Source organism: Cheilinus undulatus, linkage group 2 (assembly GCF_018320785.1).
Source record: "Cheilinus undulatus linkage group 2, ASM1832078v1, whole genome shotgun sequence".
Taxonomy (NCBI): domain Eukaryota; kingdom Metazoa; phylum Chordata; class Actinopteri; order Labriformes; family Labridae; genus Cheilinus; species Cheilinus undulatus.
This window is the reverse complement of record NC_054866.1, coordinates 22,598,387-22,670,475: the sequence shown is the minus strand read 5'-3', so window position 1 is coordinate 22,670,475 and position 72,089 is coordinate 22,598,387. Positions and strand designations below refer to the sequence as shown.

The 72,089-nt window shown below is 39.0% G+C and overlaps 1 protein-coding gene across 1 annotated transcript; it reads right to left on the bottom strand.

The window, feature by feature from the left end:
- Positions 1 to 29,946: 29,946 nt before the first annotated feature.
- On the bottom strand, positions 29,947 to 57,727 carry gal3st2 (galactose-3-O-sulfotransferase 2). The gene is made up of 4 exons (XM_041797232.1): positions 57,603 to 57,727; positions 34,411 to 34,512; positions 33,554 to 34,178; positions 29,947 to 32,568 (listed from the first exon to the last, which is right to left on the bottom strand). The coding sequence occupies exons 1-4, from the start codon at positions 57,653 to 57,655 to the stop codon at positions 31,768 to 31,770; spliced, it is 1,581 nt and encodes a 526-aa protein (XP_041653166.1). The 5' UTR covers positions 57,656 to 57,727; the 3' UTR covers positions 29,947 to 31,767.
- Positions 57,728 to 72,089: the final 14,362 nt, after the last annotated feature.

Below are 72,089 nucleotides of genomic sequence, written 5' to 3'. Positions count from 1 at the left end.
TCAGAGGAAGTGTTTGTGTTAACTGTGCTGTTTTGTACTGTTACTGTACTATCATTTGTTGACTTTGTTAACAGAATTTGATGCATGACAGACATGCTCCTCTGCTGAATTCTTGCAGAGCTCATACACACTAAGTCCTGTCTTGTCACATCACTTCTTGTGTTGACATCACTTATGTATTCTTATGCCTTTGACTGCATGAAATAGTGCCATTACTTTATATTTCAATAATGTGGGAATAGCCTATATAGGGTGAGACCTTTTCACTATCTAACCAGACACATGTCATAAGGAAATCACAAGCTCAGAAAGGTTGCCTCTTCATGTTAGTGTGGATTAGTCAATCATAGGTCAGGATTGCAGACATGGGCTATATCTCCTGAAGAGTCATAAAACTGATCTTGCCTAAGAATTAAAGAAAAAAAACACATTTTAATAGGAAACAAAATCTGTTTATCAGTTCAACAAGTTATTTCATAAATCTCTGCCCTCTTAATACATTATTAAATAAATCTAGCTATTTGGCTTTCATTTTCACAAACAATGAGTTTTTCTGGGCTTAAAATTGCTCAAATAGAGACAGACTTCTGTGGCACTTATCAGCTTCACAGCTCTCTGTCAGCTTTAATGTTGTTTTAATCAGCAAAGCAGAACAAATTATTCCCTGTCAGAATCAGGTCAACATTTCTGCAGACCTGTGAGCAAAATGTTATTTCTGATTTTACCACCTTTAAACCAAAACCTGTCTTTTTTCACCATTTAACCCAGACCTTCTTCTTTAATTACTATCATATGAAGTTTATGAGATGAGAAAAGTGATCCAATAGTTTACAATAGTGCTATTTTTATTTCTTTAGCTTAAGTGCTTGTTGTATCTCAGGGACTCATTGTGAGACTGTTAGAGGACCTACACTGGTAATGACAACAATCTGACACAGGGGCAATTCTAGGATCAGAGGTTTAGGGGTGCTGAGCTGCCCGGCTACACAAGATAAATTTCCACTGTTTTGTACATTTTAACGCAATTTCATTCCCACATTTGTGAAAGAAAAGCTTAACACTTTTTGGGAAAGTCTGTGACTAAGCCATCAAATCTGATAAAGGTTATTTAAATGTTGAACCGCGGCAAAAGAGGAATGGATTGGAATCATAAAATAAACACATCATAACCCTAATTTCTGGGGTAAGAAAACTCATTTTGATACAGCAGCTCCTCAAAATACACATCAACAGTACGCATGTTTCTGGAGTAAACCAGCCCCCTATAGTGAGTACCAGAAATACCAAAAATGGACCTTAGCCTACTCTTTCCCTGGTCTGCTCTCTCTCATCTCCCAGAGTCTCTCCCTGTTCTTCTCCTCCTTGTATAGTGAAATTAAACAAATAGTAAAGCATATAGTTAATTAGGAAAATGTAATGAAGATGTCCTGTTTAGAATGAAGTCCACTGATATATGTTTAGCGTCCGTGTGCTTCTGGAAAGCATTTAATGTGAGGAGAACACGTAACTTCCATGACGTATACGTAAATTTATATTGTGAATGTAATGTTTTTCTTTGTCACCTTAAAAGTTGCTGTTTTGTGTGCCACTATTGTCTGTTTTCTTACCTGGTTCTTCCTAATCTTGCACTCTCTCCTCTCCTTCATCTCTCCCTCTATGGACTGACACTCATACACAAATAGATTGTATTCAACTACATGAAAATTTACATAAATATGAAAAAACACTAATAAGAATACTTATTTATATAAAGTCCTCTCTCTGCTCCTTTCTCTCTCTTTGAACTGTCAACCTAAAGGCAAATAACCAAACAATGCGTTTATATCTAATAAGAGGTATAAACTGATACACTGATCCAACTTACAACATCATTCTAGATAGATAGATAATAGGAGATGTAATGTTAATGGGCATCCAGTCAGTTAGCTAGTCAGTTAGCACCTTGGCTTTAATATTAACACATGTACATGACACAACAGCTAGCTTCTCTCATTCCAGTTCAAACAGAGGGCAGTGGTACTGTCTGACCACCTGTAACGTTTCCTAGCTAGAAAAACGTCAGCTAACCAAACAGTGACCTACGATTAAATGCAGCAAAAATGAGGACTGGTGATGAGAATAATGTGTTGGTATTGAGTGGTAGAAGTTAAGAAATGTGCCACATGTCCTGGTAGCCAGGTAATTACACCACTACTGCATATCAATGGAAGGCAGCACATTTCTCTGTGCAGCGCTCTGAGCGCGAGTCAGCGAGAGGTGGGAGGGATGGGGTGGATCAAACCATTTTTTGAGGAGGGGGGGGAGCTGCTGTATTTTTGTTGTTAAACTATTACGTTTCGACCAAGTACTGTATGGTTTTTACACTTTTCTAGCTTGTTAAAAAAAAAAAGAACATATAGAAAAAAAATCTGTCAAATTTTAAGGGTGCTGGGATTCAAAATGGGCTAGAAACGCCTATGATCTGACATTAGGTCTGAGGGCGCGGCACACATTCATAGCTACTAGCCGTGGGTTGTTTCAGTGAACATGAGAACAGGTTTATTGTAAAATTGGACATGCTACAATTCAGTCATTGTGAGTTTGCTGAACAATGACAAGTCCGCCATGGTCCCATTGTGGATGAGTTTGTCATTTGGTGTGATGATTTTTTCTTGGAGCGTAATATTTCCAAACAGAGAAATTAACAAAGATTTTAGAACCTATGCTCCAAATCACTGCTGCTGCTGTCTTGGCCAGGGCACTGTTGAAAAAATATTTTTAATCTCAATGAGGTTTTCTCCTGGTTAAATAAAGCTTGAAAAAATAAAATAAAATAAAATGAGCCCCCATTATCATAAACAAGGCTGTTGAATGTGTAACAGGCAGCTATATATGCTAAGATGCCAAGATGGCGGTACGCAAGGACGCAGCGGCTCAGTGCTTTATAGAGTAGCACAGCAAATTTCATTGTATATTGTGCAATGACAATAAAGGGTATTCTGATTCTGATTCTGATATATACACTGGCTAATTATTGTATATTTTACCCAGGTATTGATTTTATAAATCAGTCATGGTTGATATAAATTGGCTTTCTTTACAAAAAAAACCCCACAAAAAACACCTCTTTAAAGTCAAAATGAAAACAGAATTCTGTAAAGAAATGTCGATTAAATAAAATCATGTAATCTAAAATGATTTACTGTATCAATATTCAGCCCCTCCCAGTTACTATTTAGTAGATACCTACTTTGGCTGTTCATTGTGGACAGGTCTCAATCAGGTAACACCTTGTTGTCTTTAAACCATTTCTATGTAGCTTGTACTGTATGGTTCAGGTCATTGTCTAGCTGGAAAATAAATCTTCTCCCAAGTTGTAGTTCACTTGCAGACTGAATAAGATTGGGATCCAGGATTTTCCTATATTTTGCTACATACATTTTACCCTCTACCTCACATACTTCCAGGGATGGCTGTCGAGAAGCATCCCCACAGTGTGATGCTGCCACTTCCGTGCTTCACAGCGAGGTGCTGTATGTGGTGATGAGCAGTGTTTGGTCTGCCAACATAGTGACTTGTCTGACGGCCAAAAATCTCCATTTAGGTCTCATCAGACAAAAGAACTTTCTTCCACTTGACCATGGAGTCTCCCACATGTCATGGTGAACTCTAGTCCAGATTTAATCTTAGTTTTCTTCAACAGTGGTTTTCTCTTTGCCACTCTCCCATAAGACTTTGACTGGTGGAGAACCCGGGCAACAGTTTGTGTGAGCAGAGTCCCTCCCATCTCAGCTGCTGAAGCTTATAACTCCTTCATAAGTGTCTCAGTGGCTTCTCTCACTAGTCTCCTTGCACAGTCACACAGTTCGTGATGATGGCCTGATGTAAGATTTACACGTGTGCCATATTCCTTCCATTTCTTGATGATGAATTCAACTGAACTCTGGGGGATGATTAGTGTCTTGGAGATTCTTATGTAACCATAACCATAACCAAAACCACCATACTTTTCAATAACTTCTTCTTTGTGTTGCTTGGAGTGTTCCTTTGTGTTCATGGTGAAATGGTAGCCAGGAATACAGATTAACCAGTGACTGGACGTTCCAGGCACAGGTGTCTTGAAAGTATAGTCACTTGAGACACATTCACAGCACTCAGGTGATCCCCATTTCACTAATTATGAAGGTGGGCCTCTGTTGAATAAGATCAGTCACTCTAAAGGGGATGAATATTTATGTAATCAATTATTTTACCTTCATTTTCTGTTCTGCATTACTTTGTAGAAATCTGTTTTCACTTTTACATAAAAGAGTTTTTTTTTTGTCAATATAAACAAAGTTATATTGATATCTATTTGACCATCCGACCATCTTGGAACAATTCCTGACTCCAAACTGACCTTCAAGGGGAATTGTGTGGCAGTCTGTAAAAAGGCACACCACAATCTATTTTGTTTTTGTAAACATGCTCATTTTGATATTGATGAAACTCTGATGATTTCATTGAATCTGCGCTGTCTTTTTCCCTTGTTTCTTGGTTGAATAAGTCATGAAATGGGCGAGCAAGCTTATAGTTGAGCCATAACTCACCTTATCAGATCTTCGTTCTTCACAGCCGCAGCGTAAGGCCAGCTCTGTTCTCCATGCCATGTCTGTTCTCATCCATTCTCATCCTAAATTCTGAGTCATCTTCTTTGCTCTGGCTGTTGCTTTGTTGCTCCTAAAAGGAGAACAAAACACTACAGGAACACTTTTGTTCCTAATTATGACTCCTTCTTCACTGACGTTGGTTAAACTTGGTGTTTGGTCAAGAGTTCCCACACACTGGACGAGAGTGCTACAACCTCTGTGATACAATACTAATTCAAATTATGCACCTTTGGGACAAATGAGGCAAAACTGCTGTGTTTATTTTTTTTAAATAAAACTTTCAGAGTCATTAATTGTGTTTCATTTAAATCAGCATCTTTCCTTCTTGTTAGCCTGGAGGATACTTTACCTGACCCACTCCAGTCAGTCCACATTAACATCTTGCTCTCCACATACACACAACAAACCCCTCTTCATACAGAGGAAACACACAACCTGCTGGCAAAACGCAAAGTGCTGCGATGATCAAAGTGCAGGCTGTGAACACAGAAGAGGATGATAATTAATTCTGACAAAGTGGAGAGAGCCAGAGAGAAAACATGCTGCTCTTTATCGACTGTGTTTGAGATGTGAGTTAAACAACCAGCCAACGAGGTGAGAGCAGATTCTTCATCATTCCCATCATGGCCTTCACTTTCTTCAAACGAGTCATTCAGTTTGAACTATAAAGAGTCGATGTTTGAACTCTGGAGTCTCAGTTTGAACTCGCCTTGGCATGCAGCGCAGGTGTCTTTTCTTTTCCACCTAACAAAGCTCTCCTTTTAAAGCCCCAAGCTTGTGTTGTTTAAGAAGCAAATGAACTTGAGCTTTTCTTAGTGTCCTGGGATGTGTTTGCCTTAAAATTAGGTGTAAAGGTGGCCTATTCTTGAGGATGCAGAAACAACTTCACCTTAGACTGCCAAGTCTAAAGTCATGGTGCAGTCTTCATGATATTTAGATCATGCTTTAAACATCACATTGCATATGTGTTCTGTGTTCAGTCACAGTAAAGAAAAAAAAGTTAAATTAGCCAGCTGGAGTTGGGTCTATATGAGAACTAGAAGAGCACTCAGAGAGCGCAGACTTCCACTTTTAGCTATATCTCCCAATAGTAAAGAATCCTTTTAAAAATTCCTGGATCCAGACGGTGATCTGGATCACTCCCAAAACCTAATCAGTTTTTCCTTATGCTATTTCTGACATTTCCTGAAAATTTCATCAAAATCCCTCTATAACTTTTTGAGTTATGTTGCTAACAAACAAACAAACTAACAAACCCTGCCGATCACAAAACCTCCTTGGTGAAGGTAATAAAGAATTAAATCTGCCATGTAAATAACAATGCACCAACCCACAGGCACACCTGGCCCTTAAAGGGAATGACAGCTCACATCTTGATTGGTTTAAATCACATCATACCTACAATACAACTGTGTTTGATCAAGCAAATTTACCCAACCTTTTTGTACGCTGTTTCTCTTTGTTTCTAGATTGTGTGCTGCGGAATGGCAACATGCAGAAGGACCCACCCAAAATCCCTCTGTGCCACTCACTTCTGATGATGAACACCATGTCCTCTAAATAGGGTCTCTCTAAAGAGTCTTGGTTTGAAGGCTGAAGTTATTAAGCTTAATGATATAACCCCCAAATTCCACATACTATCCATGCTGCAATACGTAAGCAAAGTCCACCCATGTTGATCCAAGTGGGGCAGATCAACATTAACAGGAACAAGAAAGCACAAAGCATCCAGTCAATTTTTAAAATATAACTCAATACACAGACACCTGACTGTGAATTTCACCTCTACATCAACATTACATCCTGTGGCAGATGCCTCAGATTATCTGTCAGCCAGAGGGTTACAGGGGTTGCATGCCATGGATAAGACAATGCAGTTTCTGTGGTGGAAAACTACAGACTGTTTTTAAAAAGCAGAAACCTTTTCATTTCACATCCATGGATTTGGTTGTTAGTGTACAATCTCGCAAGCAGGCTCACCAACCCACAAAAATGTCTTGGCCTCTGAAATGCAAAATAAACGGGTCCTTCCCAGATGCCATATAATAATATCAGTGCCAGTTGGATGCTGCATGGCACAGAGCCCAAAAAGCTTTACCCTCTATCTCCCCTTACGGGCAGCCTGGCTTAGAAATACCCATGAAATTCCACCTATGCCTAGGATCTCGTGATCTCTCATCTCCAGCTGCTCAGGGCTGATCTGGGCTTCAGAATCAGATTTAGTGGACAAGTGTTCATGCCGTTGGTCGGAGCAAAACTTCTGTACATTTGGAACAAAGCAGAAACAGGGTATATGAAATTTGTAGTAGTTCTAAATGGTATCAGCCTGGTGTCCTTCAGCACTGTTAGAACTCTGGGAGTTCTGTTTGATCCAGATTTGAAATAACACCTGCCAACATAATTACAGCCCACAAATACTGTTAGCCACAAATGTAATACAGATCAACAGCTTTTGATGTAATACCACAAACACAAGAGGTTTCCCACAAATGGCTGCTGAAAGGTAGATGTAACTGAACTGAAAATTTCTAGTCAGAAGAAAAAGGAATTTATTAAATTTACTTTCATCAAAGTCTGTAAGTGTCATTCAACCTCTCATCGTAGGCAAGGCTGCCCATAAGGGGGAATAAAGGGGAGAGCTCTCTGGGGCCCAGCCAAACGCAGGGTCCATGAGGACAAAATCACTGTCCATAACATGAATAATGAGCATTTCTGTCAGGGCAACAAATTATTTTTTAGTTGGGAGCCTTCTTCAAAATGTAAACCCCTTTTTCTTAAAACAGAATGCAATGGGTTAAGAATGTGCATAAAGTGGCCCAAATGGGTAAAAAGTAGCTTATACATCAAAAATAGAGGGAAAGTGGCAAAAATTGGGGAAAAGGGTCAGTGAAAATGAGCTACTAGTGCAAAAATGGGTTTAATGTGGCAAATATGGGCCTGACAAATATTGAAATGCATTTAAGATTGGCAAAAATTGGTTAACATACAAAAAATGGGCAGAAAGTTAAAGAAAAATGGTTAAAAAGTGTCAAAAACAGGCAGCAAAATGGTGGAGAGATTTTAATAAGGGCCTAAATATCTTAAGAGGCAAAATGGGAAGAAAATATAGTAAAATATGAATAAATAATGGCAAAAATATGTTTAATGAGGCACAAAAAAATGGGTTACCAGATGCAAAACAAATAAGCAGAAATTGGCAAAAATTGGTTAAAAATGGGGAAAAAACTGGCAGGAAAAGTGGTAGAAAGGTTTTTTAAAGTGGCTAAATGTCTAAAAAAAATGGCAGAAACGTGTTAAATAAGCAGAAAAACGGCTTCAAATGGCAAAAAATTGGTTAACAGATGCAAAAAAAAATAGCGAACACTGGCAAAGGTGTGTTTAAAGAGGCAAAAATAGGCAGAATAAAGGGGTTAAAATGAGGCAAAAATGGGTAAAAAATATGCAAAATTTATAAAATAAAAGTGGCATAATTCAGTGGCAAAAGAGGGGCTGGAAAAAGTGGTTAAAAGAGGTTATAAAGTGGCAAAAATAAATAATTTCAACATCAGAACCCAGTAATAGCTTGACACACTTTTCGGCTCCAAAATGAAGTAACAGTAGGATGCTAGCACCAGCGGTACTGGTCCAACACACATACACTGGCATCATCAATAAATCCCAGCTAGGGAGGGCCCATTCTCAGGCTTTTTCAGGGGCATAGCCAATTCTACGTGCAGCTCTTATCCAAGAGAGTGGGGAGATGAACACACTGTGGTTGTTATTTTCTAGAAAGCACATGCACTTTCTATTTTGTCTTTTAGCAACCTTTGTATAAATGAAACGGACAAACAAATTACTTAATTGAACACACATGACCATAAGAATCATTTTCCATTTTCACATAGATTTTCACTTTCCCACAAACATAAACAAAAATCTCTTCAAATGATATTACAGCTATTACATTTGCAGGAAAATATCTATTCCATTTTAATCAGGCAACTGCTTTTATGTCCATGAGAAATGTTTGTGGGAAACAAATTTCATCTTTTGACGCATCCCCTCTCAGAAAAACAAGTCCAATTTGTTATTATAGCACTTCTCTTTTATCAGGCTGTCTTAAGTGTCAAGAGACTCTTCAGCTGGTCCAAATTGCTGCAGCTTGCATATTGACTAAAACTAGGAAAAGAGATCACATTAATCCTGTTCTAACTTTTCTGTACCGGCTCCCTATAACATCTAGGAGATCATTTAAATGTTTACTGCTCACTTACAACGCTTTAAATGGTCCAGTATCATCATATCTCAGAGTTTGTGCTCATGGTGGATTCATGTTTGGCTGTTGTAAATAATATAACAAACAGTGCAGACTAGCTACTCTTAGTGTCATCAGTCCCAGTATTTATTAATTGACGGCATACAAATAAAGACTGATTAATTTATCCCGTAATGTCAGACCATGTCCCGGGTCTTTATCCTTTAACGGTAGCCGGAGCAATAATGAGGATGATGCTGAGCAGTCTCTAGTGTTTCTCTCAGAGCAGTAACGCTATGAAAAGGATCCTGATGACATTCCTGTTATTGTTTCCTCTCCCTGTAACCTTTCTGTGCAGATAGATGACGGCATTAGCATAAACAGCTCCTCTGAGAGGCAGGCATTTAACAGAACACAGACACATGGAAGGACGGGAAGCTGGATTTCATTTTCTTACTTAATAAACTGTAAAGTATTCACAGGGAAAAAAAATCCAGCTCTTAAATATTTATGAATAAAACCCACAGTCTTTCATTAAATCCTTCCTGTTGCTAATGGTCTCTGTATTCACGTTTAAACCCTTCTCTAAAATAAGCAGTTTTTTGTTACAGCTGTTCCAGTGTAACAGTTTTAGATGTCACAATGTGACTCATTACAGTACTCAGACTTTCTGCAACAAATAATGTCACTTCTGCAATTTAAGTAATCTGTTATTTCCTTTCTTTTTTATTAAAGCAATTTGTTATTAGACAAAAATGGCTTATTTCTATTAAATAGAAAATCCTGATGCATATGCACAGTTTCTGTTTCTCTCCAAATTCTGGACAGGAAGCCAAATACCTCCCAAAGTGTACATAGCTGTGTCAGTATGCATACAAAGCTATAACTAATTCAACTAAAGAATGACTGAGGGCAGCTTTACTTGGTGGAAAATGTGTTCGTTATGTTGAATTTTGGAAGAAAGGGACAAGAACAACATCATGATGAAATTAGACTTTAGTAGCCAATTTTGTATTGTTCTTGTTAAACAACTGTTAATAAGTTTATTTGTCTGCAGTTCATTTACAAATTGTTCATACTTTTAAGAGCTGTAAAAGTTGTCTCGCATGTTATTCCTGTGATAAGGCTGTAGCCGGGTTGGAGCCGAAAGTATTGAATATTCAGGACTTAGCCCAAACAGAAGGGTCTCTCTGGAGACATGTAACCCCAGGTTTTTTTTGTTTTTTTTTTTACTTATCAGGTATACACACTATTTTTATGCCAACTTAAATACAAATATGGATTTATCAGGCCAGTAGATCTATACATTGTTTCACAGAATAAGATTTGCCCTTGACTGCATCAGGATTCAGTTTGATCTAAAAAAAAACACCAACAACAACATCCTCTTCATTATCTTATTGCTCTCACAGCATCATCATTAATAAACCAGCTTAAGGATCAACAATTGTACTGTCTCTGAGGTAGGTAGTGTAGGAATTCAGAATGCAAGTAAAAATTTGTGCTGTTTGTTTTTTAAGGTTACAAAAAGCAAGCTATGTGATCCAAAGTGTAGATTTATTGATTATGTGCAGAAATAATCAATTTTAGTACAATGTTTAATGCACTTTGTTTTATGTTTATCTGTTTTGTTTCTATAAGATGATAGAAGCTGTAAAGATGGTTTGAATTTTGTCCGTGTGGCTACAACAAAGATGTTTTTGTGTTGTGATTAGCAGTGTTGGGCTAGTTGCACAAAAAGTAATCCATTACAAATAACAAGTTACTTTCTAAAAAGTACTGGGCCTTACATTACTTAGTTACTCACACCTAATAGCAACTAGTTACACTATTAGTTACATTATATCGTTTTACTCCTTCTCACCTGACATTTTCTCTCAATTGTCAAAAATACAAATGAAATAAAATGAAAGATACAATGCTTAACCTTACATATTCCCACTTTAGTGTAATAAAATGTAATGGCTCTATTTAAAGGTGTAAACACTACAAATAGCACAAACCTGGTATATGCATGGGCATATACAACATCTCTTCTTTCTGCACTTTAATACAAAAAAGGTAACTGAAAGTTGTGTACGAAAACAGCACCTTTCCTCCTGCATACATGCTGCCTATTTATGCTGCCTCATCTGAGCTCTGGGGGTCTTTAGCTTCAAGGTAGGCATGCTGCCTTTGCAGGTGTTAGGTAAGTAAAAAGTAGGGATGCACGATATTATCGGTAGTATATCGGTATTGGCCAATAATAGCTTAAAAATTTAATTATCGTATCGGCCGAAAGTAAAATTTACGCCGATGTGTACGGCCGATAATGTGACGTCATAATTAAGCGCACGCTATGACACGGACGTGCTCCAACAACAATAAACAACATGTCAGCTGTGTGGGAGAAGTCTGAGTAGTGGGAACAAGACAGCAAAGTAGCTGTTTGCATTGCTTGTAAAGTACATCAGATACGTGGAGGAGCTTGGCAACATGCCTTTAACACCACCAGTTTTATTTTGCATCTAACAAAAACACTAACCTAATGACTACAAGGACTAAAAAGAATGACAAAACTTCATGGCAGGGAAAACTCAGCAGCAGCCTCTATTTCAGTCATTCAACAAAGCCAAAAAATACAGCAGTAACCACCCAAAGGTAAGGAGCTGAACAGGAAAATCATTGAGTTTATAGCTCTTGATAATCAGCTCTTCAGCGTGGTTGAATATACCGGCTTATGATGCATTTAAAGCCCCGCTACATTATACCTAGCAGGTGCTTATAGCCTTACCTAAACTGCAAAACTAAGTTTCCAGTCATGTAGAGAAGCTCCTCGTTAAAGCTCAACATATTAGCTTCACCACAGATATATGGACTTCAAGTATCTGTCCTGTTAGCACGTTTAGCCTCATTGCCTCCATGGATAAATGAGGATTTCACTCTTAAAAAGCCTGTCACTTAAACACTCACAGGAGTGCTCACTCAGCAGCCGCAGTTGCAGCCGCTTTTGATAACATGTTTGGGACATTGAAAATAGAGATATAAAGAACGTGCATGTCGTCCTGCGTGACATGCGCAAAACATGGCAAAAGCAATGATGTTGTTGTTAGTTGTGAACACTCGAAGGTGTGTCCAGCATTGGAGATGTTTGTGTCACTGGGTTGTTACAGCGCTGTTTACAGTGAAATGCCCATTAAATTTGGTTGCTTAGTTAGTTTGTGCTGTTTAAAGCAGAATCAGGAGAACTACTTTAGCTGAAGTTTTATTTCTGTTCATCTTGAGTCTCAGAAATTTAGAATTATAATCAAGCTCTGAACTATAGCTAGATTTTTTTTTTTTTTTTTGCATTTAAGAATCTGTGTTGTTGTTGTTATTTAAAGCCCTTCGTCAGGAGTATCTCAGGGAGCCATCCTGCAAACTGGCTGAGTAATAAGGAGAATCAGTCTAAATGTATAAGCTATTTCTTTTTCCACTGTGGAGCTCAGTGTCAGCAGGTTATTTGCTGCTTATTATTGCCCTCAAAAATGCGGATGACTTAGGCTGTACTGTTAAAAATACATGTAAGCATGTAATACACATGTAACCCAAAGACATTACTGTAAGTTTGTCATTAGTGTATGGCTGTATTTGAAAAAAACAATATATATTTCAGTTCTGATAAAAATCAAATGTTTTGTCAGTTTGTACAAAAATAGACTACAATGGACTACAATGTTTTAAAAAAACATTGTAGTCCATGATAGAATTGGTGTTTTTAACAGTGTAAAAAATGTAATAAAATATCGGTATCGGTATCAGTCAAAATTTGTCTCAAAATATTGGTATATCTATTATCTATCTCATTTCTATTTTACAGTAAAAGTCATGTGAATACTTTGCTAGTAGTAAAAGCGCCTTACATTATTGCATTACAGACAAATGTAATGTGATTACAACATGTTACACCCAGCAGGGGTGATTTGAGAGGGTCCATTTGTTCATTATCATCCATTTCTTTTGCATCTGTCCATCAGAACACTCAGCAGTAACATACTTTTCACCAGCCTCAGAGATTCAGGGCTGTTGAGCCAACGTTCAGGCCTGAGCCCTGTAAGCCAACCCCTTACCCCACCTTTGGACCTATGTAGAGTTTCAGATTATGAGGCAGTAGGTAGCGGTAGAGCCAACACATCCAAAGACTGTCAGCAATGTGCCATCTGGACAACTTCAGTCACACAAATGTTTTAACTCAATGCAAAAATACTCTGTGTATTTGGTAGGATGTGGAATTTGCATGATGCAAGGATGATCTTTACATGATTTTTTGTTTCATTAAATTTACATGATCATTACATGATCTTTACTGGCATGACAAACTATATAAACACATAAACATGAAACTCATCAAATATAAAACATGTATTTTAAAGCTGATGAAGCTTCATCTCCTCATAAAAAGAGAGAAAAATCTGGGGTTATAGAAGCAAACAAAGTCAAAGTGTGTGTGTGTGGGGGGGTTCATTATGCAGCAGTGTTTTTGTGGAAGATTCAGAGAGCTCAGTGTGACAGCAGGCAGTGTGGGAGCACATCCAAAGATTTGTGTCAGTTATGTAAGTGTGCATTAACACACTCTCTCCGTTTAACCCTTTAATCGTCTCATCATGGGGAAACACGCCTGAAGATTTGGGTCACAGTGTCTTCTGATATTAATGTGAAGTATGTTTTTTTACATTTATCTCATTGGATACCAGAAGTCTGTTTCTGTTTGAAGTGGTTTTTATTCTGTCAGAGATAATTTATTGTTTGCTGCCAAGTGACTGCTACCTGCTGACAAGCGTCTGCTATCTGAATCTGAACCTCTTTTAAACCAGTGAAGTGATGCTGCTGCATCTCCTGGCTGTGTTTGGGTTCCACTCTCTGAGGGCTCATTCAAAGAGGTTTAATCAGATTTGTGTGAAAATATACAGATCTTCAATAAATTACTAAACAGTGAAGACAAGAGAAATAAACTTTAGAAGTTGCCTCTCAAATCTAAACTTGAAACAAGTCTAGGTTTAAATCTAGTACAAGGCTGACCGCAATCATCTGGGATGCCTTGTTGTAATGCCTGACTGAATTGTGTTGTTTAGCAGAGTGATTGGTTTTTGAGGTGTGTAATTGTCCTGTCCCTAATGTCTGTGGGTTAAGAACTGAAGGATCCCAAAAGTGTAAAACATAAAGCCTTGTTGTTACAATGTCATTTAGCAGACACTTTTATCCAAAGTGAAGTACATTTGAGAGCAAGAGCAACACAAGCAAAGATCTAGACTAGAGGAAACAACATCAGTAAGCGCCAAAAAGTGCTTACAACTCCAATTGGACGCAGGTGCTGCCATGCAGTGTTAAAGGCAAAGCACATAATGTATACAAGTTTTTTTTTTTCAAACATCAATAATGAGACAACCAAAATGTGAGATCTCTCATCATCACCATCCATTAAACTGTCATCACAAATATAACTTTATATTCTTCCGACCTGTCTCATCATGAGTTTGGGAGAGTGGCAGGACGAAAGGGTTAGTTGTTGTGTGAGTGGATTATATAATTGCTGCCAGTGGAGTGATTAGCTCGGACTTAGCCACAGCTGTAGTTTTGCCAGAACTGAACAAAAGTCCTGCCCTTCCAAAAAGCTTTCTATGGGAGCTTTCCCAGATGAATGAGAAATATATATTAATGCGATGGATATTTGAAACACTCGATCTGATGTGTCAGGTAAACTGAAGTTGCTCCAAGTTTCCAAGTCAGAATTCCAAGTTCAGTGGGTCTCCAGGATGATGTATCCAACTTGCATCTCAGATATTTTAAGTTCTGAGAGTAACTGGAACACACCAGAGACCCCACTGTGCCAGCGTTGGACTGTTAGCATCCATTATGTTACATTTTAACTTTTGCCCTGTGTTGTCTAAGCCTCCATCCTGTTACCCCTTGTCTATTAGCATCCAGTTGTGTTAGCTTTTGGGTGTTAGCCTACATCTCATTAGCCTCTGACAGTCACATCTGCCTTTTGGCCTCCAGCCTGCTGACCTCTGACTAATGACCAATAGGCAGAGGTCAGCAGGCCGACCTCTGCCTGATAGCTCTGATAGCTTACATCCTGCTAGCCACTGGGATTAGTTTTATCTGTGGACCACTGATGATTTGGAAATTAATTACCCCCGATGTCAGTGTTTGTTACATTACACTGGATGAGTGTAGCCTGCAATATTACCAAATTTCCATACAGGCCTAAATGAAAACATGATCATTTAACTACTAAACAGTCTCTCCTCTCTTTACCCTGAGCTTACATGTTGAGGTATAGTATGTATTTGTAACCTAGGTAACCAACAGATGTTAAACAGACAGGAGGGGGAAGATAATTGGATGTACACTGTTACATCCTTCTTGCTACAGTATGAAAGGGTGTGACAACTTGTGTTAAATTTCAGCTCTCTCAGCCATTGTTTAGACAGTTTTCTGCAGCTGATGCAGTAGAATTTCTTTTTTTAATAATTGCCATTTAAAGATGCTTACTGTGTTGTTTAAGAAATGTTCAGCTAAAGAATGTTAAAAGAAAATCCAGCATAGGTAAAGAGAAGCAGTAGAAGGCAGAGTGGATAGTACTTTAAGGGAGGAGGTTATATGAATTAAAGTCATTTGTGGACATACACTGATATTGAAATAAAAGCTATTTATATGGCCCACAAGGCTCAAAATTTTGCCATATACAAAGCAGCATTTGCTAAGTTTTTAAGACAAAGAAAAGTTCAGAAAAAGCTGCTTAGACTGTCAATAAACAAAATTACCACCCAAAATACTGAGATGCCAATTCAGACTAGATTACTATTATCAGAGGACCTATGTGTGTGCTGAAATGTGGTAGGCATTCTGCCCTGAATATTTACTCATCAAATTGCAGACATGATCAACTTGCACAAGAAAAAATAGACGCCCTCCGCAAGTATTACCAACTATGAGAGTACCACAGTTAATAATGCCAACAGGACTTGGAAATGTGTGTAAAAACTAAATACGCACTACATTAAGTTTCCATATGGTGTGTTATTTTCTCCTGGGGGTCTCCTCTTGAAGAGTAAAAAGATGCAGAGAGTAGCACATGGACAAAGGCAGGGGAGAGGTCTGGCAGAGAATATAATGCAGCAGCTTCCTGTTGTTAGAGTGAGAAAAGCAGATGAAACAGTTCATAAACAGCCCAAAGTCACAGAATAAGATTCACCCTTGACTGCAGATTTTCTGTGAAGAGTGAGGAAGAGGAGAAAGGAACTGTCAGCAGAAGTCAGAGGGAGAGGTACATCACCTCCTATAATTAGAAGGAAATAAGCCAGGAGCATTTCTATAGGAGCTGCAGAATAACCTCTTTACAACATGAGAGCGGCAGACAGAAGAAAAGGTGCTGACACTTGAAAAAAAGATATAAAAACATGATTAATTATATTTCAGGTAAAAAACAGGATGCGGTAGTCAGTCTGAAGGTTTGTTTCCTGATTAAAAACCTCTGGTGTCTGCATGACAGGATGATGGCTCTTTCCAATACATGTTTGCCCCATTTCCAGCCTGACACAGAGAATAGAGTGGGATGTTTGCTGTTTATTTAGGCTCTATTCACATGGCATCAATCTCAGCTGGAAACGGCAACCTTTGCTATACAATTTGGTTGTCTGAGAGTGACAAGTTTTGAAAGATAGGTTCAAGAATTCAAACCTCTGAATATGGCATCATCTCCATCATCATGTAGACCTGCAATATGCATGCCCTCTGAAAACCCAGACACCTTGCTATAATGTTTTCAGTCAGTATCCTTGTGTAGGCAGGTAGACTGCAACAACAATGATGGACTTCAAGCTCTCTGTCATGTGACTTTTTTGAAATGTACTGATTTGAAGTATATGATCACATGAAGTGTAATCCCACTTCATCCATCCATGCAAGTATTTGTGCATTTTCCATTTTTATGCTTACACTACACCACTCAGTAGAAGGAAGAGTGTGAATGCATTTGAGGGGGTGTTTCACAACAAGGGCACACCATCAACATCTAGCCTGGCATGCATTCTTGCATTTTGGGTAATTTTTGTGGATCTGTATTTACAGTGGTTGTTATAAATAAGTTATCGGTTGGGGAGCCAGTTTGGCTCATCTGATAGAGCAGACGTTCACATACAGAGACTGGAGTCCTCCATGCACTAATCATGAGAATGATTCCCAGTCCTGACGCTGTTTGGTGCATGTCTGTCTCTCCCCATATTTCCTGTCTCTCTTTGGATCGAAGGGTCAATGTGTGGAAAAGATGCGGTGAACACTCTGCTGATTGCTGCATCGATAGAGTAACATCTTTTGGTGGAGGCAGTGTGATGGTGTGGGGCGGCATCTCCCTCACTGGAAAATACCCTCTCACTAAACCCCACCAAGCTAATTGCTACACCAGCAGCGGCCATTGCTTACCTCTCAGTATAACTAAATCCCGCCCATTACTACTATCTCATTCAGTCCATCCTGTCAGTTTTCATGTTAGAAGTGAGGTGGTTGTGATGGCATCCTTAAAGCTAGCGGTGATATCATGAGTTACAGATATTCGTATTATTTATATTGTCCGTGTGTCGTAGATGGAAGATATTTTATCCATGCATCAAACTGGACTGTTAAAAAGGCATTAATGAGTAAATAAACACTTTCTTCTACTAGACTTTCAGCACAGGAGAGTCTCAGGGTCTCTCATGTGTTTAAAGCCAGTGAGCTGTTATCATTCAGTGACCGTCGCTGTTCGACCTGAGAACCATTTAAGCGGCCGAGCCTTCTTTAGAGCTCACTGCTCTTCATCATTATTAAACTGCACTGTGCTCCTGTTATTATTGTTGTTGTCCTCTACTGCCCACGGTGTTTCATATCACAAACTCTCATTATTCTGGTGCTGCATGTTCAGCAATTACTATTATAATGACACACACGCGCACACACGCACCAGCCCCCTCAAACAATTACCTTTTATTATACCACTGGTGTTGAGGCGATTTTTTAAATGAGAAAAAGGCTCAGTGGACTGACATGGCCTCTAGCGTGAATGTGTGCGTGAGTGGACTAAATCTGAGAAAATCTGAAGAGTTTTTCTTTTTGATTTGCAGTTTGAGGAAGCTAAATAATTGCAAGTTATGGAATTAATAATTCAGACCTTTACCGCTTATAGAAAATTGAAGCACCATCTCTATTCATGGAGGAAGTTAAACTAATGAATGATTAAAAATAATCAATCTGATGAATTCTCCATCAGGGATCAATATTCCTCTCAACACTGATTAAGGCACTTTTCTTTTATGTGAATATTAACCACAACATGAATGAAGTGAATTAATAAAAGAGCAATAATGAAGGTTTTAGTAAATGGAATGATGAAATGAGGGTAAGTGATGACAATTAAGAGATAACTAGGATGCTGTGAAGATATGAGACATCAAGATATCAGAGTTATAATAAAAAGGAACTGTTGTCTGATTTAATAAAGTGGTTAGGAGTTATTAAAGTTACTGGAGCCACTAATCAATCATTAATTTTTTTTAAATCAGCCGTCACTCAGTTGGCACTTTCTTTTTCCTAGTTGTTATCATATCAGCTGGATACGGTAATCATAGAGCCCAGATCCTGCTCTGGTTTCTGTGATGAGGGCTTCCTGTAGTTCAGGTACAGCAGAGAAATTTGGCTCAGTGTGGGGTATGAAGGTGATCACAGCTGAGCAGAGTAGAGTCAGAGGAGTAGCTGCTGAGGGTCTGATGAAGGCTCTAGCAGGTCCTGTTGCCTTGAAAGGTAATAATAAAAATGTGTTGATGCCCAGTCTAAATAAACCTTAAACTCTCTTTAAGCAAGGATACTAGAAAATAAAATAGTATAAGCCATTGGTTCCCCAACTGGGGTCCAGGACCTGGAGAGGGTGCAAAGCTTTTTCTACTCTGAGGTTGTCAAAATTAGGCTTTCACACTAAATTAATGATAAAACACTTATCAGGTACTTTATATCTGTTGAACATCTGTTTATCTTTCCTTAAGAAAAAATATACACTGGCCCCTTTTCTTATCTTTTAAATATTTATTTTGGGGCTTTTTTTTCCCCTATATTTCAGTGGATAGAGTTGGAAACAGTGGCAAGAGAATGGGGAAGAGCCATGCCACAGCCCCAGGCTGGACGTGCACATGTGGCACAACCTAACCACTGGGCCAGTGGTTCTCAACTAGGTCAGGACCCAAAAGTGGGTTGTGAAGGAGTCTATGAAGCATATTTTTTCTGCAGTTTGTTTTTTTAAGGAATTTTTACTTTGAATCTACCTGAAATCTTTGGTGTAGACTTTGAGAATATTAGCTCTGCGATTGGCTGGCGACCAGTCCAGGATGTACCCCGCCTCTCGCCTGATGACAGCTGGGATAGGCTCCAGCCCTCCCATGACTCCCAACAGGATAAGCGGTATAGAAAATGGATGGATGGACTTTGAGAGTATTCTCTCTAGTTTGGGGAGTTTTCTCTCAGCATTTTCCAGGAACTTTTGGCAATATCAGCTGAGAATTTTCCTGCAAATGTAAAGAAATTTCACAAGAATTGTCAGCAGTCTTCTACGTTTCCGGAAATGTACCATTCTTTTATTTGTGTTGGTCTTAAAGGCACCTGGGAAAAAGGTAGTGAATTACTGATATGGGTGATTGTCATCAATACTGATGAAAAACTCAGAGAAAAATAAAAAACACACCAAGGATTCATCACAGGGCCCTACATGTCATGGGCTGGAGAGAGGGAGAAGGGCAGCCAGAGTAATGCTTGACACATGTAGACACACGTCTGCTCATCAAGGTCAAGTTTAACAGCTTTTCTATTTACCCCAGGTGACAGGCCTGGAGAGCAGCAGCACACCCCTGGAACATCCATGGCATGACCAGCGCCTCGCAGCAACCCTATCTAAAGTTTGAGAGCAACAAAACTTAGACTGAATCAGAATTTTTAATCAAGATACAAAAACAACAGACATCGAGACAAACATACTGAAATGAAGACTGAGTTCAGACTGAGATGACTTTCTGGTGCTCTGCCAACAGCCCTGTGGGGGCCACAGTCATAAACACAGGGACAAGACTTGAAGACTTAATTTATGCTGTTTTAAATTCCTGGTATGTGGAGAGATGAAGTCAAAGCTTTGTGTGTAAGATCCCGTCAGAAAGGCCCATGACTTTACAACCCAATCCCACCATCCATCCATCCATCCACTATGTTTAAAAACACTATTAGAGCCAGTATGTTCAAGAAACATGTAGAAGTTACATTTTTTCCTGTTTTTTGTCATGTGACAGGTGAATAAATAAATGATCTATAACAGGAGCTGTAAACTTAGGAGCTGACAGTGGAAGTGAGTGGCATTATTGGCCTGCAGCTATTTTATTTTCTATCTTTTTGTGTGCTTTTTAATTAATGTCTTATGAAAGAGGGGGACATTATAAATTACATATTCTCTCTGTGTCTTCAAAGATTAAAGATTTTGTGTTTGGATTTAATTATTTTATTCTGACATTTAAAGAAAAATAATCCCTCCATCCATATATTGCCTTTTGCTTATCTAAGGTCAAGTTGCAGTGTGGAAGCAGGCTTAGCATATAGTCTAGACTTTCCTCTACTAAGGGATGTTTTTCAGTTCCTCCAGGCCAGAAGGGATATATAATCCCCCCAGGAAGCTCATGATCTACCCTAGGGTCCTCCTGGTTGGACATGCCCAGAGGACCTCCAAAGGGAGTCCATCAGGAGGCATCCGAATCACATGCCTGAGCTGGCTCTTTGAGCTGTGAAGTAGCAGTGATTCTACTCCAACCTCCCTCCTCACCCTATCTCTAAGTCTTAGCCTGAGGAAAGTCATTTCAGCTGCCTGTATCTGTGATCTCATTCTTTCAGTCATTACCCAAAGCTCATGACCATAGGTGAAGGTTAGAACACAGATCTCTGGTAAATCCAAAGCTTTGTCTTCGGTTCAGCTCCCTCTTCACCTGATGGTCTGGCAAAATGCCTGAAATACTGCTGATGCTGCACCAATCCATCTGTTGATCTCACGATCCAATTTAACCCTCACTGTGAACACGACCCAGAGGTTTTCAACTCAGTCTAAAAAGCTGTTCTGCTTCACACTGATGATAAATTGCATTGGTTTTAAAACATTTCAAAACAGGTGACAAAGAGTCCTTCCAGACTCCAGACATTGCTTCATACATTCAATCTTAGACTAAAGACTCAAAGAATAATCTGAGTTATAAACAAACCAACCTGCCTTCAGTCAGTCTGATGAAGGTAAAAGGGAAGTTTGTGCCGTTGGCTGATGTGGGCGAGGTGTGAATCCAGCCGTGAAAACAGGCCAGCATGTTTTGGCTCATTCAGCTGCTGAATGTCTGGCATTGAAAATCAAATAAGTAAGAGTCCAGCACTGAAAAACAAGCAGAATTCCCACAGGGGGCTGAAAGTGAAGTGGAGAAAAACAGAGAAAATGACAAATACAACAACAAGAAGAAAACCTAAAAAGCAAAAAGTAGAAAAATAGGAGGAATTACATACTAAATATGACAAAAATATAGAAAACATAAGCAGGTGAGGGTCAGGTGGCTGCATACCATGTCTAAATGGTTTTAAAAAATACCTGACTGAATGTAAACCTGAACACTCTCGTTTAAGGGACAGCACAGCAACAGAAACATGTCTGGTCCTTAAAACTTCAGAAGCTAAATTTCATATCCTGCTCTCTTTTAGCTCTGAAACAGAGCAGCGTCTGTGGTGTGACTGAAGCCCATCTGTATGTAGGCAGATGGCTGTGTGGGCGCTCAGGGGACAAATACCTGGATTACAGGCTTCGGATGGCTGGCAGTGCAAACTGGACGCTCAGCCAATCTGTCAATCACTTCCTGCTTCATCAAAGTCATCGTTGACTGACTTTATCCACAGGACCCTAACACGCTCGCCGGCAGAGAAAATGACAGTGAAAATGGCGCTTTATCTTCCCTTGTTCAACTTTAAAACACATGCAGCCAACCTCGGTTTTCTTTGTTCAGTCTGCAAATTTAATTTTAATAGCTTTTATGGTTTTATATTCATTGAAATGGAGGAATCAGATCAGAAGGAATAAAAATCAGATGGGATTTTATAAGGTAGGACTACATTTCTTGGCCCCTCATGACTAAAGGTGTTTTAGGGGTTTACAGGGTTAAGTGATGGATCTAACGATTAAACATTTATGTGTCCTCTTTCCAGTCTTCAACAAATTCGACCAGGGGGGCACAGAGATGTGTATTTCAGAATATATCCATGGTTGGCAAGATTATGACAAGCAGTCGGAAGCAAACAAGAGCAGAGCTGAGTTATCTTTCCTGTGGCCTTCTGCAGATGGTTTGAAACACTGTGTTTTATCATCTTTTCAGGATGTGTTCAATGACCTAAAAAATGAGGAAATAAGAAAAAGAGAAGAGCCTGAGCTCAACCAGGGAACTGCAGGGCATTTAAATGTACCATGTGAGGAAATACCTCTGAATGTTGAGTCACATTTGAAAGCAAAGAGTAGTGAGATGCACAGTTTTGTGTTCTTTGTGTAAGCCAGGCTGCAACATGGGCCACCTGGGTGTCCCTTTGGTCTCCTCCAGTGAAAGAGAATAATTTGATTGATACCTCTTACAGAAATAGGTGAGAACTACAAAACAGCGTGCAGGGATAATAAGGCATTTTGTTGTAGTAGCATAGCCCAGACTTTCCTCTCCCTTTCCATTTAGGCCTTCCTTCGTTGAAGCCACACGGTGAGCCCAAGTGTACTGGACATCCATCCAGCCATAACATTTCAACCTTTTTCATCTGAAGTCACACAATCTGTTCTATCCAGCCTTTCCTGGATGCTAGTGCTAAAATAAATTCTCACCGTAATCTGTGTAGTGCACATTTTGTACAAGAAAGGTTTAAAAAGCTTGACATGTAGTATTAGATGCCTGCAAATCATTTCAGTCAGCACCACTTTGTCAAGAAACACGTGATTTGTGGTAACTAACATTTTTAAGTCAGGAATTCTCGTCATCCATCCATTTTCTTCAGTTTATTTGGGGTCAGTTCACGGTGGCAGCAGGTTAAGCAAGTCAACCCAGGCATCTTTCTCTCCCCAGCAACATTTTCCAGCTCCTCCTGGGGGATTCTGAGGCGTCCCCAAGCTAGATGAGATATATAATCCCTCCAGCAAGTTCTTCCCTGGGTTCTTCTTCCAGTTGGACATGCCCAGAAAAACTCCACAGGGAAGCAGCCAAGAGGCATTCTAATCAGATGCCTGAACCACCTCAACAGGCTCCTTTCACGTGAAGGAGGAGCGGCTCTACTTCAGGATCCCTCTGGATGTCCAAGCTCTTCACCCTATCTCTAAGGCTGAGCCCAGTCACCCTCCTGAGGAATCCAATTTTTACTGCTTGAACCCTCAATCTTATTTTTTCGGTCATTACCCAGAGTTTATCACCATAGGGGAGGGCAGGGGCATAGCACGGGGAGTACTGATTACCCGGGCCCACAGAAGGGAGGGGCCCTTGAGGAGCCTGCAATGAAAAGTGTGCTTTTATCTATTTTTTCTTAGTAATTAGTGTCATGATTGAATAAAAAGCGACAAAATGAATTGGTCAACAGACTGAAATTTGTATCAAATAGAGTAAAATAAATACTGGGGAGCTTCTGCTCCTCCTTAAAATGTCCAAATGGTGTAGTCTAGTGCTGCGAAATAATACAAGTAAACTCAGGTTAACCACAGTAAAAACATTGCTCATAAATGGGGAAATTATGCCTCAAAATATATATTAAAATTAGGGCTGGGACTTTATGGCATTAATCAAGATTAATTAATTTATTACAGAAAAAATAATGGGATTAAAAAAAAAACACATTTAATCTCAATTTATTTTTGTACTCCAAACAGCGAGGAAGGTTTCTCAGTGCACGAGTTTCCGGTATACCCATAATACTGATGCACAGGACACAACAGGAGAAACACCATGGAAACCAATGAGAAGTTGTTGCTGGGTTTGGTGGGTGGAAAATTTAGTTTTTAAAAACTACCGGATGACACCTGGATAAAAGCACAGTTGTGTGCAAATTGTGCAAGAAAGAATTTGCCTATCACTGGCACTCTTCTAGCCTCAATGCCAAACATGCTGCAGCTAGCACAGACAACGTTCCTAGTTTGAGCAGGCAGTGTCGCCAATTCACACTCGACAAGATGACAGGTTCAGAGCCAAAATGAGTAAGTCCACAACTGACAAATTAACAAACTCACTGGCAAAATGGATTGAAGTGGACTGTCGACCACTCTGGGTGGTAGAAGATAAGGGGCTAGAAGCTACAGATAGCGTTGTCTGACCCAAATTATGAACTGCCATGCAGAAAGAAAATTTCAAACAATGCAATCATAACATTCCTTATTCATATTGCACTTTATGTTAACACTCAGTGATGAAAATCAACACGATTTTGTTGTTTAAGCTTATTTATGTGTCTATTCATCAATTCAGTCATATACCAAAATCCATTTCAATTGAAAAATATTGCTTCTTGTGTCAAATATTGATATGCAGTTAATTTAGATTAATTAATTACAAAGCCTCAAATTTATTAGATTAATTCTTTTAATCGAGTCCCACCACTAATTAAAATGCATATATATATATATATATATATATATATATATATATATATTTGTAAAAAATGATGCAGCATTTGTTGCTTGGCTAGCCAGTTAAGGGGGGGCCAGTTTAAAATTCTTTCTGGGGGCCCAAAATCCCTAGCTACGCCCCTGGGGGAGGGTTGGGACTTAGATGGACTGATAAATTGAGAGCTTTGCATTCCGACTCAGCTCCCTCTTCACCATGATGGTGCTGTACAACATCTGCAATACAACAGATGCTGCACCATTTGCCTGTCAATCTAGCGGTCTATTCTACCCTCACCCATGAACAAGACCCCAAGGTACTTGAACTCTTCCACCTGAGGCCAAGACACTCTCCCCACCTGGAGGGAGCAACCCACTCTCATCATACATTTAACCATTTTATTGCAAAATGGATATACAGTTTTACTTGGATGATAAGGCTCTGCTCAAAAGATGCTCCCTGAATTAGTCAAGCTGCATGCTTTGACTCTCAGGGAATGCACGGCTAGAAACCTCCATATGGGTAGATACTGTATATTTATGACAATGTGTATTGAAAAGAATAAAATTATCTCAAAAGCAATTAATCCATAGCAGCATCAATCTGAATACAAGCTTTATGCTATAATGGAGGAAGCTGGGGTGGAGGAGGTTGAGCTTTGCAAGCAGCAGCATGGTGCATCAGCATTAATGCAAGCATGGATTAATGAAAAGTACGTCATATTTAAATACACCACTGTGTTGAGAGAAAGAGGTTTGCATGCAAGCTGGAAGGCGATAATTTGGACCAGCTCTCCGTCAGCTGATAACAGCTAGGTGACTATCCTGCCCTAAACTAACTCTAGGCTTCATTTCTTTATAAGCAGATATTAGTTTGTACTTTTGCCATTATTTATATTTGGCAGTGTGGCTGTTCCGGGTTCCCCCTGCCCCTCTGCGGGACTTTGTGGAAAGCATCAAGCAGGAACACCACATGCTCCTGCTTTTCCTGAGCCTACAAGGAAAGGCTGAGGCAGGGAGGGAAGCAGCAAAAACCCAGAGCAGAGAAGTCATCAGTGACAACAGAAAGACAGTGATTAAGTCAGAAGCATAATGAGGGAGCAGCTGGGGTGGAGGATGGTTGTAGAGGAAGCATCAAAGAGTAGCGGGCTAGAACAGCTTTAAAAGGCAGCATGAGTGTGATTAGCCAATCAAGTACATCAGCTGATGAGGACTTGTGTGAGATCAGCTGATCTCATTTATATGGTCTGTCTGAACAGATGCTTTGTGCTAAATTTTAAGAAGCTTAAAACAGCATTTTCCATAACATTTCTCACGTGCAACAGAGTCACTGAATCAGCTAAGGTTAATACCAGCAAACATTCATATTACAGTTTGAAACCTCACCCTGCTTACAGGTGACTAAATGTCTCTGTGTAGTCTGATGAACATACTGTATTTTTGAATTTGAATAAAACATTAAACAGAGAGGTATTCTCGTAAACGGCTATGTAGGCAGTAGTAGTCTGGTTGTTGTGTCAGTTAAGAGCTGAGATACTCAGCACATGGCTCTCAAGCTGCAAGAGGCTCTTTAAAGTCCTACTAAAAACAGTTTCTCCTAGGCTTTGTGCTCTGTTCGCTGATCAATGTGCTTATGAATACTACTGTTGAGTTTCATGGGTCATAAAATGCTACATTATATCTCATATCAAATCATTTCAATCAAATCACTGTTGCACAAATTCATCGATTCTAGCAAGAAGGAACACAAGCTCCAAGCACATAAGGCTTGGGAATCAAATTGAACCAAAATGAGATGCCTTTGACATTCTCCAGGTAAAAAAACAATCTGTCAGCTCTGGCTACTGCTGTGAGATGCATTCAGCTAAAAGCAGCAAACCTCCAAGGTAGAAAAATAAAGCCAGTGCAAGAAACTGCTGTTCCTTGACTTGAGGCTGTCTGCAGAAGCACCAGAAGTCCTCTACACAGCCTATGTTAATTTATCTTACAACACATCTATTTTGGATTAAATAAGGATATTGATTTATGGATTATTAGGATCATGGCAGATTTAACTGCAAGTCTGGATGATGTGTCTGTTTGTCAGGAGGCTTAAGACCCAACTCAATTTGGTTTATCTCAAGGTAGTTTGAAATAGCAATATAGCAAGCACCAAAGATTGGACTCAGAAGTCCCCTTCAGTAACCGAATGATGTCGCTCAGCCTTGTTTGTATTTTCTGCAGTCTATAATTCAGACATCTAGCATTGGAATAGCATGTTGGTGAACTAAATAAGGTGGCATAGCATTATATTTTGATGTGTTTAGACCAACTCATAAATAAAATATTATCATGATAAACTCTGTAATGTCAAGAAAAAGATCATTTAGGTCTTGGTGAGAAACTTGAATAAATCCAGTTATTAGGACAAGACAACTATTTATTCTTCAAGCAATATAAAATAGATAAAACAGATGCAATTATATCTGTTTAACTTCTCAACACAAGCTCTATTTGGTTTACCAGTTCTACTAAAAAGGCATCGTCATCTCATCAATCAAAAATGTGTCAATAATGGTACTGATAAAGAATTGGATGATTAGGGAATGTCAGCAACTGTATCAAAACCAATAATGTTAACTATCTTCATCCCTAACTGCAGAATGTATTGCAGGGGGTTTAAAACAATCCAGAGGGGGATGGGTGCTGAATAAAAACTTCCTCTGGTCTCGGGTCTGAGTTAGCAGTGAGTTAACACTAACAAAGAGCTTTGCTTCCATCTAGTGGACAAAAAAGTAACTACATCTTTGTGCAAGTGAGGCCTTGTCAGGGGCATAAATACTAACAACAGCTAAATTAAGAGAACACATCTGTCCCAAACAAGACAGCCCTTAAAGTATTCGATTTTTTTTTTTTTTTTGTCAGTACAAATTCAGTGCAGATGTGCTGTAATGGTATGAATTCACCTAATTTGAAGTTGTCTTTCTTCTACCAGATTTTCTCTGGTGACTGTCTCCTTTCAACTATAGGCTGTTGCTGGGATGTTCCTCCTTCAGTGTAGTTGTGGATTCAATAGTCTAGCTGTGCAAGCCGGTCTTTTGTCGTTCTCCACTGGAGCACAATAAATTAACTCTAAAATAGGAGCTGTTTAGTTACTAAAAATGTATGCTGAAAAGTCCAAATGTGATGTTTCGTAACAGGAAATACCTACCTAAACTAAGTGTTGTTAAGTTCTTTGGGAGCAGCCCTTTCCTTTCCCCCTACTCAGTGCGCTCTGCACCCATTCGTAGCTTTCTGTCACATGACCATGCAGAGGCTTTGAGGGTTTACTGGAAAATAAAAAAAACCTTCAGTGGCAACACCACTTGGCACTACGGCACCATGTATTTATTGTCCACCTCCTCATGTTTAGAGGCATGTTTACATCACCTGTCAACCGCTGAAAATAGAGTTATTAACTTTGACTGCAAGTTTTAGTAAGTTTTAGTGAATGCTGACCCTCTTACAGCATCAGGGGCAATATTTCTATTTCTATTTTTGCAGGCTATGGTCCAAACCAGAGTTTAGGTTAGGTGGCCATGGAGGACAGAAGTGTGGACAGTTTAACTGGTTTTGAATAATAATAATAATAATAATATGTTAAAAAAAAGAAAAAAGAAAAAAGAAAAAAGTAGGCTACGGAAAGGCAATATACTCTCCATCAAAAGGCAGGTGAGTACTAATTAGCTTAAATTATCTAGTTTATATAAGTTAATATTATGAGGATCATTGTCATCTGTCCCTTTTAGTCAAGAGTCATGTGCTTTCAAATCACTTTATACATTTTTCATATTTTTGTACCCAACCAAGGTTATTAGGCTATAGTAAATTAAAAACTTACTAAATAATTCAAACTTAATTGTATTGATCATTTTAGTTAACTGAAACTAAATAAAAACTTAGCTTAACAAAAATACAAAAACTACAAAAGTATTGTGTGCCTACAAAAAAAACTAAAGTAAAATAAAATTATGGACAAATATCCTTAGTTTCAGTCTTTGATCATAGCCTACTGACTGACACCAAACCTGGAGAGTAAAAGGGGCTGATTTGGTTAAAGAAGACTTCACACAATCAAATGTTAGGCCTTAAGGTGTATTCAGATGTCAAAATTGAATAGGTAAAATGAAATGTGAAGAGTAGCCCTTTTTCATAAAGTCTATGCTTCCCTTTTTTACCCTTTTGGGTCTCCCCTTTGGGAAGTATTCCTTATTGCTGGAAAACAATCTAGAGCCAAAATAAAAAAATAAACAAAAACAAAGTATTAAAAATTAAATGCTAAACTAAACTAACAAACCAGCATTAAAAACTAATAAAGCTATGCTGAAATCACAACCAGAAAGTAAAAACTAACTAGAATAAAAATCTCATGAAAAATCCAAAACTATTTTAATCTTTTACCCAAAATACTGTAAATTACAACACTCTGGGGATGATAAGGTTTAATATAATTAAATTATTGACATGTATGTGTACATGTAAAGGACAGTTTTAGGTCAACATTTTGCCAAATGTTACTGAACTAATGAAAGAGCTATTTTGGAGCCAAATCATATGACCATTATATTTCTGATAGAGGTGGACACTGCAATCTGGTTGTATTGAATATTACTACTTTTGAACAAAAAGCACTCACCTGGGACTCCTCGCTGTGTCAATGATAAGGTTAACAGCTACCACAGGGGGGCAGACTTCAGCCGTGTTAATGCAGCACTTACACAGTTTATGCACAAGACACCCAAACACAAGGAAACACATTCATATTCATGATTTCTCACTGGTTTCATCTTCTACATTTCTTTTCTGTAAGCGGATATTGCTGAATGAATTTAGACTACTCTGTTGCTGTAGATAAATACATTTTTCAGATACTTGTACCATATTGTTAGAATTTAGTTTATCACGTATCTATGGATCCTCAATGCCTCCTATCATGCATAACTATGCTGAGCTTCACAGAAACCAAAATAGACATGACCAGTGGTCATTCTTCACTTCCTCAGACCGTGCTAAAGAATGCTGCTGTTAGACACATCTATTGACAGTCCTCCTACATCGATACTCTCTTAACAGGACATAGTGAAACCGACAGACTCCAAAGTTAGCTTAGCCATTGCTTTTTATGTGTCAGGATGTCTCCTATAAACTGTGAAACTATACTTCTGTAATCAGGACCGCCCTGGTCAGAGAGAAATCCACTGTGCTTCCACCAACAGTCCTTATCATAAAACATTGATGGTTTCAGACTATTCATTATTTCTCCTTCTGGTACCTGTTTACAAGCATCATCATACTTTCACACACAAAATTGTTACTTTTTTTGAGTACTTCACCTTTAAGGAAAATTCTGTACTTTATTTCAGTGCTAAATGGCTCAGTAAACAAGCTTCAGGTTAATTCTTTACATTTTATTTAGGCATAAATTAACAAAACAGAAAAAAATGAAGTTTAAATACAGCTTATTGTTTGGTGACACCATCAGAACAAATGTTGCTCTTTCCATAGAAAAGCTATTTACAACTTTCCAGCTTAAGTAAATGAAAGTTCACAGGATGAACCATCAGTTAAAACACAATTCCCATTAATAATGACCACAGTGTCTGTCAAACCTTCCTTAATGAAAACTGGGATAATGTTTAAGTAGAATGATCTGATGTTTTGAAGTCCCTCAGTGGCAAATAAATGTGACCAGAGTGGGAGAGCACAATGCTGAAGGAATAATCAAATGACAAGACAATCAAATACAAGAGTGTAGTTCTGATGCTCCCATCATGCCAATCATTTTCTGATTCTGATCCTCCTCCAGGAAAGCCCTAAATGTTTCACTTTACCTCTTGTGTGGCTGTATGAGCGGCTTAATATGTTTGCAGATACAGGACATGTACTCCACCTGCTACAAGAGGACGGTATGAATGTTTTACATGACCCCCCCCCAACAGACATGCAGTCTGGTTTAAACCCAGAGTGAGACAGAGGCTATAAAGAACTGAACAAATAGTGGCTTTAAATGGGATTGGGAAAATGGGCTGGAATAATCTCTGCACATGCTTTATAAATCATTATTATACTGCTCCTGAAGGCACGTCTTTTATGTTTGTTTCTTTTTCCTCTTTTTGGTGTAATGTCTCATAAACCACAGGCAACACCAACTATCACAGGTACTGTAATTTCCGGACTATAAGGCGATACTTTTTTCCCATGCTTTGAACCCTGCGGCCTATACAGCGATGTGGCTAATCTATGGATTTTTACATAGATTAGTTACAGCTAACGGCCACTAGGGGACCTTCTAAATCTATGGATTTTACAGTTTACCGTCCTCCACCTTTAAACTCTATGGGCTCTATGGCCGGTCCACGTCCCCCACCGTTAAGAGGCGGGCTCCAGCAGGAAATGCTGGAGGCCGGAAAAGAGTGAGACAGGCAGTTCGCGCGATCAACGAAAGCAAAAGTGGAACCAAATGCAGTACGAGAGACAGAACGAGAGCAAGACAGACATTACGAGAGCGAGACAGTTTGCGCAAAGGAAGTTTTCAGTAAGTTGTCCTAGACGTACCCTTGGCATCAGTGAATCAATGGTGAGACGTTGGAGACGCCAGCGTGAAGAACTGGCTCAATGCAAAAAGACGACAAAAGCTTTCAGAGGTAATAAAAGCAGATGGCCCAAACTTGAAGACTTTCTTGAAGATTGGCTGAACACACAGAGAGCAGACGGCCGAGGTGTTTCCACCGTGCCACCGTTCCACCTGCGGCTTATAGTCCAGTGCGGCTTGTATATGTACACATTTGGTTTTTCCCTAAATTTAGCTGGTGCGGCTTATATTCAGGTGCGCTTTATAGTCCGGAAATTGCGGTAGATCCAAACAACACCAGTAGTGCTTGTCTTCAAAATAGATTAGAAATAACTAAAAGTTTGCATGAGGACCCTTTTTTCCTGTTGAATCAAACATGAACTGAACTTTGACTCAAAAACTGAGGTACGAACTGAGCCGTTACCTCTGTTAGCTGTTACACCACTAGTCTCTTGTTCTGCTTTAATTTCATATTTAAAGAACGTGACCTCAACTCCAGCATGAGCATAGGTCTTCATTTTTTTGTGACCTTGTGTCTCATACAAGCACTTTTAGAGATTTTTTATTCTTGAGATAATAGATTGATCACCCTATGATGTGTGTGTGACGGGCCTTACTACACCAGAATGACACAGTCGACTGATTGTCTTTAATAATGTAAATCTGGAAACTGCTTACTGTACAGGAGTTTTGTATACTGCAGTTCTGGAGTTATGAGTCTCAGGCATTTCTGTTTGGTTTGGTTGTCTGTGAGTGGGTTTAGATTGTAGCCTTGAATAACAGCTTTCCCGCTCTGATATGGCTTCAGCTTACGATCACTGAGCTGAGATGGGTCAACGGCCCCACCATCTTTCAGGCAGATCTTTGCAAGCTTGGCCCGTAGCTCTCTGAGAGCATTTACTTCCTTTTTCATCTGCTCTTCCCCAACTAGCCTCTCCACTTTGTCCCAGAAGGTGGCGTTAAAGTGCAAGTAGATCTTCCAGTCCAGGGCGTTCCAGTTCTTAATTTTCTCTGCAGTGTTTGGTAAAAGTGGTTGTCGAGATTTGTCAGAGCGACTGTTGAGCCTAAAGGAAAGCACGTCTTCCAGGGACCAGCAGAGGGCGTGTTTTAGCAAAATCAAGGATTCATCGAAGTATTCAGATATGAGGATGAGATGGAAGTCATTTTCAATGGCTGCAATAGCCACGCTTGCTCTCTCCTCCAGGTCGTCAGCATTGGGTGCAACATTGTTGTTGAGGCCAAAGTCGAAAGCCAGGGCGTTGTGAGCGAAGTTGTGTTTTGACAACGTAGGCTTGTAGCTTGTCAAGCAGCTGTCCAGTAAGTTGTCCAGGCTGACACTCTTGCGGAAAATTGCAGCGTTCTTGTAGTAGGTATAGATGGACTCCATCATGGCCACAGGGTGCCTCAGGATAGAGAAGTAGAAAGTATCCTCAGGCATGACTTTGGCCACCTGGGGCACGACACAGAGGGAGAAATATTTCAGAGGAGGTGGGTAACTTTTCTCTAGATGTGTCATCTCATCAAAAGAATAACATTTGTTTATTTATTCTTAAACCTACAGTGAGGATATTTATTTAAGCTGGTTATGAAACAGACCTGAAAAATAAAAGAGCTTAGTGTTAAGAATGATTATTTCTATACCTGCCTGTCACTGGTGATGAACACAATGTCTAGAAAAAATCCACAAAGAGTTGTGAATTCTGCAATAAATTAAGCAGAGTGAAATGTTTCAGTAAAGAGAATACCTTCACAGGAACTGGAGAAAAAAGCAATTATGTGATACATTGTAGTGCCCACAGAGGGCACAAAGATCTATTCAATGTTTAAATTTCTCCTGAAACTCAGAGTGCTGTTATAATAATGTTATACTGTCATACATCTGTACAGAACTGAGGTTATCTACCATTTAACATTTCCCCTTTACATGGATCCTAAAATCTATCGAGACATTAGCTCACAATTCAGACAACCAAAACAACATAACAGACCTGTTAAGTTCTGCTGTATTACCCTTGAAGGGACTTTTTTATTACCTGTCCTATAATTTAAGAGTTAACAGAGAACCAGACCAAGTGAGTTTAAGATGGTGTCATATCTAACCCAGGACTTACATCTGACAACAGCTGACTATTCCCATTTTCATGTTAACCTGTAAATCTTATGTAATTCAAACATTAAATTAGAGCCACACTGCACACCTAAATAAATGCATGAATCCTGCTACTTAGCAGCTGACTTCCAGCTGTGGCTGATGTTAGATCTCTGAACTGAAAATTACTCCTGCTGCAGTGGCAGTGTCGTGTGCATGTGTGTAAAAGAAATAGTTAGAATGAACTGTTTTTCATCACATTATCATATTAATTCAGCTAGTACTTGCGTGACCTCTGACTGCACCCCCCACCCAACCTGAGAGAGGAAGCTCAGCTGAAGCTCACCTCAGACTTTCTGAACCTCATGTGGTTGCACATGATGTGAAACTCCTCCACCCTGTGGCTCATGACACCTTCCACAAAGTGTTTGGCGAAGTAGTTCGGGTAAAAGAGCTGCATGTGTTTTTTCACAGGGAGGGCGAAGGTCAAGTTCCTGCTTTCACCGTAGCGATACAGGATGTTTAAGATGGTGCTGCTCGCTGTTTTATGAGTCTTTAGGAACACGATGTGAGACTTGGGCTGGCAGGTTGTCTCACTGTAGGCCCACGTTGGACTAGATGGAGTGATCCTTTGGTTTGTCTCTGCAAATAAACTCATCCATGTACTTTGGGGAACAAAGTAATGTGAAAGTTTGGGGCTCGGCTTGTTTATAGATTCTGTTTCTCCTGGAGACACTTTCATTCCCTCAATCATAGGGTCAGTGTGAGGGAGGACCGTTTCATCTGACAGAGTGAGATCCAGTGGCTTTTCATTATGAAGATAGGCAGTTCTGTTTTTTTGTTGTGACTTTAGGTCTGGCTTTCGTGCTAGTAAAGCCTTGGGGCTGGGCCTTTCTATGAGGGTCCTTAGAGAATTAAACAGCTTTTGTTTGGTCAGATAGTGGTGTTGAAGTCCATTTACTCTGTCATGCCTGGAAGAAGTCATGAAACAGAAGATCAGTAGGATGTAAAATTTAAAACACTAAAATATTTACATCAGTCTTACTTTCCTTATTATTTGAACAATGTACTCCTTATGGTGATGACAAAGACATATTTCAGTGTTCATTTAGGACAGAGTAACAGACTTTCCATGACCATATTCTCCCAATTTCAAACCATAAGTAGGATACAAAATGTGTGACTGTGTGTGTCTGTGTTTACCCAGTCCGGTGGGTGATAAAGGTCTGAATGACGATGCAGACAATAAGGATGATAACAACTGCCATAAGTGGACGTCTGGTGCACAGCCTTCTCCCCAGGTACCTGTAGGTGGCACACAAAGACAGACTTTTAAATACATCATCTTCAATAAAACCTGATCTGGTGAAGTTTGTGTTGTCTAGGAATCAGGGAGTTTTTGTTTATAACAAACATGATCCAAGCCCTGAAATGAATCCATTAAAAGCATTGGGTAGTGGGCATAGCACAGTGAAGTGAGTCTGTTCCAGTGGATGCAGAGATTTGACAGCAGCTCAGTCTGCAGACTTGGCAGAACAGAGGAAATGAGCATTCGGTAACCTTTCACTGTCACAAGTCTTCCAGGAACTTGAGCTGCCTCTGGCTGAAACAATGTATCAAATTTGATGGAATGATTTTTCCATTTACACACACTCGGAGGGAAACACAAACTCGGTCCAGTCTCCACAACAAACACTGATCAGCAGAAATTGTCTCTAAAATGAGCATGATTTTATCAACCTGACACGCCAGATAGGCTGCCTCACATTTCCATTGAATGGAATATGTCTCACATCCATCTGGGCAACCTCCTATAGTTTGTGTTCGGGAAGGGCAGAACCTCTGAAAAAATCTCAGAAACGTCCTGTCTGTCTCATCACAGGCCAATCAGAGTGACAAAACACATGACACAGTGGGCATGGACAGGTCTGGAGAGTGAAGTTGACACAGCAGCCGCCATCATTGCTAACTATAATTGGTGAATCAAACTCATATCAAAGCTGAAGAAGAAGACCAAAACCATCTTTTCCTGCCAAGCAAAGCTTTCAGTGCTGTTCTTTTCTCTTCCTCTAATAAAGAAATGATGTCCAGTTCTGGTAAAACTGCTACATGCGAGCTCATCTTCACTGGTAATCTTTGTATAACGGCAGGCAGTACATCTTAACCCTGTCCATAACTAAATTTGTGTTTGGTAGATTGTTTCATTGTTGTAACAATGCTTGGCAATAAATTGTATGCCATTAAAAGCCTGTGTATTTCCCATTTAAATGGTTCCACATTTGTAAGGAACATGCATTTGTGGGATGAGCAGCAGAGCTGAGTGGGGTTACAACCATGAAAAATTTGACAGATCTTCTTTGCCTGTTCTAAACAACTTATTTTGTTGTGACTTTGACTCTTTTTTTGAGCTTCTGGTACCCCCAGGTGCTGACATTCCAGTGCTTCATTGGCACCTGTTTCAAATAAAGGCAAAAATAAAATTACATGGGCCCATCTTGAGTAGTAATCCTGCTGCATTTGGCTCACACCATCAGAGACTGTTCTAAAATTATTTACAGAATCCTCAAATGAACTCCAAAATCTAGGGTCTTGACAGGGTTACCAGATGATAGGGAAGCTCCTACCAGCTGTGTGTTATCACTTTGCAGGGAAGTATTAAAAGAAAAGCCATAGCAGACTAAAGTTAAATGACAATAAAAGCAATCACAGTTGCCTGCTCACTACAATAGTACAAAAACAGGAGAAACATAAGTTCAAATGTTTTTATAAGCTGATGTTTTTTTTGTTTTGTTTTGTTTTTTTTTTTATTGTGCCTTGTTTTAGGGGGCACTGCTGCGCCCTTAACACCCATACTTTCCATGTTGAAGACATGTTTAACTCATCAAGGTGTTAACACACTCATCAGTAACCTGGTTCTGATCTTTGCTGTGGTTCCGATCAAAACCAATGTTTGATAAAAGTTGTTTTCATATCTTCAACAGAAGAATCCTGCTTATTTATGACCTGGTTTGCTTCATTAATACAGTTTCCAGGTTTCTCATCATCTCTGTGTCTACGGTCCTTTCAACACTGAATATGTAGGCACCTGTTCAAAGCAACAGTGTGAAGGAATTCGGTTTGTCGTGCTTTGGTGCCCGCAGTAAGTCTCTGAGTGGAAATACACTGTGGTAAAGCACACAGCTGCCTTCCTTGTGGTACTGGCAGATCACGAGTGTGTTTAGCTCTTTCCATGATGTCTATAATTCATGGCTTAGTGACTGGATTGGAGTGGATAATTTAGTTTATGATAGTTAAGATAAATTTAGAGGTTCTTAACTTTAAAAAAGGCAAACTTCAAGATGAACAAGGAAAGGGGAATATTTTTAGCATAAGATTAAGTAATCTATATCTCAACCTCAGACATTAAGTTACATGATATTCTGCACCCGGTAAAGCAGCTAAAAATGAGACAATAGAGACATTGATAATGATTCAGTCTGAAGCTATGTCACGTCTGTTTTTAATAATATATGCAGGCATGTGGACTTTTTGCTTTTGTCTGGCTTCATGCTCGGTCACTCTTTTCTTCTTCTTAGCTTCATCCAGCTCTTTCTTTTTCCTTCTCATATTTTGTCACACATCACTGAGATGCCATTCTTCCTGTTAAAATTTCCCTGTTAGATCCACTTTGACTCTTCTGCATTGAAGAGGAAAAGTGACATTATGTTGCTTTAAATGAAATGGTATGGTTTCTTTTGAAGAACTATGTGTTGACTGATTCAAATATTTTTTAATTTTTGCTTTTAAAATGTTAAATAAAACTTTGAGACTGAGATGATCTGGTTATCAGATAATCTAGTCCAGTTTGGAAGGGGGGCCAGTTCCTGAATAAGGACTCCACATGAAGGGCTTAAAAGTATGTGCTATATTCTTATAGCTTTAAGCATCAATAAAACAAACTGTTTTGGATTTTGTCATATGTAACAACCTCCTCAACTGACACAAGAGTACACACCTTAACGGTCTCTGCAGTTGTAAATGGCTTTTTCTTTTTGCCTAAAATCCATGCCACCAGTAGTGATGCTGAGGTAGCTCTCTTGTTCTGTACAAGCCCAAAAAGGATGCCATATCTTTGCTCATAACATGAGGTCTGCCCCAAAATCTTCTATCAGCAATAATCAGAGCCAAGTGTTGTCAAAGTTAGCATGAGTTGTCTTGAAATACTTTCTCAAGTTGCACATCAATATGCACTCATTGCAGAGTAAGCACAGGGCCTTGCGCGAACAGATTCAAACACAAATTCGCTTTCCATTTGTACTAAAACTGTTTTTTTGCATGTGCTTTTTATTTTTAAAAGTAGAAGAGACATTTTAGTCTGGTTATTGGTTTATGTGCTCTAAAGTACATGTCTACAGATGGCAAAATGTAAAGCAGTGCATGTGTCAGTTTGTTTGTTTCTTTGATTAGGACCCATAGGGTACATATTAGCTGTACCCTAGAGCAGGGTGTCCCAAACTTTTCAGCCTGTGACCCCCGTAAAAACAGTGTCAGAGATCGTGGACCCCCATCTTCCCTTAAGGGGGAAAAAGTGCACATTATCGTACAAAGCATCATGTACAAAACTTACATTTTAGGTAGTTTTTATAAATTTTATTTGCATTAAGCAAAAATATTACTTAACAACAATGTTTTGGTTTTAATTTGAACTAATTTAACAACATATCATTTAAATTATAGATTAAAAAAATGTATGATTTCCAATCAAATGAAATTTCTTTTTTTTATGGAACCCCCTTTACTGTAGCGTGACCCCCCCCCCCCCCCCCGGGCGTCCCAACCCCCAGTTTGGGAACCACTGGCCTAGAGCACAGGTAGCTGTTATGGGGTCCAACATGAGGTCTGACTGGGAAATAAATGTGACCAAGGATCATACAAATACAATGTTCTTAACTAATTTTATTTTATTTTATTATTTTTATCTTTTATCAAAAATCATCTTTCAGCATAGGTAGTCTATGTAAAGGGTCACTAAAGAGTTGACCTGGGGGACCTGATTGGGTAAATGTGTTTTTTTATTCTTAATTTGATAATATTTCAGATACTATCCAAACACTTCTCTCTTAATAAACAGTGCTTCTCCCAACCTGCCATTGATCTGAGACTGATCGGTTTTCAATATTCTTGAGCTTTACATGTAATAAAATTACCTAAATGACATAACTCTTGTTCTGAAATGTTTTTTTCATTATTAAATTATCACAACAGCTGATCTACAGGTGGATGTGAGGGAATAATGATGTGCACCGCATAAGAAACTGAACGTTGATATCCTGCTACTGACAGCATAGCAAAACTGGAGAGCCAACCTAAAACCACTGGGGTTTATTCAGCAGCACACACTCAGAATAACTGAAAGTACATGATTTATTTCCAGAATTGCATTAATGAATATTAATAAGTTGATATTTATACAAATATAGGCTATGAGTCATGATTTATTTGGAGAAAACAGGATCTATTTAAAATTAGACATTTTACACCCACGTGTAGCTGAAAGGGAATTATTCTTATTTCATAAGCAGGCGTTCAACTAAACTGGTAATTGACTGAGGATCTTTCAAACAATCAACTACGTGGAGTCACCCCTACTTTGAGAAACCATGAAACTGTAGAGACAGATGGACAGGAGCTCCACAAAACGTTAGTTGGTGTCCACCAGGGACATCCTGGTGATCGTAGCAGACTGCTTAACAAACCAGGACCAAGTCAGCCTCAAAGAGCTGGAAGCAGGCAGGCAGCTGACTAAGTAAGTCAGCATCCCTCTCAGATATCTCCCTCCTCAGTTATGTTTTCCAGCTCCTGAGGCATTCCCAGGCTAATAGGGGTTATATAATCCCTCCAGCAAGCTGTGAGTCTGCCCCGGAGTCTCCTCCCAATTAGAAGTGCCCGGAGGACTTCCAAAGGAGGCGACCTGGAGGCAGCGTCACCAGGTGCACAAACCATCTCAACTGACTCCTTTGGACGCAAAGGAGCACCAGCCCCACTCTGAGCTCCTCACCCTGTCCTGATGTCTAAGACTGGCCACCCTACGGAGGATTATCACTTTAGCCCCAGTGCTTCTCAAACTTTTTTGGTCATTCCCCACTTCAAACAAGGGGGAATTTTCAAGCCCTACCTGCCCTGATCGCCCCAACAAAAATTCAGACAAATTACACATTTTTAAATTTATTGAACTAACACCAAGTAATGTAGGAGGCCATTTGTAACTGACAGGTAACTGGTGTAGCCTTTACCATGCGTTGTTCCTGCTGTCGATACTCAGTGAGTTTCCTTTTAAAGAAATCCAGTGGTTTGGTGACGTGACTGGGTTGTGTTGTCTCCAGGTGTCTCCTCAATTTGTTGGGCCTCATGCTGTCTGCTGCTAACGGTTTAAGAAACAGACTAGAATGGCCATCTGAGGCGGCAGACCCATGCCGAAGCAGCACCACCAAGGAAGTCACACTCCCATTGATTACTATGGTGTTCAAAATTCGACGTCCAAGAAAAAAACGAACAGGTGTGCGGATCATCACCAAATCTAATCCATTCTTCCCTGTCACTATCCCAACATTCCCTGAAAGTTTGGTGAAGATCCGACTTTCCGTTGTCAAGTTATCTTGTACACATACAAACAAAGAAAGAAAGATAGAAAGATTCAGAACCCTTTACATAACCCTGTCGATTTCATCGGCCCTGCCGATTTCATCAGCGTGGGTAAACACACACGGGTCTCTCCTCTGCCCCACCACTGTTACCGTGAATCCAAAACCTAGATAACTCTTGTCATATTTTCTTTTTGGTTGGCTTTTTGGTTGACTTGGCCCGTCTGTCTTGTGTGTGTGTGATGCCGCTGGCTCGCCAACTTTGGTGGTCAGTGTCACAAATCTACCCATATTGTTCAGAATAGCCTGCTGCCGAGTTTTATGAAAGTTTGCTTTGTTCTGCTGCAATTAACATGCCAACATCAATCATTAGTTTTGCACTTTCATTCCAGGTTAGATTTTTCTTCCGGTTGCCTATCAAATGCTGTTTAATAATTCATTGTTCTTATAATTTCAGCTACATGTAGGCTATTGTGTGTGGGTGTTTTGTTTCGAGTGAATGATCTTTACTGTCAAGAAAGAAAGGCGCATTAAATTGAATATTTCTTCCCGTGTGTCGTGCCCCACCTGTTATGTCTCCATTCCCCACCAGTGGGGCTCGCCCCACACTTTGATAAGCACTGCTTTAACCACACACAGCTCAGGACCATCAGAAGGCAGGAACATAGACCAACTTATAAAACAAAGGCTGTGCCTTCAGATTCAGCCCCTTCTCACCACAACTGTCCAGCACAATGCCCAGATTACTGCTGATGCCATACCAATCCATCTATCAACCTAAAATCCACTTAACCCTTACTATGAACAAGACCCTAGATAGCTCCAAGGATGTATTTGGTTAGTAATTTAAACATAAAGATCCACCGATAGTGAAGTGACATGCAGTAGTATGATATGAATGCATAAAGAGAAAGAGAGACAAGAAAAAACAGGGGCCAAGAGTGCCAGGTCACCAAGTAATCTAAGCCTATAGCAGCATAAAAGGGAGTAATCCATGCCTGACCCAACCCTAACTGCACACTTTAGTTCAAGCCTACACTTAGAGGTAGAGAGGATGTCTGCCCCCTAAACCCAACTAGTAAAGTGTGATACTAGGTCATGTCCATTTACCATGATCACCAAAGGCTCTACCTCCCATACTACATTAAGACATTGAAGGTACCACAAGCAAACCAGTATTCTGGGAGCTTCATTTTCAACAGGGAGAATATCTCTTAAAGGTATGATAGTGCCTGAAGAAACCAACATCATCTGCAAAAGCAGTGATGAAATTCTTAAGTCTCCAATCTGGAAACCCTCCTACCTAGAGGGTCTTTTGATCCTTTACATGAAAATCACAAACTGAATCAGTGACCTAGACCTGGAGGCTAACACACCAGGAATGTGTCTGACTTATGCACAGCTCTCATTATGGTCATACAGGGACCTGATGACACAGAGTCCTGAGACTTCCCCACATGACCCCTGAGGAACATGATTGTCGGTCACAAAACACATTTAGACCGGGTAAACAAATGCCATGATCCTCAGAGAATCCCTGTAAGGGTAATGTGTTAACATGAATCATTTTTACTCTGATCAGGTTTTTGGTGTGATTATTTGTGCTCCATGAAAACAAAGCTACTATTTACACCCAGGATCCCAATTTTCAAACAAAGAAAGGAAAAGCTGTTCCTTTCTGTTGTGCATGTTTGTTTTTATTGGCTGTATGTTCTGTTGGTTTGAGTGTCTATGAAAAGAGCTCAGTATGCAGCCACAGCTATAAATAAAAACCTTGTATCACCACACAATCAGAAGAACAATGAGCAAAATTGGCTGCAGCTCCTCTCTCAGACTTCAGTGTGAGGAAGACTCATCCAGCTGGCAACAGGATCTTAAAGAATTCATCGCAAACAATTAAATTAAATCGCAAAACAATCAAACTCTTTCAAGCAATTTAGATAGCATGCAGGAGATTGCCAGCAATTTTTGTACATGAAAAGCTGAAAAGAAAAAGACGAGTGCAGCTGACTGTCAAAACCAACATTTAACCAGTCAAACCAGTCACTGTCACTCTTTCAGCAAGAAAAGCATACCTGCTAACATAATGTAATCTGTATCAACACTTTTTCCCCTTAAAATTTGCTTCTAAGTTGTTCTGAAATGTTTCTGAATTTAGGGCCCTTTGATTTCCGCATTAACGGAATCAGGGAAGGAATCACTGAATTGGTCAAAAAATGGAATCTACTATTTAACGTGGAAATCGTGGAAATTTTGTGAATTTCACTGAAATGCTGTGTTTTTTAGAAAATGGAACAAATATCTGGGGAATCACTAAAGCGGGGCACAACTTGTGCCTCACTTCACAAACACTCAACCAGCCCCCTCCTAAACAATAACAGCATGTCAAAGCAGCTGCACGAAACACCATCAAACATCACATAGCTCAACACAGGGCAGTACAGGGCGACATAATGTTGCACCTACAAGAAAACTCATACGTGCTTCGAGTTATTTTACCTCACCACACCAGAGAGGGAGGTGTGTCTGCTTGAGGCACACAGCTCTTACAGTCAGGAGCAGAACAATGCAACATCAAACTGCATGGACTGATACATGTTGAGAGAGTAAAGAAAAGTTTAGGTTACAGGTTTACTTTTAACCATTTAACTTTAATGTTACTTTCTTAAGTTACTGTCACTCTCTGTTTGAGAAAACAGAAGGATTTCTTCATTTCCATTATAAACATCAGTTAGGATGTGATTATACACGTGGATTTGTCTTAAAATGTTGGAAATAACGGACTGTTACCCTGGTTTTAATTATTTTTTATCAGGGTTATCCCAACAACAGCTCCTGGGCCAACTGTGACCCTTTTTCAATAAATTTAAGGTTATCTTTATTTAATTATTAAACATTTTATTCATTTACATTAACAAGTAAACAAGACACTCCTTTTTATGGTAAAATTAGTGAAAAGGTTAAAAAACGGAATTCCAAAAAATTAAAACAGAAAAAACGGAATTTGGCAAAAAGTAAAACAGATTTCATTGGGCCCTATGAACTGTCCACAATGAACAAAGCCCAACTGGCTTTCATTGTTGTTAGTTAACATAAGCTTGAGCAGTGCTGCAGCTTAGGAGTCCCGGAGCACAGTCTGAGCCCAGACAGTAGCAGTGGAAAAGTGTAGCACAGCCAATGAACTGTATCTGAACTTACTTTTCATAATTTATTAATAAGTTTTTTTGTTTTTTTTTGCACGAACTTGTTTTTTCCATCTCTTGGGGAGCAAAAAGGGAAAAAACAATCACTTTGTGATGAAAAATATTTTAAAAATTCATATATTTATAAAAAAGTCCTTGCATTTCTTTGTATTGGCGCTATTTATGCCATTACTCAAATGAGTCGCTTTCTGCAGAGACACAAAGGGCCACATCAAAGCCTCTCTGTCTCTATTTCTCTCCATTATGAACTATTCAGGCCATTTCTACAATGATCTAAGTTAAAAGACAGACACAGTTTGACATATCAAGTGGTGATGACAGAAACAGCCAGCCATTGTTTTTCACAGTCTAGAAAGCATTCTGGGATATATAACATGGCAGTAAACATTAGCTGCTAGCAACATCAAAATGGATTAACAATGGATAAAAAGATGTTCAGTGTTTTAATAACTGGTGTGGATTTAATCTGTTAAGACCCCAGAAAATCACTCAATATCTTGGCTTGCTAGAAAAGCTTCCATAAGGAATTCAAAGGCATGGATAGCGTCATTGGAATGGCACAACAAAAGTAAGGCTAAGATTTATGGTTTAAAAGTTGTTTCATTTTTATAACTTGTGTCACCTCTTATTGAATACAACAATGTCCATCTCGGAGAATTAATAATGATGCGGTTCTACTAAGTGTGCAGAGCTGATTTGGGCTGTTGCAGTTAGGCCCAAAGTATTTCATGGAGCCCACAGATCCTTGAAGCGCCCCTGGCTCTGTAATTCATTTCAACAGTGTGTGACTGTGCTTACATGTACTTCTTTGAACAATGGAAAGTGATGAAGGCTGTGGCAAGAATTTAAATCTTACATCTGATTTAAACATGTATGTATCCAGTAATAACCTTGCAAAGCAGATGGATATGCCCTTTTCCTTGGTTCTCACTGGCGAATCCATCTGAAAGGTATGGGCCCGGTTAGAAAGTCACAGGACCAATTAGCAACGTGGGGCAGTACTTCAGGAGCAGCAGAGTCGTGACGTAAACAAGCAGCAGCAAGAGCTGGTGCAGTTATGGAGGAAGAGATTAGTGTGGATACTGCTAAAGAGCCAGTTTTATCAGAACTTGACAACATTTCGTCATTAAACGAAGAACAAAGAACAGCAGTGAGTTGTTTTCTTTTCAAAAACGACAAAACTCGAGTACTTACATGTCTATAGTTGCCATGTTTTGCATTATTCCTCAGTAGCTGCGCACGCACCGCTTGATAGCAGCTACGTCACTGTTTTGTTGCTCTGATTGGCCCGTAGAGATGTGACAGAACCCAATCACATTGAGTTTTTTTCAAAGCCTCTGCCTTTTCTCAAACGTTTCCTACTGAAGCTTTTCTAGATGGATGTGTGAAACAAATCCATCTGGCGTGTCAGGTTAATTTAGTAATTCAGTGCATCTCAAATGGTGTGCCAAGGCACACTAGTGTTTCTTAAGGCAAGTCTAGGTGTGCCGTGGGAATTTGTACAATATACTATGTTATTACTTCAACTTTATGGCAAGAACTGTAACCAGGCCTGCCCACAGATCTGGCTGGGCCCTTGTAAAAACCCCAGATAATGGGACCTCCCCAGTTGGGATTTATTGATAATATCAGTGTATGTGTGTTGGATCAGTAGCATTGGTGCTAGCATCGTGGCTAACAGTCACCTCGTTAAGAGCTGAAAAAGTTAACCAATTTTTCAACCCATTTTTGCCACTTCTTTTGACTGCTTTTTTCCCACTTCTTATTGCTACTTTTGACCCATTTTTGCATCTTTTTTCCACATTTAACCCATTTTTGCTACCTTTTTGCCACTTTTCGCACAATTCTGCTGTTGTTTGGCCATTTTTTGGCATTTTCTCCCATCACTTTTAACACTTTCTTATCACCTTGTAGTAACTTTAACCCTTACTGCCATTTTTCTGCCACTTGTGATCTATTTTGCCACCTTTTGCCACTTTTTGCCCACTTTTGATCTTTATTCTTATCACTTTCATCCTGTTTTTACCACCTTTTGACACGGTTAATCATTTTAGGCCAGTTATAACCCATTTTTGCAACTATTTTGACACTTTCAACAAGTTTTGCCAACCCATTGGTTGGCCACTTTTTTACCAATTTTCACCTATTTCTGACTTTTTTTAACCAAATTTTTGCCCAATTTTGCCGTGTTTTTTCATCACCTTTAACCCATTTTTGCCACCTTTTGCCCACTCTTGCCATCTCCATGATCCCCCAGTTGTCTGGGCCCCAGAAAGCTCCCCCCTTTATCTCTCCTTATAGGCCGCTTGACTGTAACGTTATTCAAAAGTCTATTTTGTATCAATTTAAATATTGTGTGCCTTGAGATTTTGGCTTAACCTTAGGTGTGCCTTGGGTGAAAAAAGTTTGAAGACCACTGTAGTAATGGACAAAGATCAAAAAAGGTCCTTGTATTTGTAGGGGAGAGTGGGGTGATTTGTGCCAATGGGGAAGTAGTGCCACCCCTTGTTTCTAGAAAACCAAAGAAGAAATTGGTCATGTTTTTGAAGAGCTATCCATTTTACTCATTCTGCATAAAAGAGAGACACATGGCATAAGAGTTAAGCACATTTTAGCTCAAAAAAATGTTTTTTGCCTTTCAAAGTAAAATTTCTATGAGCAAGGATTTTTGATTGTTGTGTCTGAACAATTATAGACAAGTTTGAAACATTTCACACGTTTTAGTACTTTAGTAGGCTACACAATGAGTCTATACAGTTAGCATGATGTTAGATCTAAACTGCTGGATCATGCTAGTTTGTCAAAATAGTGGGGCTGGGATAAAGTGGGGCCGTGTCGGAGGGCCTGGGTTAAGGTGTGCCAGTGGCACACCCACAAACCCAGACCCACACACACACCCAAACCCTGAAACCCACACAACCAGACCCAAATACCCACACATGCTGACCCACACACCCAGAGACACAAATCCCAGACAAACAGACCTAGACCCTAACCCACACATCCTCTCACCCAGACCCAGACACCCAGACCCTCACACCCAGACACACACCGACACACCCACCCTAACAAATACACACAACCACACACCTAGAACCCAGCAAAGAAGGGCCAAGAACAGCTGGGGAAGTAAGAAGATGGGCATGCCTCATCAGTGTTTGAATAACCTGCCATTTGTTTAATTTGGCTAACACTGATTTCAGTTTTGAGTTTGCATTATGTTATTAAAGAACAGTTTTATTCAGTTTTTAAGTGGCCTGAGTCACGATGAGATGTTCAGAAATTGGCCTAAGTCAGTTTATTTTTTTATGTTACATAACTGACAGACAGCACTCTATGTATGTCAACAGGCATCTATTGCCAAAGCCTTGTTGCCGGAAATGATTCACAAATATTATATATTGTATATTTAAGTTTTTTTGTGTTTTCCCAAAAACTAGAAAATGACTTATGTCATACTTAGTTTAATAGGGTGACAATATCTAAATAAACCTTAAATGAGTAATTTTGTATTATATTTGTCTTGCTTTTATATAGCATAACAGTTTATGAGATTAAAATGTTCTGTTTTACTTCAATAATCTTCAATAACCACTGGCACAGTTTACCCCAACCTATTCTCCCCAAAGGCACAACTTACCCCGCACCAGGGGCAAGTAAAGCTATATTTCTTAAACAGTTTATTTCAGATCCAAAGTTATTGTTCTAAGGGATGCACCACATCCTGTAATATATGTACGTACTTAAGTTGGAGGCATTACTTTCATGGCCTCACTTTAAAGTCACTTTGAGTAAAAACTGGCACAACTCACCCCACTCTCCCCTAATGGAAGAGTAAATTTTTTTAAAAGCAAAACCAACGTAACTGCTGACATAAAAGGTTGAGCTAACATCTTACAAACAGATGAATGGACAACATAAACAACAGGCTGGAATCGCTGGAGTTCCTTCAACATGATATGGTTTGATGGTAGTTTTTCCACCAAAAACATTTTTTTCCTGGAAAATATGACAAAACTGTTTGTTAGCATGCTAGCACTGCTAGCTGAGGCAGCTATGTTGCTAGCTACACAGGTAGATAAAATAAGAGGAACATTTGGGAGATAAATCCATTGATTTGACAGATTCCTCACCTAACTTTCGTAGGTTTTTCCTCTTTCCCTTTCTTTGGTTTAGTACCTAAATTCATCATCTTTTTGTCTAAGAATACTACTGTTTTCACCCTCAGTACCACGAGGGATCAAAGGGGAACGATTTTTTTGTCAAAGCATCAATTTAGATAGCAATCAATAGCTTTTCCAAGTTAAATTTTATGAAGAAATTAGATATTAATATCATTTTTTAATCTGCCATGCTGAGAGGCCCCATGGGAGGCCCTTCTTGGACTCATTCAAATTCAAGATGGCCATCCATCACTGCTCGTATCATATCAAAGTTTTAAATTCTGGTACTGTGACAACCCTACTCTAAACACTGACACTTCTGGCTCCAGAAAACAGCCAAACTACTAAAGTCTTCAAAAAGGCAGCCAAAATACCAGGACTGTTATTTAGACTGTTTAGTATGCACATGCAAAACCAGAGTCCAATGTTCATCTTAAAGCTGTGCTCAAATCTGCAGAAGGATTTTTATACTTTATGGAAATGAACAAAAACAACTCATTGCCAGCAAACAAGAAAACAGACTGACAATGAAAACTCTTGTAAAGTCTTTCAAATGAGATCCTGACAGTGTGTCATTACAGCCAGAGATCAGAGAGTGTGGGCAGAATTCAGGACGTAACGAAGGGGAAAGAAGAGCCAGAGGCTACAGACACATCTGGATCCTCCTACTCCTCCTCTGAAGCCCTCAACATTGAACTTTTAACCTCTGTTTTCAAGCCCAAAGGTAGCTGTATTTTGTCTCTTTTAAAGAATTCCAGTCATGTCAGTGGCAGCAACTCGGTGTGACGCTGAGCAGAGAGCGAGCAGATCAATGTGTGCTCTTTACTGAGCTCATAATGTGTTCAAACACTGATGTGTCCTCACAGCCAGGTCACTCTAATCACATGAATCCTGCACACTGGGCTCAGTTAGTCTGCAGCTACAGTTGGAGAAGCTCACTGACGTTCATGTCAGTGTTTAAATAAGCACTGATATTCAAATGAATCTATTATCGGATGCAAATAAAGGTGGTCGTCTGTGTAACATCTGATAAAAAACACAAAAGAGGAATAACCTGAACAGTTGTAGCTCACATGAGAAATTTATTAGAAAGTCTACAGATATGACCTCGGTATACAGACAAAGACTACTGCTGAGAATCAGACCAAACTTTCCTGCAGGTATATTTCCTTTCTGAGAAAAGAGCCATAACATCCTCTAATCTGAAACATCTGTGTAGGAAGTGTTTTACTTTTTAGATTGCATGTTCATATTTCTTTCAAGGTTAACTTTGCACAATCTATCAGCAGCAGCAACATGACTAAAAAATCTACTTTTGACATCTGTATGGAGTCAATGTGCTGTTTCATAAAAAGCAGTCAAAAATGCCAATGTCAAACCATCACTCTCAATTTTGAAGCCAACTTGGATGAAAACTATTTCTGTCAGAAATATGAAAAATTCAACAGCTAAATTTCCATAAAAGGATCCAAGCTGAACATCTGATCAGCTCTGAGGTGGATTCATGAGTTAAAAACATAATCTTTGTCAGTCACAGAGGTTTTACTTAAGGGTGTTTTCACACCTGCATCACATTTACTTTGTGTCAATTTAGATGATAAAGATAAACATTGTTTTCCTCTCTTGGGTCATTTTGTTATAATACTGAAATATTGTCAAGCCCCCATAGCTGGTCTCACTTCATATGATGGGGTGGCTCCAAGGTGCCCGTCAAAAATCCAATCAACATTGGGCAGATAAGCATATTTGTAAATAGATCAACAACACTCAAAAAATACAGAAAAAAAATGTTTAACAGTTTACATTGGGGCTTCTAGTCCTGCCACTGTCATATCTGATGAGTTGATTTGATTTTACAATGAAAAAAAACACACACACACACCGACATTTTAAATCACATCACCTGTTACCCCCAAATTTCACATACTCCGCCTGCACTCGGTTGCAGGCACACAGTGCGTTGCTCAAATCAGTGGAGGACACCAAAACTAGAGCTGGGCAATACAGCCTAAAATTGATTTCTCAATATATTTTTGTTATATCCAGATGCACAATATCTATCATGATATTTTGAAATGGCCTCTCAGCAGCTGTATAATGTATAGTTCAGCCCTAAATGACACTAGTTAGGTGATTAAAATAGACTGTTCTATCAGTTTTTTAATAAAATTGTATGCAGAAAGGGTAATAACCAATATAAAGTCAAATTTAGCAGTTTTATTTTGAAAAGGTCTTCATTCAATCTTTTACTAATAAATCAAACATACATAAATCATGAAATACTTGGTATTTTACAGTGTATGGACAATTCTGAAATCTTTTCTGTGTTGTGTTTACTATAGCTGATTATAAAATGATTATTTTTCTCATTAAGGGTGAAGCAAATCTACACAAAACTCACCAATCCTGCATGCAGCCAAAGGCCAAAACCCTGCAGTTTAGTCCTCCATTCAGGCTCACACCTGTGGTTATATTAGTCCATTATCTGTGCTGATGAATGCTGGACCGGTTTCTGACAAGTTCATGACATGAAAGCGTCTTTAGATCTTGTTAAAGAAACTCTCATGTGTGATCATGGGGGAAAAAAACTTGTTTGGAGGCAGGAACATTTTAAATCCACGTTATCAGTGTTTTGAGCTGTTAGGCTGAGATAAGGCTCCGTAGTTGTGGAGAAGAGGATCACATTTGTCCACTGCTGGGCCTTCTTCTCTCTGACATGTATGACTGGCAGGGAGTTTTTACCAAAAGTTCGCATCCAGGCAAATCACATATTCTGTGTGGAGTGTCTTTATGAGTTTTTTAAATCCTGGCTTCTCAACAAAACTGGGCTCATGTCTTTAGCGATGTGTTGTGTTACTGCTGCCGTTATCTTGTGGCGTATTTTAATGATTACTTCGTGAGTTCAACCTCTTTCTTTTTAAAATTGAATGACTGCTGAATGACAGACCCCTGGCTTCAAAAACTGTTTGAGTCCGCCTATTGTAACCAAAAGGCTGACGTCACACAGGCTTTGTCCAATTCTTTTTACAGTCTATGCGTCAACCCCCTACACAGACACATCTTCAGTCATTTTTATCTTTCACTTAACTACACTCAACAGGAGCTCAACATAAGAATAGCAGGCCTAAAAGAATTTTAGTTGAAAACATTTTCCTGTGTTGAATACAACAAATTTAAGACAACAGGGGTGATTTTCAAAGCTTTGAAATTGACACAGTAATGTGCTATTCAAGCATTTACCGACACCCTGATGGCATTTTGAATAATCCTGGTTATATATATGCAGACTATTGTCAATCCTGTCAACGTCATTGGGATAGAGTGCTGCATTTTCTGCTGAAGCCCAAACATTTTATTCATATTGAAAAATTTTCCAATGAGTTCTGAGTTGAATCATGACCCCCAAATTTGGATCTGAATTGAAGCTTGAGATACTTAAATATTCACATCTCCACTGGAAGTGTTTCTGGAGCACAGCGCATCCCTGAGCAGCTGGAGATTCAAGATCAAGAATATCACAGAGGAACTACAAGTTATTGCAGGAATAGTATGTTAACAGACTATTTTGTATTTCTGGCGTGATGTCTTTTAGTGTGCCGGAGACACACTAAAAGACGTCAGGCTCATCAAAAAACAGTGCCAGTTTGAGTGGAGGCTGGTTGCCAGTAGCCACAACTCAGGGAAAAATTCACTGGAGTAGGGATATTTTAGGCCCTCGGAAAAAGAAAAATAGAAAACACCTCCATATAACTCTGTTTGTCCTCTCCCATCTCAACTCCTGACCGATTCATTTGGACAGAAACAACAAACGCTGCAGCTTACTTGTTTGAAATGACAGACACCTGGCTTTTTTTGTTGACAGGTTACATAGTTTCTGTGAGTAACTCTCCTGTGTGTTTGTTTTTTGTTTTGTTTCTTTGCATGAACTGCATGAACTAACAGATTTTTTTGTGTTTCTTTGAACTGAACTGAATCAAGAGGGTTGGTTTAAAGACTGAAATTAATGAACTGAAAAAGCCTGAAATAGTTATTTTTTGTGTTTTGGGACAGCTGAGTCACAGCCAATCACAGCTCTTTCTCTCACCACAGTGATGTATTTAAACATGACGTACTTCTCACTAATCCCTGCTGCTGGTAAAGCTGAACCTCCTCCACCCCAGCCTCCTCCTTTATAACATGAAGCTTGTTGCACCTTCATATTCAGATTCATGCTACTATGAAATAATTGCTTTTGATCTAATTTTATTATATTCAGTACAAATTGTCATAAATGTATCTATCCATATGGGGGTTTAGCTACGTATGCGCTCCTTGGAAAGTTTGGGATGTAAATGATTGTTATTACTAACTCTATTATCTTCTTATTATCAGTTTAAAAGGAAATTGCCTTGTAGCCATGATAATACTACTATGCTGCTTATACTACATCTGCATCATCTACATCTACAATGTGCTTCAATTTGTAAGCACATTTGATTTCTGGACGTTGTTGTAACTATTAACCTGGCATGGATAAAACACATAAAATATGAATATCATCTAAAGCCCAGTAAAGACATTTTAGTCTTCACTGATAACTGTTGTTGGCTGTGGCAACAACGACCACAGGCTGTGGTACCATAGAAAGGTTGAAAAGATGCTAAAAAGCACATTTTTTTTGTACCTTGTCTTCACTGTGGCATGTTTATCGTAATTGCTGTTTAATTTTTTTTCTTATTATTTCCTACCAGATAGAGCATTTAATAATCTTAATTGCAAGGATAACTTTTTTTTTGAACAGAAAGAGAAAAAAGTCTGCTGTCTTGATAGGCTACATCTACAGGCGCCAGGTCTGTCAGGTTTTTTTGTTTGTTTGTTTGTTTCTGTTGAGACTGGTAAAGTTTACAAACTTAACTTTAAAACTCATGTTGCTCTGTGTTCAGAATAATAAAACTATATTTAACACGCTCTGACTACTGAGGAACGAGAGAAATCTGATGAGTGCTAGTATTCAGAACATCGTCACTCCTTTCTGTCTAATACTGTTAAAACAAACCACACACTAAGAAATTCATTCACAACTAAAACTGTAAATCTCACTAAATCTACTGCTGAATGTGACTTTGGAGTAAACACACATGGAGGCCGGAAAGATTAGTGATGCTTGCAAAAGGAATTAAAAAAAAAACATGATAAAGTCAAAAGTTTTTTTGTGAAGCAGCTCAGAATAAACACTGTATTTCCAGTTAATCACATCTACTTGCTGCCATCTAAAAATATCAGATGTGTATTCACTCTTTTATGTCTCTGTGGCCAAACAAGTGCACCCCCTTGAATGTTTTTATTGTTTTTATGAATCAATCATCCACCAAAAAATCTGTGACTACTCTGAAGAAGTTACAAGCTTTGGAAGCTGAGATGGGAGAGACTCTGCATACAACTGTTGCCCAGGTTCTTCACCAGTCAAAGCTTTATGGGAGAGTGGCAAAGAGAAAGCCACTGTTGAAGAAAGCTCATTAAATCTGGACTAGAGTTCACCAAGACATGTGGGAGACTCCATGGTCAAATGGGAGAAAGTTCTTTGGTCTGATGAAACCAAAATGGAGCTTTTTGACCAACAGACAATGCAATATGTTTAACAGATACCAAACACTGCACATCACCACAAACACACCATTCCCACTGTGAAGCATGGTGGTGGCAGCATTATGCTGTGGGGATGCTTCTTTGCAGCTGAGCCTGGAAGGCTTGTAAAGGTAGAGGGTAAAATGAATGTGGCAAGATATAGGAAAATCCTGGAGGGCAATCTTATTCAGCCTGCAAAAAAACACTATGGCTTGGGAGGAGATTTATTTTCCAGCAAGACAATGACCCGAAGCGTACAGCGAAAGCTACACAGAAATGTTTTAAAGACAACAAGGTGAATGCTCTGGAGTGGCCGAGTCAAAGCCCAGACCTCAATCCAGTAGGATATTTGTGGCTGGATTTGAAAAGGGCTGTTCACGCCTGACACAGCTTGAGCAGTTTTGCAAAGCAGAATGAAGTAAAACTGCAGCATCCAGATGTGTAAATCTGATTAAGACCTATCCACACAGACTCAGTACTGTGGTCACAGCCAAAGATGCATCTACAGTACTAAATACTGACTTGAAGGGGGTGAATATTTATGCAGTTACTTATTTTAAGTTACATTTGATTTACATTACTTTGTAGATATCTGTTTTCACTTTGACATTAAAGAGGTTTTACTTTCTAATTCTTTGAAAAAGGTACGATAGAATGTCCATCACTAATTATAAAATCAAAAAGCGTCAAAAATCTAAGGGGTGAATACTTTTTTATAAGCATTATAATAAGCTCAGGTTCAGTTGCCATGGTTTCCTGTATACAAACAAGCACAGAACGAGAGAACGTAAAGACACCAGAAACAGGTGATAAAACTAGCACAGAAATCCTCCTGCAAACTTGAGTCTCGGCAGACTATTGCATGGCAATGCAGTCACACAAGCATGTAGAAGTCATGATGGCATAGGTTATTACTGCTATAGCTGTGGCATAGACTCAACATAGAAGTATAAACCAGGTTGAAGTCATGGTTTCAGACCACATGGTGTCACAATGAAGCACTTATTCAAACAATGAACCTAAAGTAGTGATAAGGATAAACATCTCAATGCATTCATTTGACTCACAAATCAAGATACTAGTAAGACTGACCTCACATTGTTAAGCTGGACTTAAGAACTACACTGAAATGAAAAATGTATCAGATACTGCTGCTTTTTAAAACCCTGCTATGCCTCCATGTATACCTATCTGGTGACAGACTGATCTTACGACCTGTCAAAGTGTGTCCAAAAGCTGCAGTCCTTGAACACAATGGGGATGATGGAAAGCAGCTCTAGTCTATGAGCTTTAAATCATTCTAGTACAGCAAACGTCTTTATATATGTAATAAAAGTATGAGGGCATCCTTCAGGTGACCATTAGTTCACAGTACATCTGTAAAGGTTCTCTGTCAGGCGTCTTTGATCCAAAACTTTCATTCTTAACAAGTCTGTAGAAGTTAGGAAGCTTTCAGGTGAAATCTTCAAGAACTTCAACCAGAAACTTTAAAGCTGCTGTTTGTTTTCTTTACTGACCTCCTGCAGATCAGACTTTGAGGGTTCAGGTGTGCCTGTGAACTGCAGCAGAGACTGTGACCCACATGCAGTCAGTGTGGAGTTGAGTTTCACCCTCTCCAGCGGCAGCAGACTGAAACATGACTCTGACGCTCACGTTTCACAGAAACACGCCGTGATCCAAGAAGTGCACCAAGGTTAGATTCTGATTTGTGTCCTGATGACACCGTCGATTCATGAAGATTTATCTATTATATTGAGTGCTTGTTAACCTCACGACAGCTGAAGGAGCGTTCTAGCAGCAGAATGTGTGCACACACACTGACCTGCTCTTCACTGTGACACACTTCAGACAGTAGAAAAGTCTCTCAGGAAATTACCTTGATTAATTGAATTAAGCTAGAAGGAATCATCGTGGGAAATAAGTCCTTAAAACATTGTCAGATTCATGTGACACTGCAGCTCAAGACTTTGCTCATATCCCACAGTTTGCTCTCTTTAAATGAGAATGTACAATATTACTCACTTTTTAATATCTAGTCTCTGGACCAGGCTGGTTTATCTTACTGTCTTCCTGCATCTCCCATTCTAAATGTATTTCTTGTCTCTTTTTGCATTTTACTTTTTAATTACATATTTTTTTCCTGATGACGATGCTATGATATGATTTATTTGTTGTTGTGTTTGTTTTTTCGACTTGATATATGAAGATAACTTTAAACCAGTATACATTTCGACAGCTATCTTGAATTGAAGTCTTAGGGGGCTTTCAGTTTTCAGTTTAATCCGGAGCAAAATGACAGGTATGAAACCTCCCCTAGACCTCCCCTAGATCACAGGGTTGTGTCCTTTCACCTCTTTTTTTCACACTTTACACCAATGACTGCATCAGTGATCAGGACAGTTGCACATTAATTTTGCTGATGATGCTGCTCTGGTTGGACTTTTAAATGATAAAAATACTGAGAGTAGCTACAGAGCCGAGATAAATCACTTCTACAACTGGTGTATTCATAACTCACTGATTTTAAACACAAAGAAGACTAAACAAATGCTAATCAATTTTAGAAAAAACGATCAATCATTTACCCCTGTGGTCATTAATAATTCAGCCATCGAATCTGTGCAAGAATACAAGTATCTGGGTACAATAACTGACAACAAACTGACATGGAATGCTAACACTAATTCAAGATCTGCAAAAGCTCAACAGCGTCTGTATTTTTTAAAGAAGCTAAGGAGCTTTAATGTGGACCACACCATGCTGAAACTGTTTTATAAAAGCTTTATTGAAAGTGTCGTAATTTTTTGTATCTAGTGCTGGGGAGAAGCATTGTCCCTACAAAACAAAAGCAAACTGGACAAGATAGTCAAAGTAGGCACAAAGATAACAGGAGAACAGATGTGTGGCATCACTTCTTTGACAGAGCGACACACACTGACTCTGGCCAACAAGATCACAGCAGACTCACAGCATCCCCTCTGGTCTGAATTTGAACTCTTAAACTCAGGACACAGGTACAGGATGCCCAGAATGAGGACTAAAAGAGGCATCACATCCTTTGTACCACAGAGCATCCAGCTGTTGAATAAACTCTGAGCACACAACATGAACTTGACACTCTGCACTTTAAAGACCTGACATTTGATCTGGCTCACATAGTATCATGTGATGCTTAACGCTGTATTTTACATCATTATTTATTACAAGTATTTTATTTATATTATGACTTGCTGTTTATGTTATCATATGTTGTCCTGTGTGGTTGCTGATGTCTTTTGTAGTTTGTGTTTTTATATGCTCTCTGTGCAAGACAAATTCCCTCCAGGGCAATAAAGGTTTCACTCATTTACCATGGTCTGGACCAAACAGCCGGACCTTGGTCTGAACAAAAGAGGTGGTCTCAGTCCAGACCAAACTGAACCCTGGTCTGGTACATTACCCATGTGAAAGAATTATTTGTAAGGTTCAGACATCCGTATCAATGAAAAGTGATATCTGAGGCTTCTATGTAGAAACAGACCATGGTCCAGGGGAGGTTTCATACCTGTCATTTAAGTTTGGATCAAACTGAAACGTCCAAAAGTTCAGAGCAAAGGTGTGAAAGCACCCTTCATAGACAAAAAAATAAAAAATAAATGTAAAAACATTAGGAAACTGCACAGTCACTTTTTTATTTACAGGGTACTTATAGGAAACCTCCCTCTTTACCTGACTACACTCCTGCCAATAAACATCTAAACCTGCCAACCAGACCTCACAGCTGGATGACTTTAAAACACAAAGGTTTAGGACTGAATGTGTTAAGACTTTCTTTGGTGTTGCTGCACCTAGGGTTACATGGAATAGTTTCCAAATGATGGCTAGGTTACCCTGTCTGGTATCATTCACTTTTAAAGAACTTGTTTCAAAACTACTTAAAGACAGTGATTGCCACCGTTTCGAAATGTGATGTATCAATCAGGGCATGGAATTAAATGAATGAGTGTGTGACCATGAATGTTATTTTAGTTGTTCACTCTAAATTTTTCTGTTTTTGCTCTCATTGTATCGCTGCAGGGTAACCTTGGAAATGAGACCTCAGTCCCAGCAAGGTTATATACAGAAATCTGACATTACATTTAATACTTTTATACTTCCTGTTATTTCTAACTGTTCCAATAAATACACTTGAATGTAAGTGAATGTTTTAACAGCTCTACGTGGTTTGATTTTTCTTTAAGTGAAAATGAGTTTTGCTTTATTTGACCCAGCTAATCTTATGGTTAACACCCCTATCTTTAATTTTACAGTCCATCTAATTATTTTAAACAAGTAGCCTGTTTTGTTGAAAACTTGCCAGAAGATGTCCCAAAATATCTACATTCAATAATCTATTGAATTAAAGTCAATTTAAACAAATCTAAAGAAGAAAGTGAAAATCTTCACCTGTTTAAAAGAGGAACCAGAGAAAACTGACGATTTTCTCTCATAATAACGTGCTTTTTCAAACTTAACTGGTACAAATATAAGGTTCAGCTTCATTCAAAGAGTGGACCTACACACACACATGAAACTTGCATTCGGGTGTGAATCTTTGTAACCGTGATTTTATAAACTTCCTCACATTTTCTAAATAAAGTCTGAAGTTTAAATCCTCCGTCAGTCTGCAGCAAAGCTTTCTCTTTTAAGAGATCCGTCTTTAACATCATACTGTGTCACACTCCGATCAGCAGGGACTCGACAACTTGAAATAAAACGGAGAGCTGAGTCAGAACCGAGCAGACACGAGGAGTTAGATATCAGATTAAAAACATGAGAGGACTTACGAGGTCACTGAGCTGACAGGCGGCTCTCTGGTCCATCTCCTAGGGGACAGCATCTCCCAAAACCCCGTAACTCCCGATCCCGCCGACACCGGCTCCTCTGTCCGACTGATCCCTCAGTGTGTCTCGCGATCCTCGTTCCTCTCTCTCTCCCTCCCTCTTTCTCCCTCTTGTTCAGTATCTGATCCAACTCTTCCTGCGTCATCACACGGAGAGAGAGAGAGAGAGAGAGAGAGAGAGAGACCCCTAGCTGTAGACCTTGCGTTCAGCCAATGAGAATCTCCACAAAAGAGAATTTCAAAGCAAACCTATTGAACACAAGATGTGATATCACCAGGGTTGCCACCTTTGGTGTATGAAAATAAGGGACGCCCATTTATTTAATGGCGTGTTTTTAAAATGACAGATTTCAGTGAGGGAATTAATGTAGGCTATTTTTGTCATATTACACAGCACATGTTACTAAGTAAAATAATAAAAACTACATTTTATAAAATGGTGGTCAAAACTTCCCACCTCTTATGTTACAGCTATTTGACCTCTGCTGCTACCAGACAGGCAGTAGCACATAGTGAATGACCTGGCTGGTTAGAAAGATATTTATTTTGTTTGTTTTGATAGATAGTATTTCACATTTCAACCCCACCCCTCCAATATCAAAAGTAATTATGTATTACTCCTTTGCTGTAAAGGAATTAGTTTTCAAGTTTACTGAAGTAGATTTACAGACCAGCTATTTTACTTCAACTTGAGTAAATTTGATTCAAAGACCCCGCACTTTTACTTCAGTATATTCTCTCAGTCTTTCCTCCCCTTAAAACCAGAAATTAAAACAGCAAAGTGAGCACAGTTCGGACAAAAATATGTCATCTGTCCCCTTTATACTAAGAAAAAATAATAATTGCATTTCTAAAATTTTGAATGTAGAGAATTGTATCTAGTTACTTGATTCTTTGAATATCTTAAACGTTTACATTATTATGGAAAATACAGAAAAATAGTCTATCTACTAACATTTAAAACATATAAATTTATTTTCTCTACTGACCATTTGATCCATAAAAAACGCTGCTTTATCAGCTTGGCTAGCTTTGTATCATCACAATAGTTTTTCAAGAGTACCTGGATGCATCCAAGGACCTCAACATCACACCGGAAGTCGGATGAGCACTGCTATATCTTGTCACTTGAACTGAACGTCTTCTTTGTTGTTATCAGACGTCAGCATCCGGCTAGCCAAACTCCTCCTAAAACTCATGTCTGTGGAAAGTGACACCTGAATTTGGATCGTAAATCGATTTGGTAAAATTAATGTTCTGCAATGGCTGTGCTTGTTAGTCTGAAAAGTCACATATTTTTCATCTACTTATATTTCCTTATGTGACGAACTTGCCTATATTAATATGGCGGCGATGCACGAAGAAAACATGTATGCGAACCCAGGAGGTCCGCATACATGGGGCAGGCCTTAAACCACTCGGACACCTCCTTTCCTTATATGCACAGGAAGGGCAGGAATGTATGTCGTTCCTGCTTGATGCTTTCCATGAAGGCTCATGGAAGGGCAGGGGACCTTAGAACAACTATATCACAAATATAAATAATGTCAATAAATGTATAATAATAACTGCTAATAAAATCTTGAAGTTAACAACTGCAAACTATGTGAGTTTCTTGACTTAGTGGTCTTGACAGAAGCAGCCATTTGTCTAATTTTCATTGAAATATCTGACTACACTTATTATAAGCCATATTCACCTGCAAGTCCAGATAAACATCTCATTTCAAGATATAAAATAAAAAAAAGGCTTAAAATAATTATGTGTGAATAAAACTCTTGAAGTCAACTAAACTGCATTGATTAGATATTTTACTAAAGGCAAACAATCCAAACTTATTTTTTGCCTTGATATCTTTAAATCATAAAATCTCTTGTATTGAGCTGCTTTTCAAAAACATCTCCTGAGCTGATGCATCTAGGAAATGAAACACTTAATTCTTTATTTCCTTTTCAGTCCAAAATTCTTCAAACTTGACTCTGTTCAGCTTATTCAGTTCACTTAGAGTCTGACATACTCATATAGACAAAGGTAAAAACTGCATTTTTATCCCTCTAGACTTGACAGCTGCTTTTGATGCCATCTTTAATGCCATTTTACCGAACAGGTTGCCCTTAAAAACGTTGGATGAACTAGAGTAATTTATATTCTAAACTCTGTATTTTTATTTATTTCTCTACTGCTCCCTTTTTGTTTTAACATTAGATCTGTCATTTTGAATATCTCTTTGAGACATTCACTCCATAAGCTTTTATTATCTTTAATCATGTTTATCATTGTCAGCCTGGTTAACTCGCTGTTGTGATTGAATGAGTTTGAAAGATCCTGGAGGTTGTAGTTTTCCAGCTGAATGGTTTCTGCTGCATCACAGTGGTCTGTATAAATGTTTAAGATTGTCAGCTGACATAAAGATGGGTTATTAAATCAGTGCGCTGCCTTAAAACAAAATTGTCACTGTGGTCAGTCTTCTCCAGACTGTAAATAAATCCTCTGCAGGTTGGTTGAATTGGCCTCAGCAGGATCACTCCCCTGAAATAAACTTTTATTTGCTTGTAGAAACTAAAACCTGGATTTAGCTTCACTGAACAGTCAGCACAGGGTTTCTCAGTGCATCTTTGACAGATTCTATTTTGAGATATTTAAGTAAATAGTGTAATTAGACCATGAAATAAAAACATACATGAAACATCCCAGTGAGAGTCCCCCAGTGTATTTATGACATCTACAGCAAAATACAGACAGACATTGAATTGGCATTCTATTGAATAAAAGGAATAATATGAATCGAATCATAGTAATAATAGTAACTTACTTCAGGTTGGCCTGTCTAGATTTGAGCACTGTGCATTTTTCAGCTGATTCACACATATATTTTGAGTCCCACAACTCACTTCCTTTAGCTTGATCATGTGTCATTTGTTGTGCAGTGTACAGGGGGACACAACAGCTGGTCACGACACAACCCAGTGTTCCCAACTGTTCAGGTAAATATCTGCCACGTTTGATATTTTGGTTGCATATTTCCAGTGAGAGGAGAACCGTGAGCACAATCCCCAACAGTGGAACACTTTTTTCCTTTGGAAAACTGTCGAACAGCATCTCAAACCACCACCAAAATAGTAGGAATGCCTTTCTGATGTGCTTTTCACATCTGTAATAACAAGCAGTACTTAGGCCTAACAGTATACCTTCAGCTGACACAAAATTGTTGTTGTTTAGCTGCTAGTTGTGTTTGCAAGTGATGGATTTTTCTTGCTTTTTATAGCTATTTGAGCTGTGCAAACAGGTCAATTGATGACTTCAGTCTCAGTGTATGAGACTTTTGAACATGACTGATATACAGTCAGCCTTAACTAGCTCAGTGTACACCTAGCTTAACTGTGCTGCAGCGCTCTTTGTGTCTATTTCAAATATCCTTTATTCAGTAATTTGTTGAGAAACTGGCCTCTTTCTATGCAAATCATGCTCATTGTAAAAACGCTTTGAAAACACTTTAATTCATAGTGCAGCCTCACATAGCAAGAATGAAAGAATGACTGCTGCAAGCTAGTGGTAATTGCACCGCAGTATTTATAAGACCTGTCACACTTTACAATTCCGGTGATCAGGAAAATGTTCCATCTCTGGGAGATCTAAAAATAAATTACATGTAAAAAAAAATTTAAAAAAGAAGTCTGTAAATATGACTGTGTTATTGATATAACCAGGGGTTGAATTAGTCTGGGCCTGTCAGCAACTCCACACTTCATCCACATGTGTGGAGACAGTATTGAGATGTTAGCATGATAAGTCTAAATCTATGGCCAAAAATCATTAGCACTTATGTTTTGTAATTAGTCCTTGAGACAGAGCAAGTAGAGGCAGTAAAGGAAGTGTTTGATTTTGGGAGCTATTAGTTTCAAAATCAGCCGGTCCATAGGGAGTCAGACCCAGTATCTTATATCTGTGATATGTTACTTTGTAAAATTTAATGTCTATCTATTTCTGTGTTCCCTGCAGGGCTGAGCTCAGTCAGTCTGCACAGTTTGAGCCTTTATTCCATCTTGTTACTGAAGTCATAATAAATGATCAAAGGATTGTAATCGTCTGTTTTCTGCACATACAGCTAAACAAAGCAGCTGCTCAGTGTTCTCATGAGTAACCCCCTCTCCTCTCCTCACACACTCACATCTGAACACTGCAGCCACTTCATGTTTCAGAGATGTTTTTCTTGGTGCCAGGCCCATCAGTATAAAATGTGATCTGCCCACTCTGGGACTTGTGTTGGTGTGTGCATGTGTGTACGGGCAGTTTGAGGGGGCAGTGGTGTGAGGGCTCAGAGGTAGAGGGGTGCTGGCCAATAAATGACTCCTTTGTCTCCATGTACAGAGATGTAAAACGAGCCTGCAGCTCCGTCACAGGGGCGAACGTGACATTGTGTTGGACCCAAACACACACAAGCACACACACACACTGTCTCTGCTCAGAAAGGCTGCTTTGTGTGGTAGTAATGGCTAGATTAAACTACGTGACTTCTTTTTCTTTTACAGTCTTGTAATGCTAGGCTAACAGATTTGATTCTGACCTATCATCCTATAACCTGACATGTAAGATGGATGTGTTTCACACATGCATTAATAAACAAGACTAGGTAAAAACCTAATATATGGCTGACCGCAACTATCTGGGATGCCTGTTAAAATGCCTGACTGAAATGTGTGTTCTGGCAGAGTGAATTTGTCATGATTGTTAGTCGTTCATTATTTTTAGCCAAAGGTATAGTAAGTAGTTACTGAAAAGTAAAAAGCTACCCTCTCTGTCTTTCTCCTTCTGTGTGTGTGGAGATGAACCCTGAGCAGCGTCATCCCCCCTCCCCTTCTGCTTCTCTTCTACCACATCTAATTGGTTAAACACAGACACACATTGACTCAGCTGACGCTCTCTGTATTCTTTGCTATTACTGCACGCAGGGGAGAATATCACTACAAGAAAAGGGCAAAAATCTTTCCTCTGCACAAGACCAGCTGTTGGTGCAGCTCTCTGCTCTGGTTTTAACAAGAACAGCGGTTCAGGTCAGAGTAAACTGCAGCGGTCCTACAGCGACATCCAAGCTAACAGCTAATGGTGGACTAAGCAGGACAAGCTCTCCACCAAACAGACCAGGAGTGGAGAGAGAACATTTTTTTCTGTTGCAGAAAGTTTTCTGTGTTGCTCTCAGGGCTAACTGTGATGAAGAAATGTGTTGGTCTGGCTAAGGCTGAGCTAATGTTAGGCTAGCAGGCCATAAATACAAGCATTCACATAAGTAAACCTTTCCACCTTGTAACTATCACACACTCACGCTGAAGCAGTTTGACAGAAGAGCAAAAACACCCTTTCTGTTACAGAAAGCTTATAGTGTTGCTGTCTTCACTTGTTTTAATAAAGAAATGTCCAGTTTTGACTAAGTGCTGCTGTGATCAATTTAGAGCTAATCGCTCCACGAGCAGCCAGCGTACACAAGCATTCACTTAATAAGTTACCCTTTCGCCCTCAACCATCACATAGTCATGCCAAAGCAGTTCAGCAGAGGAGTGAAAACATCTTTCCCAACATTAAAAGCTTATAGGGTTGTTTTATTCTGTCATACAGAAATGTGGTCCAGTTCTGGTTAAACAGAGGCAATGCTAAAGCTATGTCTGAGTATTTACAGCAGTGGAGGCAGCCATTAGAGGGTTTTCAGCACAAGTAAACCCCACCCATAGCGCAACTCTACGGCTCTAGGTAACCCGGTGGAGGCAGCCATTACCGACAGCAATCAGTACAAGCAAATGCAACTCTGTATTCTAAGGCTTATAAATTAGCATCACTCAGTCAGTTACTTACTGAATACTTACTCAGACATAGACATTGCCATGCGCAGGGCTGACCTCGGCAGTCAGCCAAAAATGTAATATTTTTTTTAAAGCTGTAATCCGAACCTTTTCTTGAATTACAGGCCTGATCAATAGTACAATAAGGATGTGGATTGTTATTATTTTTGGATAGTTTATATATTGATAGATACTCCTCAGCTATCCAAGTCCTTACGAATACCACCATTGAGAATTTTCTATTAAACTTGTGGAAAGATGAGAAAACAATGTGTTTCTAACAGAGGCAGTATAAACTGAGTCTGGATGAAGAAGTGAAATAGATTGTGTTTCAGTCTGTTGTATCTATTATATTTTGCACCAAAAGCCTAGACTTTCTCTTTCTTGGCATCAGATAACACATGGACTCAAAACAAAATTATGTGACCATATGCCACCTCTTCAGTGGGCTTTATCCCTCTTTTTCTGTGAAGAATGAATCGCAGGTTCTACCTCAAAAAATACTGCTTGGATATAACTCTTGGAGCTCTTGGTACCTCTTAGAACATGACTCACTGTCTCCAGAGTGAACTGGGCTCATGTTCTCATAATGACTTGAAAACTGAATTGTGCAGTTCACTGTTTAAAAAAAAACTGGAGGGCACTCAGTGAATGCTTTCATTTAGAAAGTTCAGGCACAACACGGATTGAAAGGTACCGTATTTGTCATGATTATATTCACCGTGCTGATGTGCTGTTACATCTTCATGTCTTTACATTTGTTTTTTCTGTAAACTGCAAAGCTACAAATCTGTTGACCCTAAAAGTGTGAGAGCAAATTTACCTTTGTATGAAAAGACTTTCTGTGTTTTTGTCTGATGTGCTTACAGCTGAAGACATGCAGGCTGAGGATGCAACGCATGCTGGGACATGTAGGCTGTTTTTGGCTCTGTGTTTGCAAAGCTCCAAAACTTTCTTTGTCACTATTACAGCAGTGAGGCGGTTTTTACATCAGCTGAAACATCTGCACTGAATAAACATCATAATAACGGTTCAAAATGGACCCTCACCACCCCTCCCACCACATCTTCTCCCTATTACCATCTGGGAGGAGATACAGGAGCATCTGCTGCAGGACCAGCAGAAAACTGAATAGCTTCTTCCCACAGGCTCTCAGATTGATAAACAACCTGTGCCCCCTCCCCAGATATGCCCCCACACACATACCCCCACAGACACAAGCTAACTGGACTGAGCATGAGATATATTAACTTGCTATTTTTATCTATCTTTTTATCTATCTACTTTTGTATTATCTAATTTATCTACAGCTTTTATTATTTATAATGTTGTACTTTGCACTGCACCGCTGGTGAGAACTTCATCTCATTTTTATTGTGTATATGCATACACAGTGTAAAATGACAATAAAGGAATCTTGAATCTTGAAAATGGCATTTATTTGTATTTGAGATATCACAAAAAAGTCATGAGGACTTGCTTTTACACTTTGGATGCTTGTTACACCTAAAATTTTCAGTGATATAAGATTTATCTTGACCAAAGCTACAGATGTTAAATAAGAGGTCTGGATTTCAAATTAGATGTGCAGTTTGTTAGATGTTTGAATTCAGCAGTCAGTAAGGGTCTGAAGTCATATATTGTACCGTTGGGTCATGAAATCTGTGGGGTTTCTGGTACATTCCAGGGACACAAAGCCAACACACACAAAAAGATTTTTTACACACATCAATCATCTCTCAAAGAACAGAGTCAATGCCACTCAACTTTGATAACACAGGCTCATACGTATACGATACGATACAATAGATAGCAGTCCATAAAATCCAGCAGAATATCTTCAATAAGACATTGTTCTGTGCCTTTCAGTCACATTGCTTTTGGCCAGTCAGCTCTCTCTCTGTGAAAACCATGACTCAGTGGAACGCTCTCCCAGATAGCATTAAGAACTGTGATTCTATCAGCAGCTTCAATAACAAACTTAAAAATCTACGGAGAGACACTCAACTATGTAACCAAGGATTTTATACCATCATTTTAAATTAAGACTGTGAATATACCTGTGTGGGTGATCTACAGCTTTACAGCTTTGAGCTAATGTTTCATGTTTTATTGCTTTCTTTGTGATGTTTTATAACTGATGTTTTAATTGTGACTTTCCAAGGGACTGCAGATACAGATTAGCTTTAAGCTAACTCTGGTACAATGCTTTAAATGGTAGCATTTATGTTATTATTGTATGTGGTCCCTTTACAAATAAACAAATAAGTAAAACAATATGATGTGGCAGGTATGTTAGATACGATATCATATGATCTGATATGATATAATACAACAGATGGATAAGATACAGTATAATACAACTGGATAGTTATGATAGATACAATATGATTGATATGACATGATAGTTATGATACATAGGATATAACATGTTACTAAAATGTGATAGATACAATACAATAAAAATCGCACAATATTTACGATAGATACAATATTATACAGTATGATATGGTACAATGAGATATGATAAGATATTACTGTTATGATAGATACAATACGATATGATTGTCACAACAGATATGACACATTACAAAATGATATAACACAATAGGATGCATAAATGACATGATACGATTAAGTAGTTTTGATAGATACATATGATACAATACAATATAACATGATACTGTACAATACAACATAACACAATAGATACAACTTGATAGGATGTGATTTGATATTTATGATAGATATCTTGGATACAATAAGATAGGCAAGTTATGATAGATATGATACCATACAATAGTCAGGACAAAAACAACACAATATGATATGATATAGTATGACATTATAGGATTTTTTCCTAGATACATTGCTATACAATACAATACAATACAATACAATATGATATAATACAGCAGTTATGATGGATATAATCCAGTAGATATGTTACTATATGATTCTATATGATATTCTCCACCTGCTTGTTCCTCATGTCAGGACTGAACAGGGGAAAAGAGTATTCAGATTTGCTACCCCCTCTGCATGGAATACTCTCCAGACTGATTTGAAACTGTCTGAACTCATCTCACTGGAAAACCTTCGCTCTATCTTAAATGATAGACAATGCGATCCATGGAACAGTACTTGTGTTTCTCAATTGTTATTGTGACCACTATTCCTGCACATAAAATGTGATGTAGCTCTAATTCTTAATTAGTGCTGTTTTAACTTATTGTGTATCGTCTGTCTCTTGAATATGTATTATTTATTATGACATGTGCTGCTGACCTCTTGACCAGGTCACCCTTGTGAAAGAAATCTCAGTCTCAATGGGTTTTATCTGGTTAAATAAAGGTTAAATGAAAATAAAAATATGATACAATGCCATATAATACTCAAGTGCAAGACAAAGTTGTCATGAAATTATGATGACACTGCTTCAGTTTAACCATGATTATACATAAATAAAGATTTAAAGTAATTTAAACATTAAGAACAACTGAAAAAAAATTAAAACCACACCACAAATTGAAGCGCAAACATGCAGAAGGCAGCAGTGCTGCAGTATTTAAACACAATGGTCCAGGACAGGAAATAACACTGAACATGAAACACTGTGGTCGTTCATGTGAACGCCACTCAGGCTGATGGACGGGAACAGAAATGCTGCTGCCTGTATAAATTCTGACCTACAACACAGAAACACACACGGCTGTACAAAAACACACACAGACACACACAGTGGGAGGTGTCTGCAGTCAGAACAATACCTCTCTGTTCACCATCACACTGACTCTCTCCTCCTCTCTGATTTCTAATCCCTCTGATGGATTTGTAGAGGAGTGAGGCTAAAAGTCTACTACTGAATGAGTTCATGATAAAGTTACACCACCACTTACATCAATTGTAGGAGATTTTCTATTGATGCATTTTCATACGAATACTCATAAAAAGTGAGAGTAAAAAAGTCCAGATTCTATGAGAAGAGATGCAGCTATACTCTATTACCTCTGACTGCACTGACAGTGGGCTCAAATCTTGGCGGTTACTTTCAAAAGGAAGATTAGAAAGCTGTGATTTATTTTCACTCCACCAAGGTGCAGTGAGAATACTGGGGATATACAACAAAATATGGCAAATATCTATGAAGAAAAGAAATACAAAACAAACCCTTTTAGGAGATAAGACAAAGTTGTTTGCTTCTTTGTTACTGATCCTGAACTGACCTCCATGGGAACAATCCTCCAGCCGCGCCCTGACTCTGTGTAGTGGTAAGAAAACAAAAACATATTTTTAAACCAGATAAAGAATTTAGAGTCTCTTGAATCCAAATATATTTAAACCAACTTTATCAAAATTTCTTGCAAATTGTTTGTTAAGATAGTCTGTTTGCAGACATCCTTAGTTATGCAAATAACAGATAGATATATAAATATGAAATTCAAAGGACCACAATGCACCTGTCTTGCAAAACAGTTAGCATCTGTCTCTTCCTCTACAACACTTTCAGCCTTAATGAGATTGTGTCCATTTTTGACTATTTAAAACAGGAAACTACCCAGTATTTATTGTCTGCAAATTATGATTTCATGTCATATCAGACATGTATCACTTTTACTAGAATAACTCCAAAGTTTGAATTTCTGGTATAATGGCAGCCCTACTATAGAGACCAAAAGTGTTTTGTACCAGGCTGTTAACATGTTTATTTCTGCTGTAAAGTTGAATGTTTAACATTCATTTCAGCATGGGGCTCTATGGGGATGGACTCACTGCAAGATAAAGCCTCCAGTGGACACTGCAGGAACTGCAGTTTTTATGTCATACTGGATTGACTTTATTCTCTGCCGGTGTGCTGTGAAAAGCAGAGCTGAAGAATCCTAGCAGTTATATCTAATGGCAGTAACTCTAATGAAACACTAAAAAGAAATCCAAGAGAATGAGATTATGAATAAGAAGAAAAATGTATATTTGAGAAAGTTTATTTCATTCAACTGCAGCCATCACACATCATTTTTGACAAAAAATATTATGATAATGGCCAGTGATATTCTAATCCCACATTTAAACACTAACATCACTATGTAACTATTGTAACAAGAAATTGACCCAAACTGTCCTGTTATTTACAAGATTTCACCTCCACTTCTTTCTAAGCATTTTCTCTTGCCTCACAGTGATTTTCCACTTTGCCATATTTTCCCCTCTCTCATCAGATACTCTTTAACCACACTCACACAAGCAAATATGCCAAAAAGCAGCATGTCATGCTGGAGGATATATTAGGAGGAGTTCTCAGAAGAGCGGTCAGCAGAGATTTTCTCTGAAAAAGAGAGGAAGAGTCATTGATATTCTTCTCTCTAAATCATCCTTCTAAAGATCTTCTAAAGCTGCTCTCAAAGACCAGAGCAAATTTACAAATTTAAAAGTGGATCACAATCTAAAGAGGGGGCACTCTGCTTTGCATATTGAACATTTATTATACTTGTTGGTAACATTTTCATTTAGGGTACAGTTCCCACTATTAATTAGCTGCTTATTAGCCATTGAGGAGTATACTAACTCCTTATTAGTCGTTATCAAGATCTGCTCTCGGCCTATGCCCCATCTCTCTAGGTATCTTTCCAGGTGACCCCTGCAAGATGTCATCCAAGGCCTGGTCCAGCTCACCAGGTACTGGGCTCCCAGTATGCGGTGAGCTGTATCAGACCCAGGAAAGCATGCCAGCTGCCTGTAAAAGTGTAGCTACTACTCCTTTATCAGGTGGCTGAGCCTTCCCATCGTCGCCCTCCGGATCACGTCAGCATTAGACACACTGCCATGCCAGTGATACCCAAAATGTGGTGAAGAGAAGTTGTCACAAAGGACTCCAGCCAGCATTTCAGGCCATCAGTCAGCATCCAGGCCTCACAAGAGAATAGTAATACTGGGAAGACCATGGACGCACACTTTCATCTGCATGTTCAGACACTGTGTGCCAGGCCAAGTCTGCAGTTGCTCTCAGCCCATGGGCAGAAGAAAATATCAGCACACAAGCTCTAGCTGGTATTGGAATCCATTTTTGGCTTGCTTCTGGGCGTTTTTCTTTATTTTAGGAGGTCCTGAGAGATGTCAGCTGTGTGAGGATTAGGAGGTAGCTCTCTGTTTAAAGGGTAAAGTAAAGAGTGTGGGTGGTATTTACAAGAGCAATTCAGCAAAAGGAAAGGACCTGTAGGGTTCAACTCACAGAGAAGGCCAAAGAAAGAAAGAGAGAAAGAAAGACAGAAATAATGAAAAAATAGAGAAAGTCAAAACAGACTTTACATATGAGGTGTTAAACATGGATAAGACGTGTTTTCTGTCTCTGAGGTAAACGAAGGTCTTGTAAAACTGTCTGTTGCTGGAAGGCATTATGTTGTAAATCACAAGAACAAGCTCATGAAACAGTCAAATAAAAAGTCAACGAGGTGTTGAGCAGTGAAACAGGAGCTGTAAGGAGGAAGAGGAGGAGGAGGAGGGCAGTGATGGTAACCTCTGCTTTGCTCCTGCTCTCCTGTCGGTCTGCTCTCTCAGCTTTCCTCTGAAAACAATCGAGTTTTTATAAAGCTAAGGTCGACATGCAATTTCAAAGAGAGAGACCTCAAACATGACCTCTCTGTGCACACAGACATCCACCTGCAAATCCCACCCCCACACACAGGCACATATACTGAGACGTGTTGCCTCCTTGCTGCTTGTAATTCTCTTGTTTTCTTTGCTATCAAAAGAATTCGTAAATAGATGCTGCAGCTGCCCTTTTCACACAAGCACGAGGCAGAGGAGGAAATATGTCTTTGGCTTTTTTCATCTTGAACCAACCTTGATAGAACATGACATACCAGTATACACTATCCCTTTATTCCCTTTATGAGATCTACCACATCATTCAGTCAGGCCATTACAAAGTAGAGAAACAGGTGCCATGGACACAACATAACAGTGTTTGTTCACTCTGTTTTCACTGACTTCTCTGTGGTCTGAGGTGGACAAAGTACCCTTACACAAGCTGAAGCAAATAAAAAGTAATCCATACATTTGAAAATTTAGAATTTATTCAAACCCCAAACTAAATGGGTCTATAGATAAAGACCCACATTCTTCATTCTGAGTCAGCTTTTCTACAAAGAGACGTCAAGTCAACAAAAAGAAGTGATTTCATAAATATTCACCCCCTTTAAAATGAATGACCTAATTCAACAGAGGTCTAGCCAATCAGTGTTAGTCATCTTGTAATTAGTGAAATTGGGATCAACTGAGTGCAGTGAATGTGTCTCAACTGTTCGTAGTATAAAGACACCTATGTCTTGAAGGTCCAGTCACCGGGTAATCAGTATTCCTGACTACCATTACACCATGAAGACCAAAGAACACTCCAAGCAACTCAGAGAAAAGGTTATTGAAAAGTATAAGTCAGGGGATGGATACACAAAACATTTCCAAGGCACTAAACATCCATGGAGTTCAGTTAAATCCGTCATTAAGAATTGGAAGGAATAGGTCACATTTGTAATGTGCATGCCATCCTCACAAATGGAGGCCACCAGGACACCTATGACTCTTCTGACTGCATACAACAACTGTTGCCTGGGTTCTTTACCAGTCTTTGGTCTGATGAGACCAAAAATGATGGTTTTTGGCCATTAGATAAGACACTTTGTGTGGCAGTGGCAGCTGTGGGATACTTTTGGCAGCTGACCCAGGAAGGCTTGTAAAGGTAGAGGGTGAAATGAATGCAGCAAAATAAAGGAAAATCCTGGAGGATAATCTTAAACAGTCTAATCAGAGAATTTATGGCTGGACTTGAAAAGGTCTGTTCACGCCCAATCCCCATGTACAACCTGACAGAGCTTGAGCAGTTTATCAATGAAGAATGGAGTAAAACTGCAGTGTCCAGATATGCAAGCCTGCTTGAGACCTATCCCAACAGACCCAGTACTGTGATTGCAGCCAAAGGTGGATCTACAAAATACTGACTTGAAGAGGGTGAATATTTATGCAGTCACCTATTTTACCTCACATATTTTTATTTCATTGACATTACTTAGAGAAGTAGAAATCTGTTTTCACATGAAATTAAAGATTTTTTTTGTCAAAAAAGCTAAATTATTTTGACAATGACTGATTTATAAATCGATAACAGAGTAAAATATCTGGTGGGGGGGTATTTCTACAGGCACTGTGAACATTTATTTGTGCCCATGTCTGAATAACAGGTAACTTAAAGGCCTGATCAAACTACACCCTTTTTTGTCTTTTGCAATGGCTCACTGTCAGACTGCAACAATAACTTTTTCCAGTCTTGACCACAGACTGGCCACACTACAAGTGTGATCAAGACCAGTCATCGTATGCTGTCATCACTATTGTCTCTACGACTGTGTGTAGGTCACAGGTCATTGTGGAGGCGGGTCAAAGAGCGTCAATCATAACTCTATTGATGCTAGTTGTCTTTTTTTTTTTTTTTAAAGAAAACAACAAACAAAGAACAATTACGGATTCGTCCCAGTGTATCAAGAGGAGAACAATATGGACTTGACTAAAACTTGAGGTATGAATGTAATATCATTTTCAAGAAAACTAGC

Bases quoted from the DNA above. Each gene is read 5' to 3' on its own strand.
- gal3st2 (XM_041797232.1), bottom strand. From the start codon at position 57,655: ATGCTGTCCCCTAGGAGATGGACCAGAGAGCCGCCTGTCAGCTCAGTG. The intron at 34,513-57,602 runs GTAAGTCCTCTC...TGCCACCTACAG, and splicing joins CCTGTCAGCTCAGTGACCTC to GTACCTGGGGAGAAGGCTGT. The intron at 32,569-33,553 runs GTGAGCTTCAGC...GTCGTGCCCCAG, and splicing joins TGAGGTTCAGAAAGTCTGAG to GTGGCCAAAGTCATGCCTGA.